The following is a 72,089-nucleotide window of genomic DNA, read 5'->3' as shown; positions in this document are numbered from 1 at the left end:
CAGTTATTATTTTTAAAGGCAGAGGTAGTACATATGATCTCAGACAAAAATAGACATAAATTTAAAAGATAATCAAGAAAATTACATTTTGCTAAAAGATACCATAGGCAATAAAGTAATATCAGTGCTAAACATATATGCACCAAATGGCAGAACATTAAAATTGTTAAAGTCACAAACAAAACGAATTCAGCCAAAATTAGAAGAAAAGTAAAAAAAAAAAAAATTACAGCAAGTTTCTCTGATAAATGCCTCATTTCTCAAATACACAGGGAATTGAATCAAAATTATATAAAAAAGTGTCATTCCCCAACTGATAAAAGGTCAAAATATATGAACAATTTTCAAATGAAGAAATCAAAGCTATCTATGCTGATAAGAAAAAAATACTTTAAATCACTATTGATTACAGAAATTCAAATTAAAAGAATCAAATTACAACTATCAGAATAGCTAACATGACAGAAAAGGAAAACAACAAATGCTGGAGGGGATGTGGAAAAAATTGGGGCACTAATATGCTGTTAATGAAGTTGTAAACTGTTCAACCATTCTGAAGAATAATTTGGCACTATGTCCATCGGGTTCCAAAATTTTGCTTATCCTTTTGACCCAGAAATATTGCTACCAGGTCTATATAACAAAGAGATTAAGGAAATAGGAAAATGACTTTTTTTTGGTAAAATGTTTATAGCAGCTCTTTTGTGGTAACAGATTATTGGAAATCATGGGGATGCCCATCAACTGGGGAATGGCTGAATAAATTTTCATATATGATTGTGATTGAGTATTATTGTACTATAAGAAAAGACAAGCAGGTTTGTTTAAAAAAAGACCCCAAGTAGATATACTAACTCACACAAAGTGAAATGAGTAGAGCCAAGAAATCATCATAAATGGTAATATCAATATTGCAATGGAGATTGATTGTGAAATACTCTGATCAAGACAATTATCCAACACAAATCCAAAGGACTCATGATGAAAAATGGTACCCACCTGCAAAGAGAGAACTGATGGCATCTGGATGTAAATTGAAGTATGTTTTTTTTCACTTTCTTTATTTCTCTTAGTTTTTTTTTTTTTGTGGGGGGGGCAACATGGCTAATATAGAAATGTTTCACATTATTTCACATGTATATTTCATATTATATCTCCTGCCTTCTCAATGAGTGAGGGTAGGGCTGAAGGGAGGGAGAGAATTTAGAAGGCAACATCTTCTAAAAATAAATATTAAAAAATAAGCAATGCATTTTTAAAAAAATAATGTACTGAATAGAAAGCTGGCCCTGGAGTCAAGAGGACCTGAGTTTATATCCTGTCTCAGACATTTATACTTACTGTGTGACTCTGAGCAAGTCACTTAATCCCAATTGCCTTGCTAAAAAAAAAAATGTAATTGGGAAATGTTTAGCAAAGTAAATAAAAATACAGTATAAATATTGTAAATTTGCAAGTTTTTTCTAAGGCAACATGAGTTCCACAGCTATTTCTGTTTGAATTTAATACTACTGATGTAGAAGCCTTTGTCTTTTCTTACTTCTTACTCCTGAAACATGTTTTATGATTGTTTTTTAGACTGACCTTTACCTTGAAAACCTTGAGTCAATCAATTAGTCAACAAACATTTATTAAATATCCATAATGTGCCCAGGCACTGTATTAAGCTTTGGAAATTAAAAAAAAAAAGGCAAAAACAATCCTTTCTCTCAAGGAGCTCATAATCTGAATATAGAAGATAACATGCAAATCATATGTTAAAAACAAGATTCAGATAAGATAAATTAAAGAAAAGAAATAGCAGAAAGGCACTACCTTTATGGAGGACTGGGAAAGGCTTTTTTAAGAAGCTGAGACATGAGTAGAGACTTACAGGAAGCCAAGGGACAGAGATGAGGAAGGAGACAGCTCTGGACATGAAGGGAAGCAGAGAAAAATTCTCATATTTGGGAGATGGGATGTGTTCTGTTAGGAAAAGCAAGAAGTCCAGTGTGCCTGGATGGTAAAGAATATGGGGGATAGTAAGGTGGAAAGAAGAACCCCAGATGGGCAAGAAAGGATTTAATCCCAAGAATCAAAGAATGTTAAATTAATAAGAGTTTTATTAAATTACCTGGGAATTTTTTCTTCCTTTCCTTGTTCTGCTACAGACTAGGGCAGTCATTTTTATGCTGGTCTTTTTTGCAAGTGTTCATCATAGTCTTTACAAGATACATTATTTAGTATGTATTTATATGTGTATACCAGAGGTGGAGTGACACACTTCCTAAGGAGCTAAACATGCAGTTCCTTTTAGTGACTCGTGTGTAATGACCCCTTGCTAAGGGACATGCTCAACATAGAAACTCTTGATTGCTGGAAGTCCAAGGGAGATGATGCCCTGAAAGAATTGGAGAGGAGGTGAGGTATTAATTCTCCTCCTATTCTCTTCTATCTCCCATATTATTGAACTGTAGACTACTATGAAGATAGAAAGGAAAGTCTCTCTCTCTCTCTCTCTCTCTCTCTCTCTCTCTCTCTCTCTCTCTCTCTCTCTCTTTCTGCCTCTAAAAGTTTAAGGAAGATAAAGCTCTGAAAGAGTTGAAGTGGGGGGAGATGGATTCCCTTCAGCTCTTTGTCTCACTCTCCAAATAAGTGTTTCCTCCTATGACTAATCATCTATAATATAATACTCCCCCAACTCCTACTTTGGAAACCAAAGAACCAATCAGGAATTGCTGGCATGAGCATGTTCTCCCATAAGAGATCTGAATCCATTCCCAGGTCATGGGAAGTACTCCCACCTGCTCTCTCTACAATGTTTCCAACCTTCTCTCCCACTAAAATGCTCTCCTTTACATGTGGTAAAATCACAGGAGATTTATCAAAAAATGTAACACAATTTTTTCCCATAATCTTCAGACTACTAATATCAGGAAAAGCATCACACTAAGATGTATACAAGTGGTATACAATACCACTTGTCAGTGAGCAAATCACAGGATTCCCCATAGATAGTAAGGTCCTTCAGATGTTTTTCTTTCTGAATAAAATCATGATGTTCTCAAACCCCAAGATATTATAAAAGTTAGAACTAGATCCTAGGGAAGATGAGAAATATTGAGAATTCTCACATTTGGGAGAAATTTCGGTGATGAAAAAAAGACATCAAAAAAGATGAGTAAATTTTTTTAAAAAAAAATCTATCATGGGAGAGGATTCTGGGAAGAAAGCAGAGTAGATTGGGAAATTTCACTTTCTCCAGATTTCCCCCACAAACAGAACAAACTTGTATCTCAGGGTGAACATAGACCAGGGAAAAATGAAGAAGACAGGCCAAAATAGGGGTCCTCTGGATACAACTGGAGAAAACCTGCAGAAAACTCCAAGGCTGGGAATTAACCCCTGTGAAATGCAGACACCTCTAGCCTAGCTCTGCAGAAACACCAAGTTGGGACCCCTGGGGTAGCTGGGTTTGGCTGGAATCTCAGCCTGAACCACAGGAACTTTTACCTCCCTGACTGTGTGCTAAATTGGGGGTCTATGTCGGAGTAGAAAGAGGGAATTTCAGCTTATTGGAAATGTCAGGCCCAGCTCTGCTGCAGAGCCATGCCCTGGGTGAGAAGGAACCAACACACCAGGAGTACAGAAACAGGGACGCTGCTGGCTGCAGGCATTTGCAGAAGGAGGGAGCTTTTGGTTTAGGGTTACAATTATTAGAGGTGCTTACACTAATACTTCTAAAATCAATCAGCAAACATTCTCCAGTTGATAAATGGTCAAAGGATATGAACAAAAAATTTTCAGATAAAGAAATTAAAACTATTTCTAGCCATATGAAAAGATGCTCCCAGTCATTATTAATCAGAGAAATGCAAATGAAGACAACTCTGAGATACCATCACACAGATTGGCTAAGATGAAAGGAAAAGATAATGCAGAATGTTGGAGGGGATGTGGGAAAACTGGGACACTGATACATTGTTGGTGGAATTGTGAATACATCCAGCCATTCTGAGAGCAATGTGGAACTATGCTCAAAAAGTTATTAAACTGTGTATACCTTTTGATCCAGCAGTGCTACTACTGGGCTTATATTGCAAAGAGACCTTAAAGGAGGGAAAGGGACTTGTATGTGCAAAAATATTTGTGGCAGCCCTTTTTGGGGTGGCCAGAAACTGGAAATTGAGTGGATGCCCATCAGTCGGAGAATGGCTGAATAAATTGTGGTATATAAATGTTATGGAATATTATTGTTCTGTAAAAAATGGCCAGCAGGATGATTTCAGAAAGGCCTGGAGAGACTTACATGAACTGATGCTGAGTGAAAAGAGCAGAACCAGGAGATCATTATATACCTCAACAATACTACATGATGATTAATTCTGATGGACTTGGCCATCTTCAGCAATGAGATGACCCAAATCAGTTCCATTTGTTCAATAATGAAGAGAACCAGCTACACCCAGCAAAAGAACTCTGGGAAAGGAGTGTGAACCACAACATAGCATTTCCACTCCCTCTGTTTTTGTCCACTTGCATTTTTGATTTCCTTCTCAGGTTAATTTTACTTTATTTCTAAGTCCGATTTTTCTTGTGCAGTAAAATAACTCTATGGATATGTATGCATATATGGTATTTAACATATATTTTAACATATTTAACATGTATTGGTCTACCTGCCATCTGGGGAAGGAAGTGGAAGAAAAGGAGGGGAAGAGTTGGAACAGAAGGTTTTGCAAGGGTTAATGCTGAAAAATTACCTGTGCATATATCTTATAAATAAAAAGCTGTAATAAAAAATAAAATAAAATCAATTGGCAAAGATGAAAGAACCCCACCATAGAAACTTACTATGGGAAGAGGGAAGAGAGGCTCATCTTCAGAGGAGATCACTGAAGTAAAAAAAAATATATATTCTACCCCAAAAAGAAACATAAAATAGCTCCCTGACCAGAGAGAATTTATAGAACTCAAAAAGAGAGTTTAAAAATCAAATGAGAGACTTTTAAAAGTAAAAACCATCCAAGAAAAACAAGATTATGAAAAAAAGTTATCCAACCAGAAAAGGAGATACAGAGTCTCAAAGATGAAAATAATTCTTTGAAAATAGAATTGGACAAGGAAAAGTCAGTAAAGGTATGAGACCAAGAAATAGCAAAAACAGAATATAAAGAATGAGAAAATAGAACAGATGATATGAACAATCTTATAAGGAAAACAACAGATCTGAAGAAGTGATCAAGAAGAGAAAATATAAGAATAATTAGACTACCTGAAAGCTGTGACCAAAATAGAACCTTGACACAATAATGCAAGAAAAAAAAATTTTTTTAAAGTGTCTTGGAATGATAGAACACGAAGGAAAAGTAAAAATAGAAAAAAAAAATCCACTGATCACCATCTCAAAAAGATCCTTTGTGGAAAACACATAGAAATATTACTGTCAGATTTCAAAAACCCCAGATCAAAGGAAAAATTTTTGCAAGAAACAAGGAGAAACTATTCAAATACATTGGAGGTATAATGAGAATTGTACAGGACTTAGCAGCCACAATAAAAAAAACCACAAGTCCTAGAATCATATATACTGGCAATCAAAAGAATTAGGCCTGTGGCCCAAAAAATCATATCCAGAAAAGTTATACATAATACTGAGTGAAAAAAAGGACATTGAATGAACTTGCAGATTTTCAGGACTTTCAACCAAACCCCAAAATTGAACATATAAGAGCCAATATCCAAGATTAATTCCAAGGAACTTAACACGGACAAGTTCTTTGTTTCTTACATGGAAATGCATATCATATATTTAAGATTTATATCGGTCATTGGGTAGCTCAAAAGAAAGATTTATACAAATGATATGCAGAGGAAGAAAATATACAGAGCCATCACAGAGAAGAGGAGAGCTCATATTTCTGAAAACTACTCACATCAGGTTAAATAGGCAACACTACATGATGAAGGGTATAGCACCTGATGGACTCAGGGGAAGTTAAAGAAGGGGAAGAAAACAAGGGAGAGTTCCATGGGTGAGGAGAGATTAATCAATAGTAAGGCTAGTTATGGAGGAGAATTAAAGCAGAAGAGAAAAATTTGTGGATGGATGTGAATGTATATGTATATGTATGTATATCTGTGTGTATGTGTGTGTGTGTGTATATGTATCTACTAAATATATCTGTGCTTAACTATGGCCTGCTTAGTGGAGGCGGAGTATAGGATAAAGGGGGTAAAAATTAAATATAAAAAGTGTGCAGCAGAGAACAAAAGAATAACCTACAAGGAAGCAAAGGAAAGATGGACACTTTTCTACTATTATATATATCCTTCTTGAACTGGAGATTTATTGTTATATATTTTGAATCCTTCTTGATGCTCTGCTGAACAATACTGTTTTGTTTTGTTTGTTTGTTTTCCTTTTCTATCTTTATTTTTTTATTCTTTTTTTTTTTTTTAAATAAACAGACACTTTAAGAAAAAGATCTATAGTGACTCAAAAGATTTTGGTCAATCCACACAAGAAAAATCAAGTGAATAAAGAACAAATATTGGAGAGACAATGGTATGCTATTGAACAAAGAACCTTAGAGTTTTTCTCTCAGCGTATATATTTATGGGTACACAAATATACATATTTCAGACTGATGCTATAAACCAGGAGTTCTTAACCTAGCATTCAAAAACTTGTTTGTTTTTTAATTTAGATAATTGTGCTTTGACATAATTGGTTTCTTTTGCAATCCTGTGTTTAATTTTATTAATTTAAAAATTATTCTTCAGAGAAGGGATCCATAAACTTCCCCAGATTACCCAAGGAGGATAGGACATCCAAAAAAAAAAAAAAAGAAAAGGTGAAGAATCCTTGCTGTAGATGGACAATAAACTAGATTTAAGTATTGACCAGGGGAATCAGAACAGGCTAGACTGCGTTTTTTGAAAGGGGCAGTGTGTTTAATTGCTTTAAATTTATTCTTGAACCAAGGCCCAGCTTTGAAAAATCAATATTCCTTGAACGACATGGTATGGCTACGAACTCGCTAAGACCAGTCTTTGGGAAGTCACTAGGTTCTAGGTCATCCAAAGTTGGATGGGGAAATGTAGGTAGGTATAAACTTACTTATACAGCGAGTGAAATATGTCACAAGAGAAGGGAAATTCAGAGAAGTGCATGGCCAGAAAAGGACATGAACGAATCATGAAGAAGGAAGGGATAGCCATTGAGTGACCTACAAAAATCCCCCGGTATTCCTGCAATGTCAGGCATGTAGTTTAAATCCCTTATTTTACAAGAGATCTGGAAAGCCCCCAGGACACTGGCTAGGGCCCCTTTGGAGAATTTACAACAGGCCAGGGACATGATTTACTCTCATAAAATGAGAAGCTGTGAATGGGCATTGAGGGTTCTATGTGATCTGTAGGATTGGGGACAAGGGGTGGACACATCGATGAAATGATAGATCTGGTGAACAAAGAGGAGAAGGACCATAGAATCATTATTTGGGCACTAGAAGGAACCTTAGAGGCCATCTAGCCCTATACTTTCATTTTATGACTAATCATCAGAGAAGTAATATGACTTTTCCAAAGTCATCTAGATGATAAGTGGCAAAAGTGGGATTCGAACCCAGCACATCTTATCCCAAATTCAACATACTTTTCACACCAACAGAGATACACTATACAAGTACATGATAACTATATTAATATTTTTATTCCCCAGTTCCTGATATGGAAAAAGAAGTCCTCCCAAATGTCCAATTTTCATCTCCTATAGAATAAAGTCCAAAAAATCAATTCTATTCTTTTTAGAATTCAAAGCACTTTAAACAGCAGGAGTTCAACATAGTCCCATTAAAGTATTATTGTTTCAAGTTATTGGGGAAGGTGGCATGGGGATATGTACATTAAGAAATATATTTCTGTTATAGGTCCTAGAAATAGTTAGAAAGGAGAAGAAAGAAGAGGAAGAGGAGAAAGAGGAAAAACAGGAAAAAGAAGAAAAGGAGGAAGAAAAGGAAGAGGAAGAGGAAGAAAGTGGGAGACTATAGGTGTTATGACTCAAATGGATTAGATATTATTTAGTTTGGATGTACTTTTTTTTCCTTCTCTCTTTTTTATTCTTTGACAAAAGAATATATTTGGAAAAATATAAAAATCAGTCTATGCTTATAAATTGGGTAACTTTTTATTACTAATCAGGCAAGCAGTAGAATAATTTCAAAGTAAAACCTTTGAAGATTTATCCTGATGCTCCTCTATACAAATTTCACTTCTTTTTTTTTTTTCCATTATCATTAGCCAAGTAGACACTATCATAATTAAATGTAGATTAGGTTTGAAGGAAAGAGACAAAAAATGAAAGGAGGAGGAAGAAAATAAATGGTAAGTGCCAACTATGGGTGAGGCACTGTGCTGAGCATTTTCCAAATATCTCATTTAATCCTTACAATCTTGGGATATAGGGGTTATTATCATCCCGCTTTACAGTTGAGGAAACTGAGGCTGACAGAGGGCAAGTGACTTGCCTAGTGTTACTCAGCTAGTATGTATCTGAAACTGGATTTACTTTCAGGATTTCTTGACTCCTGGCCTGGCTATGAACAAGGAGGAATAGGAAATGTGACTTCTATTGTTTTTCCTGTGTCTGAGGCTGGAAGATCTTTATTACAATTTTTAAAAAAGAACGGCCATCTGTTGGAAGAAAAACAAAACAAAATGTTAAACTTGGAACAAAGGGAACTGAAGTTGAGTCCAGGATTTCCTGGGATTCTTGGGCTTATGGTTGGAAGGGACCTGAAAGAGAGTAGTCTAAGAAATCCCTGAATTACAGAGGAAGAAATTGAACCAGAAAGTTGATTGCTCTGCCAAAGGGAATACAGCTTATAGAGATAAGCGGAAGGGTCAGAATTTGAACCTAGCCTGAAATTACTTTGTTTTTACTAAGCATCTCTGTCCACATTGCATTGCCCCAGTAAACCATAAATTCCTTAAAGGTAAGGACAGATTTCATTTTGAATCTCCACCAGCCAGAACAATATCTGACACATTAATAAATGCTTATAAAGTGGGGCAGCTAGTTGGTGCAATGGATAGAGCACCAGCCCTGAAGTCAGGAGGACCTGAGTTCAAATTTGACCTCAGACACTCAATATTTCCCAGCTGTGCAAGTTGCTTAACCCCAATTGCCTTAGCAAAAGAAAAAAATACTTATAAAGTTAAGTCCTTGTAATATAAATCCAGTGTTCTTTCCACTATGGTATATTATATAGTTCCATTGCTTATTATCTATTTGAACTTGCCCTCAGTATCCTAATCCATAAAATGGGAGTAATCTTAAATACCCCATCCCTTTCACGGGGTCATTGTGTATAAAACTCCATAAGTGTTAATTCCTATTATGAATGATGAAGTTAGCCAGCTCAGAATTAGCCTTAAAGTTGGAATTAGGGTTAGGGTCAGAATTATTATTAGAGTAAGGAATGGAAAATAGATGGATCTGAATATTTCCTTTACTATGCAGTGAACCCCTGGCACTCATGAAATATAAAATAAAAAACATATGATAATATCTGAGAAACTCAAAGATCCCTTATTCCACAAGGTCAAGTAGACATTCATTACAGGGTTTCTTCTCTAATAAGAGGGTTTCACTTTTACTAATTAGGTGATGGTGACTCAGGGTGGGTGGAATTCATGTTGCATGTGCCCAAGGGGTGGATGAAATTGCACATTTCTCATTCCAAAGCTATATGCATTCACGGGCTGCCACTTCCGTCCTCCTTGCTCCCTCCTCCCCCACATATAACCCAAGTGCCCAGTGCAAGAACAAGATGGGAGTTATAACCGGAAAGACACTTATCTAATGTATACATGCTTTTGGAAAGAGCTAAAGGGAAGAAGCCACATTTACAAAAAAAAGCATTGTGGGAGCAAATCCTTCCCTTGCCTTCAGTCCACCTCACCCCCAGTAGCTCAGCTGCCACTATCTACCTGGCCACGCTTATTTTCAGGAAGTTGGTACTAATGGCATCCAAAAGATAATAATGAGAAGTAATAGGATTCTGTGGGTGAAAGGAGGGGCGTTCTTTCAGCACGACCCGAGGTATCTTACAGGAGTATATTGCTTTCCAGTTTTTCCCTTATAACAGTTAATATTGCTAGATCCTTGAGGGATGTAAAGTGTGAATGAGAATGTAAGATTGTGTTCAGATGGACTGATTTTTGAGATACCTCTCTACTCAAGCCAGCAAATTCAAACTAAGTATATTTCACTTAAAATGGGATTTCAAATCAATTTATCCAAAAGGATATGAGCAGACAATTTTCAGATGAAGAAATTAAAACCATTTCTACTCATATGAGAAAAAAATTCTAAATCACTATCAATCAGAGAAATCCAAATTAAGACAACTCTGAGGTACAACTATATATCCCTCACTTTAACTAAGATGACAGAAAAAGATAATGATGAATATTGGAGGGGATATGGGAAAACTGGGGACTAATACATTGTTGTGGAGTTGTGAACTGATCCAACCATTCTGGAGAGTAATTTGGAACTATGCTCAAAAAGTTGGCAAACTGTGCATAACCTTTGATTCAGCACTGTCTCTCCTGGGTCTGTATCCTAAAAAGATCTTACAGGAGGGAAAGTGTGATAACCGCGTTAGCACCCTGGATATCTTAGAATCAGCTGGAGTCAGGATAAGCAAAAGTCCTCAGTTTTTATTCTTGGTCTTTAGAGTGAATTGGATGGACACAGAATCTTCCCGACTTTCCTTCTTTGTCTCCAGCCCAGAAGTGACCCTGGCTAATCTTACTCCACCCCCTAGTCCCTCCTACAATTCTCTATATACAGTGGGAAGGGCCATTTTCCAAGCATATACATATAGTTTTGCCTAATCGGTAATTAACCTTAAGTGCTGGAACCAACCTCAGTGTATGGACTCAAGAGTTTCAACCCTTTACAGGAAAGGGACTTACATGTACAAAAATGTTTGTAGCAGCCCTCTTTGTAGTAGCAAGGAACTGAAATTGAGTGGATACCCATTATTTGTGGAATGACTGAATAAGTTATCATTTATGAATATTACGGAATATTAGTGGTCTATAAGAAATGATCAGGAGGATGATTTTAGAGATTGGAGAGACATTTATGAACTGATGCTAAGTGAAGTGAACAGAACCAAGAGAACATTGTACACATCAACTGGAAGATTATGTGATGATCAGTTCTGATGGACCTTTGTCTTTTCAACAATGAGATGATCAGGCCAATTACAATAGACTTGTGATGGAGCGAGCCATCTGCATCCAGAGAGAGGACTGTTAGGGACTAAATATGGAGCACAACAGAATATTTTCACTTTTTTATTGTTGTCTGCTTGCTTTTTGTTTTCTTTCTCATTTTTTTTTTCTTTATTGATCTGACTTTTCTTATGCAGCATGATAATTGTGGAGATGTATTTAGAAGAATTACACAAGTTTAACATAGATTACTTGCTATCTAAGGGATAGAGTGGGGGGGAAGGAAGGGAGAAAAATTTTGGGAACACAAGGTTTTATAAGGGTGAATGATGAAAAATGTCTATGCTTATATTTTGAAAATAAAAAAAAAACCTTTTTTTAAAAAAGGAAAAAAAAATTCAATTTATCCAAAGGTGATCATTTAATTTAAGCTCTTGACATTGTACTTGGGTCATGGTGGGCTTTTAATAAACACTTGTTGATTGGTTGTCTGATCAAAGAGAGGCAAAGAAAGAGAACAAAGTGACCCAATGGATAAAGCATTGGGAATCAGTGAGGCCTGAATCATTCATTCATTTATTTGTTTGTTTGTAATTTTTTATTTATTAAGCTCTTTCTGTTTGCTAAGCTTACTACTAAGCCCTAGGACAGTTCCTGCTTTCACAAATCTTACTTAATTGGGGAAGATAACAGAATCCATCTGAAGGAGCAGATCAATCAATAAACATTTATATAGCACCTACTATGTTCAAGGCAGCACTTTTAATTTTATTAATATTTCTTATGATCTTATAGGATTTATATTTTGATGTTTCATTGGGATTTTAAATTTATTCTGTTTCTAGTTTATCTAGAAGGTGAATAAATTGTAAATAATGTGAAACCATTCTAGAATATAGATTGAAGCCCAATCACAAAGGGCTTTTAATGCTGAATAGAAGGGGAATTAATATGGAGTCACTGGAGTTTTCCGAGAAGGGAAGTGCTTCAGGTCCATGCTGCAAGAATATCTATTTGGGCTCTTTGGAGACTGGAATGAGAAAATGAGGGAATGAAGGGAGGAAGATTAATTAAGAGATTATTGCAACAGTTTAGGTGACAAAGGAAGAGGGCCTTAAGTAGGCCAGTGGTTGTGAGTAGAGAGAAGGGGGTGGATATCTGAGGTACCAAGGAGGCAGAATTTATAGGACTTGGCAGCTGGTTATATATGCAAGGTGAGGGAAGGGAGAATCCTTGAAGACTTTGAGGGTGCAAACCTGGATGACACAGAAACAGAGAATAAAGAAGATAGAATAGGTTCTTCTGGGGAAGGGCAGAAAATAATGGCTTTCTTTTTGGAAATGTTGGGTGTTATAAGCCTAGGAGGCATTCAGGCAGAAGTGTTTCATAAACATTCAGTGATCTGGTATTGGAACTCATGAAAGAATGAAGAACTAGCAAGGGAGTGACACAGTGGTTAGATCCTGAGACTGGGTGTTCAAATCCTGCCTCAGACACTTACTATGTAATATTTGACAAGTCATTTGACCTCTTTGTACTTTTATTATTTCACTTGTAAAATGAGGATAATATAAAAGCTACCACACAAGGTTTTTTTTTTTTTTTTTAAGTTTTTATTCATTTTAAACTAAAATACAAAAAGAGAAAAAAAAAGAACATTTCCAGATACACAGCAGTACATAGAGGATTCAGTATAAAACCATGAATTTCCATTTCAGACTCTTTTTAAAAAATCTATGTAATAAATACTACACATTTTAATTTAATTTAATTTAATTTTTTTTTCCTGAGGCAATTGGAGTTAAGTGACTTGCCCGGGGTTACATAGCAGAAAGTGTTAAATGTCTGAGGCCAGATTGGAACTCAGGTCCTCCTAACTTCAGGGCTCTATCCACTACAATAACGAGCTGTCCCCAATATTACACATTTTCAAAGCTACCTGGTTTTCTGAGCTTCCTTCTCAGTTTGATTTTGTTCCTTATTATGCATGTTTTTTTCCCTCTTTCCCCAATCCACCCTAGAGGAGGCTACAATTAACCACAAGTGTGCACATATATGTACACATATATGTATGTAAACACATGTATATACATGTTTGTGCACATATGTATGTGAATATGCTTGTGTACACACACACACACACATACATATATAAAAACACATACAGGTTTTTTTTGAAGATCAAATGAGATGCTATAAGCAAAGTGCTTTAAAAACCATCAGTACTACAAAAATGCTCCCATGACAGCTCACCATGATCATCAGTATTATTAGTATTGTTTTATAATAATTAAACTCATCAGAATTAATGAGATTTTTAAGTGAATTAGTAGAGAAAAAGGAACGAAGAGGGCCTTTTATACAGTTTTGTCAGCAATTAACTGTGACATTGGGTCATTCTCCCTCTCAGCCTCAGTTTCCTCATCGGTAGAATGTAGAATTACTTGGGCAAGATAGCATGGATCCGGAATAAGAAATGTAGAGTTTGAAATCCACTTCTTCAGTTTTCCCTCATATGATCTTAGAGAAGTTCTATAACTCTCTCAGCTTTACTAATCTATAAAATGAGGCAAGGAAGTAGATTTGATGGCTCCTAAGGTTACTTCTAACTCTATGTTTCTGGATTGTGAATCTTCTAAGTCAAAAAGTCTGTAATTAGCTGCCACAGTTTTCATTAGTGGAGTAGCCTTGTTTTTCTGATCTATAAATGAGAAGCTGCTGAGGCTCTTTCATTTTTCAATGAAAACCACAAAAATTTACATTTGTTTTTAAAAATTGTTGAATTGTAGATTCTCTCCCTTATCCCACCCACCACTAAGAAACACATGTGGGGCAGCTAGATGATGCAGTGGGTAGAGCCTGAAGTCAGGAGGACCTGAGTTCAAATTTGGCCTCAGGCACTTAACACTTCCTAGTTATGTGGCCTTAGGCAAGTCACTTAACCCCAATTGCTTCAGAAAAAAAAAATAAGTAAGAAAAGAAACCACATATGAAGTCATGCAAAACGTTCTAAAGATCTTTTCATCTAGATCGATGATCGTCTGTTGTTTTGAGTGGAAATTCCTGGAGGCTGAGGGATGTGTTGAACGCTCAACTATTTCAGACTTTGCTCTTCATTTTATTTCTGCCTCAATTTTCTCTGGAGCTAACAATTTTGGTGTTCCAAGAATAATGAACAAATGATCTATTCTAAATACTCTAGTATTAGCCAATGAGTCAACCCTGCTTTACTGCCTCATTATTTAAAGAAAATAATACACTTGCTTAGCTCTTGATGAAAGTATCATTACTGTGCAAGGCAAGAGGCCATTAGATTTTTATTATTTCTAATCAATTCTGTAGGGACAGTGAGTAGGGCAGTGACTGGCACATCCTGTCCTGTAGTAATGGCAATTCTGATTTGGTTGTTGCTCCTAGAATATGAATGAGAAATCAGGACTGAGTACATTCAGCAACAGAGCAGATACCAAGATGATCCCACTGGGTCGGTCTGGTCTTCCTGGTGTTATGAACATCCTAATGGAAGGACAGGTTGACACATTGGTTAGACAACTGGCTTCTGAGTCAGGGATACCTGGCTATAAGACTTGTTTTTGATACATACTGGCTGTGTGACCCTGAGCAAGCTGCCTAAACTGTCTGTGCCTTAGGCACTTGTGAGATTTTAAGTTTCAGAGCCAGGTACAAAATTGCACTGGTAAAAAGAATTTCCAATGCCAATGAAATCACTGGGGAAAGAAAGAGTGGTATTACATGATTGTTTTCTCTTGAGATTTTTTATTATAAATATGTGTATATGTATATATACGTTATATATATGTGTATATATATATATATATATATATATATATATATATATATATAAAATAGTAAATTAGGGGAGGCAGTGGTCAGAAGCAAAAAATGCCTCTGTGCTTGAATTCATCACCTCTCACTCTGGATGTGGATAGCAAATTCATTATGAGTCCTCTGGAATTGTTGGTCATCATAGAAAACTTTCTTTGAATCAAAGGATCATTGATCTCAAGTTGGAAAAGATCTCTAAAAATCTCTAAAATTGATTCAACCCATTCATTTTTCAGATGAGGAAACTGAGGTTCAAGGAGCTTCCGTGATTGTCCAAGATCACACAGCAGTATCAAAAGCAGGAGGAGTCATTGTTACTTTCACCATGCTAAGATACCACCCAATGACGAGTTTGGGTACCACCTCCTCCATGAAGCTTTCCCAAATCTATCTGAGCTGAAATGGATTTCTCTTCATATTTAAAACAGTGGCAACAGCAACAGCAACACCCACACCATTTTACCTCTGTGCTTTTTACCCTCATGACAAGCAACCTTCAAGGCTATGTGCCTTGTTTCCCCTTTAAAGTAGGAAACTCACACAGGACCTTTGTTTTCCACTACAATTTCCTCATTGCCTTAGTGTGTGCTTGCTAAAAGCTTGATCTGAATTTCAAGATCAAACCCCCTCATTTTATAAATGAAGAAACAGACCTAAGAAAATTAAATAATTTGTTTGAAATCAAACAATAACAATCGAAAAGCAAAGTGGGTACTCCAACCTGGATCTCCTTATTCTTAGATCACTTGATCTCCTTACCATATGATCCCGAGACCCAGATTCAATTCCATTTCTCCCATTTATTAGTTGAGTAAGCTTGAACACGTCACTTACTCTTTCCTAGCTCCCGTTTCTTCGTCTTCATAATGGGAACTACAAATTCTTTTATTACTTTATAGGGTTGTTGGGAGTATAAAATGAGACTGCTGAATAAGTCATAAAATCAACATCCAGGGTCCTTTGAGCTTTATAATAACTTTACAATATAGTTACTTCATTTGAAGATTTCCATCTTACAGGTCAGATGAGATAATATAGCTGAGGCACTAAGAGACTGAGTGACTTGTCCAATGTGGGTCAGAGGGATGATTCAAAGCCAGGTCATCCTTACTCCAAGCTCACTATGCTACTCACTATGCTATGATGCCGCTCAGTGTTTTATAAGCCCCAAGTGCTACACCTATCTACCTACTTATCTATCTTTCTATCTATCTGTCTGTCTGTCTGTCTATCTGTTTATCTATTATCTATTTATTCACATATTTGTCTACTATCTATATATTTAATCTATCATTTATTTACCAACTTATCTATCTACCATCTATTTACCTACCATCTCTCATCTATTTATCTATCATCTATTTATCATTTATCTATTCATCTACTGTCTATCGCTTATTTATCTATCATCTATATCACATATATTTATCTAGCATTATTTACCAATCTATCATATAATCATCATCTATTTATCAACTATTTATCATCTATTTATCTTCCATCTATCATCTATTTATCTGTCACCTATCTATTATCTATCTATCTATCTATATGTCTGTCTCTATATACAAATAATTATACATGTATACATACATATGCTTGTATATATGCATATATGCATATACAAATATATAATAGAGGTCAGGACTGTAAAAAAAACCTCTTTAGGTAACATTATTATTATATGCTAATACCATTAAAAGATTTGAATCAACCAAATGGTTGCTTCATTTTGGTTTTGTTTTCTGTCCAGATCTATGACTTCATCCATCTTCCATGTATGGGAACTCCCTCCCCAATGCAGATTGCTGACTTGTTTGTAACTTAGAGACTCAGAGAGTAGCCTGGAGATGCTACTATGTGCCAGGTACAATACTAAAGGCTTTATAAATATTTTTTCATTAGATTCTCACAATTTTGGGGATAAATGCTCTTATTTTCCACATTTTACAGTTGAGGAAACTAAAGCAGGCATACAATTTAAATGAATTGCACGGGCTCACACAGCTAGGAGTCTCCCTGACTCTAACTTTTTCTAGCATGTGGCCTGGCTGCCTAAGCTCTAGGCAGAGAACTGACCCAGGAGTCATGAAAACCTAGATTCAGATTCGCCCTGTGATAGTACAAGTCACTCAATCCTCTGCACCTGCTAAGTTTCAGAACATGCGCGATTCTACATTGATGTAGGAAATTTCTCTCCAAGATCATTGATCTTGCTAGAAGGAAGCTCAGAGAATTAACCAATGAGGAAACTGAATAAAATGACCTGTCCAAAGTAACATAGGCAGTATTTGGCAGAATCAAAATCTGAATTCAGATCCCATGAGCTTCCTCCACTGATATAATCAGAGGTCCTTTTTTTAAAGAATGATGCTACCAAGTTATAGAGACTTTTAAAAATAGGCTTTTTAACATGAGGAATCCCTCATATTAAAAGAATCTGTCTACAATAATAGTAATAGTAGAGTAATAACAAGAGCTAATGTTTAATTAGCACTTACTACATGTCAGACTCTGTGCTGCTACACACTTCATAATTATGATCACATTTTTTCATTCCCACAACAATCCTGGGAAGTAGGTGCTGTTATTATCCCCACTTTACAGATGAGGAAACTGAGACAAATCGAAATTAAATGGTTTGCCCAGGGCCACAGGTTGTATTTGAACTCAGGTGTTCCTGCCTTCAGATTCAGTTCTCTCTCCTCTGTGCCACTGAGGTGATGCCTACGGTTAAGTGTGTGTATGAATGTGTATGTGTGTGAGTGTGTGTGTGTGTGTGTGTGTGTGTACATGCACAAAGATACCACTTGGACCTCAGTTTCTCCATAGATATATTAGACTCTAAGTAGTCTGAAGTTTTGACCTCAAGATTTAATAAGAAATGGGTATCATTTTGTTAATTTCATGGCTCACTTGCAAACAAATGAGAAATTTATGCTTTAAACATCTTTCTCTATCTTTAAAGAGATGGAAGGTCTGTTATAATTGGAACTTAACTGAATAATTCTGCAAAAACTTCTTCTTCTTAGTAAGACATAATCCATACAATAAAAGGACATATGTTATACCTGTCTGACAGGGTGATGCTCTATTTCTGATTTCTGCTTATGTCACAAGGATGAATTCCCACCCATGCTTAGGCTACTGAATGGGGTTTCTATGCCTACTTTCCTGGCTAGCCCATATTGGAGCCATTTCAGTTTTTATGGGATGGGGCAGCAATCCCTTTATAGACCTTATATTTCAAACCTCTTATTATGTTTTGGTTCTAGTTTTTTTTTGTTTTGTTTTATTTTGTTTTTACTTTAGCAAGGCAATTGGAATTAAGTGACTTGTCCAGAGTCACACAGCTAGGAAGTTTGTGTCTGAGATCAGATTTGAATTCAGATCTTCCTGACTCCAGGCCTGGTATGTTATCCTCTATACCACATAGCTGCCCCCCACCCCTTCCATCACATAGTAGGAGTTTAAAAAATGCTTTTTCACTCCCCTGCTCCTCTGTGTGTGACTTTGTGTCTTTGTGTGTTTCTCTCTATCTCCCTCTGTCTGTCTTTGTCCATCTCTCTCTCCTCTCTCTCTCTCTCCCCTCTTCTCTCAATCTGTCTTTCTTTCTCTCTGTGTCTCTCTCCTTCTCTCTGTTTCTTTCCCTGTCTATCTCTCTTTCGCCATCTCTGTGTCTCTGTCTCTATCTGTCTCTGTCTCTGTCTTTCTCTCTCTCTCCATCTCTCTGTCTCTCTGTCTTTCTCTCTCCCTCTATCTCTGTCTCTCTCTGTCTCTGTCTGTCTTTGTCTCTATCTCTCTCTGTCTCTTTCTTTCTTTGTCTCACTGTCTCTGTGTCTGTGTCTGTCTGTCTGTATGTCTCTGTCTCTTTCTCTCTGTTGTTCTCTCTGTCTCTGTCTCTTTCTGTCTCTCTGTCTCTTTCTGTCTCTCTGTCTCTCTCTGTGTCTCTGTCTGTCTCTCTGTCTCTCTCTGTCTCTGTCTCTGTCTCTCTCTCTGTTTCTCTGTCTCTCTCTCTGTCTCTGTCTCTCTCTGTTTCTCTCTCTCTGTCTCTCTCTCTGTGTCTGTCTCTCTCTCTTTCTCTGTGTCTGTGTCTCTCTCTTTCTGTATGTGTATGTTCAGACTTCATCCCTCTGAGCCTCAGTTTCCTCATCTGTAAAATGAAAGGATTGGAGTGGATGGCCTCTGGGTTCTTTTCCTTCTTTAACTTTGTGGTTTTGTGATTCTAATCCCTGTTTCCCAATGTAGTAATGAGGTTCAAATGAGATAATTAGGCCAACTGCTTCACATATCTTACAATGCTCCATCAGCTTTTATGGTTGTTTGTTATGTCCAGGGCTGCATCTCTTATTTTAGCATTTTGTAAATTCAGTTCAATTCAGTGAGCACTCATTCAGCATCTCTTATTGGCCAGGGATTCTATCAGATTAGGGTAGCACTTCTCCATGCAGGGTTTAGGCAGGAGGGAGCTTAGAAATAACTAACAACTGTTTGGGGGAAGGATGTACAACAGGACATACTCTCCCTCTCTCTGTTTCTTTCCTGTCTCTCTATCTCTCTTTCCCCATCTCTGTGTCTCTGTCTCTATCTCTGTCTTTCTCTCTCTCTCTCCATCTCTCTGTCTCTCTGTCTTTCTCTCTCCCTCTATCTCTGTCTCTCTCTATCTCTTTCTCTGTCTCTCTTTTTCTTTTAAGTTTTGTCTGCATTCTTCACATTTTCTCCATCACTTTCCTAAATCCAAACAAGCCACAAAATAGAAAATCAAACCCTAACCTGTAGTTTGCCAGTTTCTAAGGTGCAAATTCTCACACTGAAAATTTAACTTTTCAGCAGGTTTGAGCTGGCACCCTTTGGTCTGTGAACTCATGGGTGATCTCCAAGACTCTTCCAGATGATCCAAGGACAAAATTATTTATGTAATAATACTGTTTTCATTTCTAATATAGTTGATATCAATGAATATAATTTACATAAATGGGGTCCTCAATAATTTTTAAGATCACAAAGAGGTCCTAGGATCAACAAATTTGGTCCAGGGAGGGAAAAGTCAAAATCAAAAAATGCCCCTGCCCTCAAGAAGCTTGCTTTCTGCCGTTAGATTTTGCAGTACAAGTGATCTTCTCTTGCCTTCTAGTGTTAGTTTCTTTATCTTAAATAAGGATGTCAGGGCAATTTACTTTTTTTAAGCTTTAAAAATTCTCCAGGACAAGTATGTTTTGTCTGCCTTGAACAAATTACAAACACCTTTTCTCTCATCTTCTTATACCCTTTATCATCAAGTCCTGATCTTGCACATGGTAGTTGATCAATAGTTTTTGAATGAATGAATAAACTTTTCTTGTATGTACCCAGTGATCCAAAGCCCATTGGTGTGAGGCTCTCTCATCATTGGTGGGAAACCAGTGTCTTGCCCTTTCAGCAGGTGGGGCACTGATGCCAATGAGGAGAAAGCTGAGCTTTTGGACTGAAACTATACCCACACTGTTTCCCAAACCTAGCTTTTTACATCACTTTTTTTTTTAATTAAATTACCTTCAGCTAATATAAAGCTAAGTCATTGAAGCAATCTGAGCCTTTCCCCTTAACAGTGTATTTTTGGAATATTATTACAAGAGAGGAGAAATTTGGTAGAAGGTGAAGAAAATGAAATGCTTCTACTAGATCCAAAAGGTAATAGCTTCCTTTTCATGGTTTATGATTTGTTTCTACTACCCTCTAGTGGAATCCTAAATCTTATAAGTATGTGGTATCATTTTCAAATAAGTAATTATGCTTTCAGTTAGTTTTACAAATTTTAAATGGATTGTAGAGAAATTCAGCTCCCCCCCACCCCACTCTGTTCCTTAATTTAGTTAGTTTCAGTTCCAGGAACCCTCTTACTATAATATCTCTATTGAAGTATAATAATAGTAATTTTTTTGAGAGTGTGGAATAGTAGAATAAATTTGAGACAGTACTCTACTATTCCACATTCTCAAAAAAAAAAAAAATTTAAGCTTTGCCTACCTCAGTTTCATCATTTGAAAAATAGGGATAATACTGGAAGAATGCAACATGTATAGAAAAAAAGAAAATAGAAACATTTATGAAAAATATCCACCATTAATTCCACTACTCAATAAGTTCCAGTGGATCTCTTCTTCACTTCAGGATTAACTATAAAATTCCTAATTTGGCATTTGAAACTTTTTTTTTTAACAACATGACTTCTTCCTGACTTTCCAATCTTTTTACACTTTATTCCCCTTCCTGTTCCTCACTTGTTCCATTCTATCTGCCTTTATATTGGCCATCTTCTCTGCCTGAAATGTTTTCCCTCTTTCCCTTTGTCTCTTAGCATCTTTGGCTCCCACCTTCTGCAGATATCCTCTCTTTTTCTCTCCAGTCCTCATGTTAGTGCTTTCCACTTTACTGGATTACCTTCCATCTATTGTTATGTATCTAGGGATTTATATATTCTCACTGTCACACATACACACATTCTGATGTGGGGTTTTTTTGTGGGGGGGGCAGTTCTGTCTCTAGAACTTAGCATAGTTCTTAGAACTTTGTGATTAATAAGTACCTGGTGACTGAGGACTAACTCACTAGACTCATCTCATCCTGCCCTCTCCCTTCTTTGTGTCTTTGCCCATTTCGTTTTACAGTTTCTTTTTTCATAACTATAAAATTTATGAAAAAGTTTCATAACTAAAACATGATGCTGTTTTTGTTTTGTTTTGGTTTTTTCCTGATGCCTCTTATGACTTTTCTACTCCAGGTAAAATTGTTTCCTCCTTCCTCAAATGTCTGTTAGCACTTTCTCTGAATCTCTCTTTTGTGCCTTTCCCATCTTTCAGAGGTAATTGTCTTCTTGCTCTCTCTGCCCCGACTCCCTCCTATTAAGTCTCTAAGTCTGCTAGAACAGTCTGTCTTGAAATGTATAACTTGAGAGACTTAGAACTTACTTACCTGATAATGTTTTTTTTTAAATGGAACGAATGAGTGAATGAATGAACAAACGAATGAATCTCTTTACTTCCAAGTAAAAGACAGCCCTGTTAGGCTACCTAATTGTTCTTGATTGAATTTGTCTTTGTCTCTTCAAAGTATGTCAGTGCTACTAACTAGCCTTTACCTAAATTTATTGTGGCCAAGCACTGCAACTGAGCTGGAAGGCCTTTTGATCATATTTGACAACAGTTTGGAACGAGGACACAAAGTTTCAGTTTCAGTTTAAGGCATCTTTAGACTATTGTGTTATCAATATTATGCAATCTCAGGAAAGATAAACTTCAATTCTTCATTTGTATCTGGCAAGTTTTGGTATTTATTCCAAAAGGAAAAAGCACAGCATGTCTTCAGAATAGTAGGTAGAGAGTTGTCTTCAGAGTTAAGAAACTTGAGTTCAGGTACTGACTCTGATCTACTTTGGCAGGATGATCATGGGCAAATCTATCAGTAGTGCAGATAACTTTCTAGGTCTTAAAGAATCTTAAAGGTTAAGATTGTAATGAACAGGGTAGTTGAAGATCTGTATTGTAGAGGGAGTTTCTTTATTGGGATTTTTTATATTAATAAAATCACAGGTCTAGAACAAAATCTAAAATTAGCTTCCAAGAGTTGCATATGCCCATTTAAATCCCTAAGGAATATTCAGAGACCATGAGCAATCAAAATAAAATTGAGCAAAAAACAAAACAAAACAAAACATTAACTACAATGATAAGAATCCTGGACTTAGAATGAGAGATCATGGGTTAAAATCCTGACCTTCCTTTCAGGTTTAAATCCTAAATTGGAAAGGGAAACTCCAGCTCTTATCACCCAGCCTTTCACTAGCTGCTAAAATGAAGAAAGAATTTCTTGCTCATTTAAAGAGAGAAGGAGAGAGAGAGAGAGAGAGAGAAAGAGAGAGAGAAAGAGAGACAGATAGAGAGAAACACAGAGAGAAAGAGAAACAGAGAGAGAAAAACAGACAGACAGACAGAGAAACAGACAGACAGAGAGGAGGAGGAGGAGAAGAAGAAAAGGAGGAGCAGGATGAAGAAGAAGAAGAGGAAGCTTTAAAACTGGATAAACTAGAAAGGGAAGTCCCACAGCTTTATTCAAGTTCCTCAAAATAAAATTTTAAAATGATCTGCCTTCTACCCGCCGGAGAGCACAACAGATTTAATGGTGATTTCTAAGGTCTCTTCCTCATTGAAACTTCCAAAGATTGAGAGCTGAGATGTAGTTGGGGGAAGATTTTCTCTGTTGACCAAAGATAAGACTTTTGTTTAATCCTTACTGGGTCAAAAGATATTCACTTCCTACATGTATGAGCTAGAATTCCCACTGCATTCTGAGAATAAACATTCTAGGGGTGCTCCTAGTCATTGTACTGGGACAAAGAGAGTCTGTTTTGCACTTTGGGGACATCTATGTTCATTGAGGTCATAGGTCATAGGAATTAGACCTGGAAGGGACCTTTGTCATACTAGACTAACTCTCTTTTAAAAAATTTTATTAAAGCTTTTTATTTACAAAACATGAATGTGATTTTTCAACATTGTTGAACAACAACAACATGTAATTTTTCAACATTGACTCTTGCAAAGCCTTCTGTTCCAAATTATCCCCTACTTCCACCCACCCATCCCCTAGATGGCAGGTAGTCCAATACATGTTAAATATGTTAAAGTATATATTACATCCAATATATGCATACACAATTAATTATACAAGAAAATACACAAGAAAAATCGGATTAAAAAGGAAAGAAAAACTGAGCAAGGAAACAAAATGCAAGCAAACAACAGAAAGAGTGAGAATGCTATGTTATAGTCCACACTCAGTTCCCACGGTCCTCTCTCTGGGTGTAGATGGCTCTCTTCATCACTTAACAACTGAAACTGGTTTGAATCATCTCATTGTTGAGGAGAGCCATGTCCATCAAAATTGATCATTGTGAAGAAACTGAGGTCTGGGACAATTGACTTTTCCAAGATCCTAAAAGTAGTAAGATATTCAAGCCTGGGTCTTCCGATTTTAAATCTAGCTTGACATTTTGCCTGCTCCAGTCTGTATTTGAAGATAAACAACTTCTTTTCCTATATATCCTTCTTTTAAAAGATAGTAGAAGAAATAGAAGGGATACTATATTTAACACAGTGTTTTAATTAATACAGAGGAAAATGAGCCAATACTACAGAGTAGCAGGAGGAGTGAGTGCAGGAAACTGAGACTCATCAGAGAAAGGAGAGACCGATTTACACACGATTTTATATATGTATATATATATACACACATCCATATATACGTGTGTGTGTATTGTACATTTGTAAGTCATCTGAGACTTTTTTTCCATTTATTTGTCTTTATGTTGTAGAATGAAAGAAACATAGTTCAAATAGCTAGAATACTTGCCTAAGATCTGAGGATTCCTATATCCCTTATAGCCACATTCAGAGAGATCTCAGAATGAGACAGAGTTTAATAGAGTCAGGTGATCATAGAATCAGAGATTTGGAGAGATCCTGAGGCCAACCGCCTATCTTAAAGATAAGGAAACTGAGTCCCAAAGACACATGCATTTGTGTGTGTAGTAGTAGTAGTAGTAGTAGTAGTAGTAGTAGTAGTAGTAGTAGTAGTAGTAGTAGTAGTAGTAATAGTAGCTGTAGTAGTAATAGCAGCTAAGTAGCAGAGTAGATAGAACACTGGGCTTGGACACAGGAAGACTGAGTTCAAATATGACTTCAGATTTGTATGATTGTATTATTCTGGGCGATTCATTTCACCTATTTGCCTCAGTTTCCTTATCTATGAAATGGGGATAATAATAGCACTTCCCTCCCTGGGTGGTTGTAAGAAACAAATGAGATAATAGTAGGTACTATATAAATATAAGCCATGCATATAGATTTGGATGTATGCTTAAATACATATGTAAATATGTATATATTTTTTTCCATTTCACTCATATGTTAGAATTTGTTCTGCCTTCCTCTAGCTGATGAGCTCCTAACAGTTTTTTGCCTCTTCCAAGAGAGTAGATGAGAACATCTTATTATAAATAGCACCTCTTTTTGTTTTGTTTTGTTTTGATTTCTCTAGCTTTGCTTGGTTTGAACTCCAAGAAAAATCATCCAAGATAAACTGGCCACTTGAAATCTCATCACTATGCAGCTGGCAGCCTTGGATCCTCAGGCTCTTCCCACTTCCCTTAGCCTCCCACCCCTTAATTGAAGGGCAGGAGAGGGGAGCAGTAGATTGCTCCCAAAGCCTTCCTGTATTATTGTTCTTTCAGTCATGCCCAAGTCTACTTTCATTGGAAATATATGATGCAAATCAAAAGGAACAATTGTTTTGTTTTGTTTTGCTTTAATTAATTCTAGTTGCATTGACCCACTGAGGAAAAAAAAATGTCTCTTCTTTTCTTCCTTCCCCACCACACCTTCTGTTTGACAAGTCCTGGGCCAAGAATTACATTTGAAGCAAGCAATCAATCAATAAACATTTATTTAATTGAGAGGATCTGGGGATTCAAAAAGGGATAAAACAGTCCTTTCCCTCAAGGAGTTTATAATCTAATTGGGAGAAACATGAAAACAAATCTATACAAAGCAAGCTATGTACTAGATAAATAGGAAATGATTAACAAGAGAAAGGCCCCAGAAAGAAGAGGGAGTGAAGAGCAGGTAATCTAGTAAATCTCTTAAAGGAGCTTCTATGTTGTAAGACGTAGACTCTTGATAAACTTTGATTGAATTACACTGGGGAGGCTACACGTGTTTTCGATGTGGAGTCAGGGGCCCTGGGTGAGAAACTTGATTCTGCTATTTACTATCTGGGTCACTTCAAGTCACTTCCACTGCCTTGTCCTAGGTCCCTCTCCTGGAAAATGAGAGGTTTTGACTTGGATTCCAAAGGGAGACTGGCTCCAAAGGCAGGGGGTCTGGGTTCGAGATTCACTTTTGGCCTTACGACCTTCTTCCCTCAGTCTTTCACCTGTAAAATGGTGTATGTGTGTTATGCATGCATGCATGCATTTGTACATGTGTGACGTGCAGCATGTAGTACACATGGCTGGTGTGCATGCATATATATGTGTGGTCTATGTGCGTGTACATGTATGTGGGGTATATTTGTGCATGTGTGTTGTGTTTATGAATGTTCAGGTATGCATCGTGTATGTTTATACTGTGTGTATGTATGTCCATGTAAGTGGGATGTGTATGTATATGTGGTGTGTATATGTGTAGTGTGTGTGTGTGTGTGTGTGTGTGTTGGTGATAGACTTGAACACTGAACTTCATGGCCTCAAACACATCTCCATTGCTAGAAAGGAACACCAGCACTGCAGCTTTTTATCTGGGTTCAAAGGTCACCTCTGACATTACCTGAGTGACTGTGGCCAACTTCTTGGACCTCCTTGGGGCTGAGTTTCCTCACCTGTACAATGGGGGCTTGGGTTACTTGGCCTCTTAAGTCCTTTCCAACTTTGATAATAAAATAGCCATAGTTTGTCATAGTCATAGTTTGCAAAGCACTTTCCATATAGATGGCACAATGTACTAGACTTGGAGGGTCAGGGAACACCTGAGGTCAGATGCTGCTGAAGTTACTTGTAAGCTGTGTTATTCCAGCTAAGTCCCTTTACTTCTGTTTGCCTTAGTTTTCTCACCTGTAAAATGGGCATAATAATAATACCTACCTCAGAGGGTTGTTGTGATAATAAGTGAAAAGCCCTTACACACAGTAGGCACTATACAGATGCTGGTTGTTATCCTTTGTTCTTTAAAAGGACCAAAATGATATCACCATGTTAGAGTCAAGTTACAATGAGTCCAACTGTGGCTGATCAGACTAATACGAGCTTGGAGTGCTTTGCCACGGGTCACACACATATAGTCCCTATGGACATTTGGGGTAGTTTCTCTAACTTTGCCCATCTCATATTTCTTCCAAGTTCCTCCAATTCTGCTTTGCTCCTAGAGCACGGCCCCTTCTCTGAGGAGTGCACGCCATGCTGGGAGGTCTGTGCCAGTGTCTCCCATGTCATACTATCAATTCTAAAGTTCTTCAGAGAGACCTCGATACAAGGAGAGACTCCTTTTTTTTTTTTTCTGACCACTTTGTGAACGCTTGCCCTGTGTGAGTTCTCCACAAAATAGTTTTATCAGCAAGCGTACATTTAACATTTGAACGACGTGGCCAGCCCGAAGAGTTGTGCTCCTGGCCATTGGGAGGGCTTATGGAAAAGTATGTTAAAATTGGGTTGCCTAGAGAGGTTCCGTCAGTATATGCATCAATTTCATGATGGCCTGCTTGCCCGGGTTCTGGAGAATGGACGATGCTCTCGAGATTTCCCAGTCACCAGTGGAGCGAAACTTCCAAGGTCTTGCTTCCAAGTTTTTTTAGCATGATGTTTTCAGTCATGTTGTCAAATGTTTTCAATAAGGATAAACAATAAAGCATCGAAGTCAGCTACCGCACTGATGGTAAATTCTTCACCTTGATAAGGCTACAGGCCAGAACTAAAGTAGGGAGAATCGGGGCATGATTTGTTTGTCTGCAGATGATGGTGCACTCAATGCAGCCTCCAAAGTGAGATGCAACAAAATGTGGATCGATTTTCTGCTGCTTGTGCTAATTTTGGCCTAAAATAAATACCAAGAAAACACAGATTTTCCATCAGCCAGTATATCATCCATATGAGAAACCATCAGTTCTAGAAATATAAATGTTATTGTTGACATGTAAGGCACTCTGTAACCTTTATATAATGTCATATATGTTAACTTTTATAGAGTGTTATATAAAAGGTAACTTATTAACACATGAGATGCTTTGTAAAACTTAAATGATACATAAATGTTAACTTATTAACATGTGAGATACTTTGTAAACCTTACTTCTTATTAACATGTGAGATACTCTGTAAACCTTTAGTGCTACATAAATGTAAATTTATTTATATGAAAAGTGCTTTGTAAACCTTACTTCTTATTAACATGTGAGGTACTCTAAACCTTGAGTGCTACATAAATGTTAAATTCTTATTAACATGTAAGGGACTTTGTAAACCTTACTTCTCATTAACATGTGAGGTACTCTGTAAACCTTGAGTGCTACATAAATGTTAAATTCTTATTAACATGTAAGGGGCTTTGTAAACCTTACTTCTTATTAACATGTGAGGTACTCTGTAAACCCTGAGTGCTACATAAATGTTAAATTCTTATTAACATGTGAGATACTTTGTAAACCTTACTTCTTATTAACATGTGAAATACTCTGTAAACCTTGAGTGCTACATAAATGTTAAATTCTTATTAACATGTAAAGGGCTTTGTAAACCTTACTTCTTATTAACATGTGAGGTACTCTGTAAACCTTGAGTGCTACATAAATGTTAAATTCTTATTAACATGTAAAGGGCTTTGTAAACCTTACTTCTTATTAACATGTGAGGTACTCTGTAAACCTTGAGTGCTACATAAATGTTAAATTCTTATTAACATGTAAGGGGCTTTGTAAACCTTACTTCTTATTAACATGTGAGGTACTCTGTAAACCTTGAGTGCTACATAAATGTTAAATTCTTATTAACATGTAAGGGCTTTGTAAACCTTACTTCTTATTAACATGTGAGGTACTCTGTAAACCTTGAGTGCTACATAAATGTTAAATTCTTATTAACATGTAAGGGGCTTTGTAAACCTTACTTCTTATTAACATGTGAGGTACTCTGTAAACCTTGAGTGCTACATAAATGTTAAATTCTTATTAACATGAAGGCTTTGTAAACCTTACTTCTTATTAACATGTGAGGTACTCTGTAAACCTTGAGTGCTACATAAATGTTAAATTATTATTAACATGTAAGGAGTTTTTGTAAACCTTACTTCTTATTAACATGTGAGGTACTCTGTAAACCTTGAGTGCTACATAAATGTTAACTTATTAACATTAAAGTGCTTTGTAAACCTTACTTCTTATTAACATGTGAGGTACTCTGTAAACCTTGAGTGCTACATAAATGTTAAATTCTTATTAACATGTAAGGGGCTTTGTAAACCTTACTTCTTATTAACATGTGAGGTACTCTAAACCTTGAGTGCTACATAAATGTTAAATTCTTATTAACATGTAAGGGGCTTTGTAAACCTTACTTCTTATTAACATGTGAGGTACTCTGTAAACCTTGAGTGCTACATAAATGTTAAATTCTTATTAACATGTAAGGGGCTTTGTAAACCTTACTTCTTATTAACATGTGAGGTACTCTGTAAACCTTGAGTGCTACATAAATGTTAAATTCTTATTAACATGTAAGGGGCTTTGTAAACCTTACTTCTCATTAACATGTGAGGTACTCTGTAAACCTTGAGTGCTACATAAATGTTAAATTCTTATTAACATATAAAGGGCTTTGTAAACCTTACTTCTCATTAACATGTGAGGTACTCTGTAAACCTTGAGTGCTACATAAATGTTAAATTCTTATTAACATGTAAGGGGCTTTGTAAACCTTACTTCTTATTAACATGTGAGGTACTCTGTAAACCTTGAGTGCTACATAAATGTTAAATTCTTATTAACATGTAAGGGGCTTTGTAAACCTTACTTCTTATTAACATGTGAGGTACTCTGTAAACCTTGAGTGTTACATAAATGTTAACTTATTTACATGCAAAGTGCTTTGTAAACTTTACTTCTTATTAACATGTGAGGTACTCTGTAAACCCTGAGTGCTACATAAATGTTAAATTCTTATTAACATGTAAGGGACTTTGTAAACCTTACTTCTTTTTAACTGTAAGGCACTCTGTAAACCTTGAGTGCTACATAAATGTTAAATTCTTATTAACATATAAAGGGCTTTGTAAACCTTACTTCTTATTAACATGTGAGGTACTCTGGAAACCTTGAGTGTTACATAAATGTTAACTTATTTACATGCAAAGTGCTTTGTAAACTTTACTTCTTATTAACATGTGCGGTACTCTGTAAACCTTGAGTGCTCCATAAATGCTAACTTATTATTGACATGTAAGATGCTTTGTAAACCTAGAGTGTTGTGTAAATGTTAACTTGCTGTTAACATGTGAGGTGCTTTGTAAACTTTGATTGCTACATAAATGCTAACTTTTTATTAACATGTAAAGTGATCTCTAAATCTTAAATGCTATATAAATTTTAGCCATTTGTGTTCTGGATCAGGGGTGTCATGGAACCCTTGGGAAGGCTAGTGAAGATTATGATCTCCCCAGAATGTTTTAAATGCATGAAGTGAAATGGAATCACAAAGGAAACGATATTGAACTAAATGTGGGAGTCTGGACCCCAGGTTACAAAGCCCTGATCTAGAGCTTGTGATCCTTTCTAGATCATAGGTGGCTCAGTGGTCATGCTCTGCACCTATACAAATCTTATCTCAGATACTCATAAACTACATGGCCTCAATCACCTCATCTCTGAAATGGGGATAATGATAGTATATCTCCGGGCGTTGTGAGAAATCAAAGAATTAATGTTTGTAAAGCGCTCTGCAAACCTTAAAGAGCGATGTAAATAACTATGTCAGATTCCTTGAGTCCCTGGGCGCTCTAAGAACGCGATGGGCAGAGCCCAGACTTGAACTAACACGGAGACGCCCTACCGCTCGGTTCATGAGAGGAGAAACTACAAGACCAGGATGGTGGGCGGGGCCGAGGAGAGCCCGAGAACGCCTGCGCTAGGGCTCCGTCGGTGCCCGCCGCCCTCGTTTCCCGCGGACCGCCTTTTCGCCGCTGTTTCGCGCCGCCGCCCCCCCGGAAAGCGAGCGTCGGGGCTTCGGGCTCTGATTGGTCGCTTTGAAAGTCTACGGGCGCGCTGATTGGCGGAGCGGAGACACTTTAGCGCGCTGAGTTTGAAACTGGCCTCAGTCGGCGTCCCCGGAGCTGAGGCTGAGTAGACGCTGCCGTCGCCCCAGCCGCCGCTGCTGTCCCTTCGGCCTCGGCCTGTTCTGTAAGGAGCCCGGGGGGACGTGGGGGGGAGGGAGCAGGGGGGTGGGGGGCCGGCCGGCCTCGCGTTCCCCCCCCCCCCGCAAAAGCGCGGCGCTGCGGGAGGCCTCCCCGGGCTGCTCTCCCGGCCGGGACCCGGCCCGCTCTCCCGGCCCGCTCTCCCGGCCCGCCTGTGCCCTCTCGGGGCACTGCGGCACCTCCGGGCGCCATGCGGCCCTGCGCCCCTTCCCCGAAGCCCCGCTCAGGGCCGCCGGGGGGAGGGGACTCGCACCCACGAGGGCTGCTCGGCTCCCGGGCCCCCGCGGCGGGCCTGGCACGCAGTGGGGGCGCCCCGGGAGAGGTTCCCGTCGGGGCGGGGCTTCCCTGCTCCTGCCCGGGCCCTGGGGAAGGCGGCGTGCGGAGGAGCCCCCCCGCTCCCGACCGCGTCCTCCGCGGGGGGCGAGGCGCAGCTGTCACAGGAAGCGCCCGAGCCGGGGATGCCCGGCTTCGGGCCCCGCTGGGGAAGGAGACCCAAAGCCCTGGCAGCTCTCCCACTCGCTCTGCCCCCTCTGTCAGCTCCCTGGGGCCTCCTTTGGCCATTGGAGATGCCCACCTTAGTCTGCAGCCCACCCCACTGGAGCTGCTATTATTTTCCTATTATCTTATATGTATGCATATAAATGTCTGTATATATATAAATATATGTTTATATTTACTTTCATTTCCTATATTTTCTCTGAAATAGTTTTATTTCTTTCATTAGATTGTAAGCTCTTTGAGGTCAGGGACTGCCTTTTGCTCTTTGAATCACTAGCACTTGTATCTAGTACCTAGCAAGCCCGAAAACCATGTTTATTGATTAATTCTTACAGCACTATACGTAGTATGTAGGAGACAAATTCATGTGTTTGTTCTGTAGCTTATATGTAGTAGTCGTTTACATAGCATACACAAGCATATAGGTGATATATACAACAATAATCCTTGTTTTACGTAATATTTGCTCAGCCATTCCCCAGTTGATGCTTCGCACCTTGTTTTCCTATTCTTTGCCACTACAAAGAACTAGAAATGTTTATGCATCTTTTCACCCTTCATATTCTTGGGGTGTAGGACTGGTAACAGTATTGGTCCAAGAAGTATGTTCAGTTTTTTTTTTTTTTTGGCCAAATTATTTCCCTGAATGACTGAAGTAATTTATAGTTCTGCAAATATGCCCGTTTTCCTACAACCTCTCCAACATTGGTCATTTATTTTTTGTCAGCTTTGTCATTCTGTGGTTATGTGTGTTTCTTTTGTATTTCATAGTGATTTGGAAGATTTTTAAAAAAAACATGGCTCTTGTTGGAATTTATTCCTTAGAAACATACTTATTGACATATTCTTACAATTTGGATTCCTTCTGACTCGGACATATTTTATCCATGATCTGCTAGGGGAGTAATGTAAATATGGCTTTTTCTGTTTTATAGGTGAGGAAACTTGTGAGCTGGAGTGGCTTGGTACAGGATCATACAGTTAATCGTCTTAGCCCAGATAGATTTTGGACTTTAGGACTGACCAGGATCTGGTTAGATAAATTTACTTTATGGATAAGGCAGTTGATATTGAGTGACTTGATCCAAGGGCATGAATAGACGGTGATTAAGAGAACTGGGAGTTGAACGCCAATATTAAGGCTCCTAACAGCATCACATGTAACGCTGGAAAACATATCTTTGGCATGCCATAAAGGAAGCTGTTGCAAAATGCAGGAAGGTAAAGGTTGCCTTTGAATACAATGCTCTTTCTGACTTCATTTGGTCCTTGTAACTGATGCAAGTGCTAAAGAAAGAAAGCCAGCCTCAGGAACTTATTCAGGTTTTACATGACTAGAAAAGTCATCTATTAATCTAGGCTCAAATAATCTCCTGGATCAGCTAGACAACCAAAAGTAGCTTGCAAAAAGTGCAGAGCATGGAGGATGGCTGACTGCCATCCATCTGGTAGGAAATGGTAGGAAAAAGACTTGAGCCCTGTGAGAAGATAAGCCCCACAAACCATTTGAAAAGGGTATTCACCTAAAAACTTCTGACTGAAAGGAAGTTAATAGATTAGTTCAGCACAAGATTGGTGGAAGAATTTTTAGCCTATTTTTTGAAATAGAATTTTCTCTCCTTAACATCTTAGAAGTTGGCTTCTGATCTCATTCTATCTCACCACACTCTCCATAGTTACTAATGATCTCTTAATCATCAAATCCACTGAGACCTTTCCTCCATTCTCCTCCTCTTACTCTGTAAACAAGGTTCCCTTTCACCTCCAGGATCAAATACAAAAGCATGTTTGGCCTTAAAAACTCTTCCACCTAGCTGGATTCTTCTCACTCCCTGTCACATGGTGTGGTTGTACTTCTCACACACTTTTCATTGCATGACTCTGGCCTTCTGACTGGACAAGACTCGCATCTTTTGGCTCTCCCTTGTGTCTTATCTCTACTTCCTGGCTTCCCTGGTTTCCTTTTAAATTCCAACAAGAATCCTTTCTCTACAGGAAGCCCATCCCCTCTTTAATTCCAGTGCTTTCCCTCTCTTATTGTACTCCCATTAGTTCTGCATATAACTTCTGTTTACTGGCTGCCATAATTGTGTACAGTTAGAGCATATTGTGTTTTGGACGTAGAGGGGAAGGTTTTACAAGTTAGAATGTTTGTCCAGGATTCATGTCTGTCCTCAAACAGGAAGGTTCCGAGGTCATCTAATCAAAACTCTTCACAAGGAAGTGGCCACAAGTGTGGCTGCCTGAGCATCCAGCTTCAGTTCCCTTTCACATTGCATTTGTCATGAAGTTTGTTTTGCTCTTCTCATCTAATAGAAACAAATTTTCTCCATCTAAAGAAATTGAGAGGCAGTGTGCTTTCACTGTGTAGTCAGGAAGACCTAGGCTCATATTTGCACATTGGCACCCTACTGCCTCTGGTGATGATGGATCTAATGCTGTAGGTCAGAGCTGTTAAATGTGCAACACAGAGATTAAGATGTAATTGGGAAATATTTTACATACTAGTTTGCCTTGGAGATATTGTGGGTTTGGTTCCAGATCATTCAATAAAGTGAATATGGCAATAATTTCCCAAGCCATATAAAAGACTATATTGTAGTCTACTAAGCGTGTCTAAAAAAATGTGTGTGTGTGTGTGTGTGTGTGTGTGTGTGTATCTTAATTTTAAAATACTGATAAAAATGCGAACCACCCTCTGAGTCTTCAATAAATTAATTTTTTTGCTGGTAGATTCTTGCTGGCTGAGTGATCAGGGTAGTAGGTTGGACTGGTTATGGCAATTTCTTAAAGTAAAACAATGAAATTTGCTGTATCAATTAACTCTTACTTTCATTGGAATACTTGGAGGCCATTGTAAGGTTATTAATTTCAATATTGTGTCAGGAACAAGAAGAGAAAAATGGGGATTTAGGTGGGTGAAACGGTTCAGACACATTTATTGATGAAATTCAGCTGTCTCATGGGGGCATGGGGGTGAGGATTGCCATGCTCCAAAATGGTTATAGTAATAACATTAAAGATCAGTAACCAGATCAGCAAAACAGAACACAGATACAATGTGAGCACGTCATTGGAAAAATGGTGCTGACAGACTTGCTTGACCCAGGTTTGCCACAAACCTTCAGTATATAAAGGATGCAATATCTGCCACATTCACTAAAATGAGGTGTGCCTATAGATGGGGTCGGTGGCCCCATTTCTGTTTGAGTTTGTCAACATGGCTTTAGTAATTCCTTGGAATTCCCCTATACCAGTAAAATTACTGTGTAAATGACATCTTGATTTGTCCTCTCCTCAACAACAAATGCTCTAAATGAGCCTACATTCTACTTAAGGAGGAGGTTACAATATACACTATACCGATTGGTAAATAAAAGTACTTCCAGGATTGAGATAACAACAGGAACTCTGTTGAAGTTTGAACTGATCAGTGAAGAAAGATAGGACTTCTTAGAGCTGGAGGTGACTTGGGAGAAGAGTACTCCAGCCATACAAATTAAAGATGGCATATGGAATTTGGGGCAGTCTTTTGAAAAGGTCATGAAAATAGCAGTTTTTTTTTTTTTCCAAGTTCCAATTCCACCTTGTCCACACCTGCCTTGAATATAAAAAGACTACTTGATGACCATTTCTGTAATCTGTAGTTTTGTGTGTAATAAACACTAATAGTTGTAACTATTTTCTTCTTTGTAATGAATATATATATATGTGGACTGGATAAATTGGCATTTGATCCCAGTTCTTAAATATATTAACCAAGTTTGATACTATGTGATATTTCATCTCTAGCATTTTATTGAGGGGAGGAAGGTAACATCTTTTTTAAGTATTCTGTTTGGATAAGGCTGCCCATTTGACAGCATATTTGGTTGGTTGTTTACAGAATTCTCTGGGTGCATTATTTTCCCAGTTCTGCTTTCTTGTATTAATTAGATCAAGAATTCAAAGAAGCAATAGAAAACATATGATCTAATTAATAATTTATTAATTGAATTTTTTGGATTACCATAATTTTGTTTCTTAATTTATATTTATATTTAATGGAATATTTTTTAAAATGATGAAATTATTCTTTTATATTAGGGGAGAAAGGGGAGAAAACTTAGGCCCAAATGTTTTGTCCAAGGTCATGAAGCTTAAGCAGTAATGTATTGGTACCTGAATGTTAGCTGAGGGTGTCCCAAGAATTTCATTATAACTTTTTCCTTTATTGAGTCAATGAGCTCATGCACTACTTAGGGATTATCCTTGAGGAACTTATATTCTAATGGGAAAATGATCTTTCTTTCCCACTCTCTATGTACATATGTACATATAGACATACTTGTTGGTTCAGCTATTAATTTCATGATGTTTTAATGTAATGTTTTAACTTAATATAATGTCAAATATTTCATAAAATCCAAGGTATTATGGTCATCACGTAAGCTAATAGCGAAGGAAAAATACAAAAGAGATAATTTTAGATTGAGAAATGTTGAAGTATTGAGAATAGTCCTTAGAATAACAAAGAGCTTAGATTCGAGATTCATATTCTATTTATAAATTCTATGAATTCAAATTCTATTTTTTGAGTAAAACTTCCTGGCTTTATGACCTTACTGAGTCATTCCACCTTTATGTGTTTCAGCCTTATTGACAAGCTTTCATGATGGAAGCATTGCTATTTTTACATGAATACCAAGACAAGAATACTTGTCTGAGGGTCAACTAATGTCTGATTTTTCTTTTTTAGTTCTTGGAAAATCCTAAATAATTAGTATTTATTATCTGAAGAGACAACCTACGCCCACCTATTTTACCAAGATTATTAATAGAGACAATAATAAGGAATCTATCAATACAGACAATACAAGCCTGTACTTTTCTCTGTAGTCTTGGTTCTTTCTAGATCCCACTCAAAATAGTTAAGTCTTTTCTTGGTGTAGAAAGAGCAACACAATGGTTAAACCTGTTTAAGACAATAAGATAGATAAGGTAATAGATTGAATGTTAGGGTCACAAGTGTCCTATGTAGCATTTGAACCCAGGTTTCATCGACTTCAGGACCAATGACTCAATTACTTCTAGTGGATTTACTGCTTCTCAAAATTTCTGAGTGCTTATAATGAGGACTCACTTTTGATTTTTCTATTTCAGAGTCTCCAGCACATTGAATAAAAATGGAAGACTATACAAAAATTGAGAAAATTGGGGAAGGTGAGTAAATTTTTAAGCTGATAAGATTTAAACCAAACACAACAACCTAATCTAATTTTAATGTCTACCCCTCACCCCCAAATCTGTGTTGTAGAGAACTATACAGTTTTCCTCTTCCCAGCTTCTCAATATAATCTCCATACATTAAGGAATATATGATGCATGTTATAATGTGAACCAGTCATCAACAAACATTTGTTAAACACTCACATACTGGATGCTGAGTATACAGAGAAGCAACCCTGTCCAAAGGGGCATATTCCGTCTGACATATGCACAGTGTGCTTGGAGCTGTGGGATCAGGATGTGCCAGCCACTAGTGTAGAGTGGTCCTCCCTAACTTGCTTCAAAGCTCTGTTTCTGGGAGGCAGAAGGCAGCCCAGGCACTAGAAGCCAGAGGGCTGATCAGGGAAAAGAATAAGGGCAACTTCAGCAGGAGGGTGAAACAGACCTGGAAAAGGACACTTGAAGACAGGATGGCCTGGGGCATGTGGAGAAGGCCAGGGGTATGAGTGACTTGCTGGGAACAGAACTTTGAGGACATGATTACCTGGAGGCAGGGAGTCCAGGTAGGAATCTGGGCCTTGTGAGGGGGGGAAAAGGGACAGACAAGTTGCTATAAGGTCTATCATCCGTTAAGTGCCTACTGTGTGGCAGGCAGTGGATTAAGTATTACAAAGAAACAAAAATCAAATCAATTCTTGCTCAAGGAACTTGGCCTAATTGGGGAAACAGATGCATACAACTGAGATGCAGACTGGATAAATTGGGAGAATGGCGGAGAGAGAAGATACTGGCATTAAGGGGCTTCAAAAAAGGTTTCTCACAGAAGGTGGGATTCTGGCTTGAACCTGAAGGAAGTCAGGGAATCTAGGAAGTGGAAATGAAGAGGGAGAGAATTTCCAGCATAAAAGACATCTGGTAAAAATGAACTAAGGCAGGGGGTGTGACAAGGTGTTTGGTTAAGGAGGTGGGGCTGGGAAGAAGCCACATTTTAAGAAGATGACTTAAAAACTGATGGAAGAGGGGCTTGAGACTCAAGGGAGGGAGACTGACCAGCAGATAATGGCTCTGGATGCTATTGTCAGAGGAGAGAAGGAAAGATGCTACAAAGTTACTAAGACTTGACAAACAGATGGATGGAAATTTCATTGAGCATCTAAACACTAGTGTTGGGGGAAGTGATGAAGAATTCAGTTTGGGAGTTTCAAGTGTCTGAGAAATTTGGTTTAGGATTCCTGTGAGCATTTGGTGATTGAAGAAACATAGATGAAAGAGTCTTGGGAGCCCCATGTTAGCAACAGACTGCATGTGTTGTGGACATAGAATAATTAAGACTCAATTTGATATAAGAAAGGGCCAAAACTGTGGGAAATCGTGGTGGTCTGAGACCTGGATGACTGTTGTAGACACTTCAGAATTAGCAAGTTTGAGAAGAATGAGTTCAGGGGGAAGGATAAGATGAAATGCCTGGAGACCCTCCATGCAGAATGGCCAAGTGAGTAATAGGACTGGAGCTAAGGAAAGAGTAGGCTGGCCCTTGATCTGGGAGTTGTCTTCATAGAGGTGATAATTAAACTCGGGAGTGAAGTTTCAGAATGTAGAGAAAAAGGTCCAGTTTAGAGCTATGGAGTAGGAATGGGAGATTTCCTAATGGGAATGGGAGATCGAAAAAGCATTGAAAATCTAGGATCAGTTTTTTATTTAATTTTATTTAATTCTTTTATTCAAAGAAATGACAATCTCTATTCCATTATTTGTCTTCTGTGGGTTTTACAACCCCAATTTTATTTGCACTATTTCAGTGAAAATCATAAAAATGAACTAGAAGTAAAATAAGTAAAATCCGCTGGTGTCTTGTGACCCAGCAATGATGTTGATCTCATTCAGAAAGAAAAGGCTGAACCAAGGTGATAAAGGGGTGTGAATGTCTTTTGGGGGGTCTCTTGAAGATTAGACCAAGCTACTTGAGGACTGCCTAGGGGTCTGAAGGCCCCTCATTTGGAAGCAGCTATGCTTGGTCTAAGAGGACCAAACCAGGAGCAGTGGATATAAGTTGCAAGATGGGTACATTTAGGCTTGATAGTAATGAAAAGATCTGGATTCATTTCAGTACATGGACTATCCTCAAAGGCCTCTTCTCTGAGATAATGGGTTCTCCCTCGCTAAAGGTCTTCAGGTAGACAGGATGCCCAATTGTCTGGTCTTGCTGCCTGCTGAGATACCTTCTGGGATGCCAATAAATTATACTTTACATTTCAATAAGAAATCAATCTCCCAGACTTGAAACAATCCTTGACTTTTGCTTCTCTTTCCACTTTTTTATTCAGTCTTTCCTTCTTCATGTGTTCTATTTGTTCCTTTTTCAATTTCCATGTTGTGATTAGCCTGTTAGTGGATTTGTGCTTTTTCATGCTTATTAGAAATCTTTCCTTGCCCTTACCCCTCCCTAAGGTTTCCATTATGAATTTGGTTGCCAGAGCATAGTGCACAATTCCTTTCATTGCATAACTCCTGCTCATGAAAATGTAATGTTTCTCTTTTCTCCTAAGATCTCTCAGATCTTAACCAGCCTGGTTTTCAAGGCCTTATTTATAGTTTTATTATTCTTTAGCACAAACTTTCTTTTAAAGGTTTGTCTTTTAGCACCCTTCCATATATTGAACTCCCTCATTTCTGAAGCTCAGTTTAAGTCTTAATCTCTTCCATGAAGCTTCTTCCCTTAGTGATCATTCTGTCCTTGTGGTTTCATTTGTATTCCCAGTAAGTACTTAACACAGTGCCTGGCACAAGGCAACTCCTGTGAGCTTCATCATCATGCTTGTTTTTTTCTCTTGTTCCTTCTGTACTATATAATACCTAAAAATGTATTCTTTAATTGTTACTATCTGGCAATTTATAATTCAAGTTCTCACTTGAGGAATAAAATTTCAGTTACCCAGGATTAACTATTTGAGAGCCAACTTTCTAGGTAGCTTAAAGAACAAGCTTACTTCACATTTTAGGATTTGAGCTCTAGGGATCCTTGAAAAGCACTCTCCCTGAGGTTGTACTTGTCATGACCCTGTGCTGGAATCTGAAGCCAACTCTTCTGACTTGTTTTAAAGGGTTTTATTTTGATGGAAATCTCTTTGAATTAAGTGTTGCCACTTTCCTAAGTGTAAATTATCTGTTAACAATATGACCTTTTCTTGGTTTCTGATACTCATTATGAAAGTAGTTATAATTTGTTATAGAAGCAGATGACAGATGCATATAGTGAATCTTCCTCTTTAACTGAATGTTTTGGTCTATATTTGCTTTTTTGTTTTCTACCTTCTGTCTTCTATAGTGCATATTTTCTTAATAGAGCATTAAAGCACAATATCCAAGCAAAGTTAGTGGATAGCACATCATTTACGCATTCACTAGAGTAAAGAATTATTTTGATGGCTTAGAATATTTTTTTTTTCCTTTTGGAAGTTGGAATGCTGTTATGTTTTTTGTTTTTGTTTGGAGATAAACATTTATTTGACTTAATTTTTTGTATTTTAGGTACCTATGGTGTTGTATATAAGGGTCGACATAAAACTACAGGTCAGGTGGTGGCCATGAAGAAAATCAGATTGGAGAGTGAGGAGGAGGGCGTTCCAAGCACTGCGATTCGAGAAATTTCTCTGTTGAAAGAACTTCGTCACCCTAACATCGTCAGGTATGGATAGATTTGTGGGTTGCAAGTACTTATATTTTTAGCATCTTTAAAAGCTAACTTAGGTGTATGTGTTTCTTCAAAATTTTCTGAAATGATTTTATTTCAACAAAGCTTATTCATTTGTGAATAAGAGCTCTTGGTATAATGTGTGTAGAATGTAATGTGTCTGGAGAGTGGATCATTATTAGTAGAATAAAAGAAATGATAGTCAAGGTAATGTCAGGCCTTCTGACTTTTACCACTGAGGCTTACCAGCTGTCTTCTTGTAAACCACTTTATTTAGGTATGGCAACTGCCCAAGCCGTGGTTACTGGTGGAAAACAAGGTGCCATGGAAACTTGTTTTGTGGCTGGCTGGTAGTTTCTTCCCAATCTTTGCCCTGTGTCTCACATCCCAGCAACATTTCGGGAGCCAAAAGAATTTTCTTCCTTCCCTACTCCTGCCATTTGGTTTTAATGGTGTTGGATTTTTTTCTTTTAGGATACCAGAGCAGCATGGAAACATGGCACTTTAGAACCTGATTTAGAACCTGGGATTCCCTTTAATAGACTTTTAAAAGCAGTCCTGCAAGTTTGTGGTTTCTTTTATAAACTGCTTTTAAACACTAGTTTCACATGTGATCCTTTTTATAAGCTAGGCTTATCTTATTCTTAGGTCTGTTTCACAGAAAATACCTTTCTTTCCCTTTTGACAGCTTTGATGAAAACTTTTTGTAGAAGTGAGATACTAGAAATATTGGTAAGATGTGAATTCATAAAATTGCTTTTTTCTTTCCAGCCTTCAAGATGTACTCATGCAAGATGCTAGACTCTACCTCATTTTTGAATTCCTCTCTATGGACCTCAAGAAGTACTTGGATTCTATCCCTCCTGGCCAGTATATGGATTCTTCACTTGTTAAAGTAAGGCTATTCCTACCAGTTGGTTAATAAATATTGACTTTTGTTTGAAAAGATTAGGCCTCTTTTATAACACACATAAACTGGAGAATCCAGAAGAGGGCAAATCATGGATGCTCAGGATCATGGTCATAGGTCATGGCTAAAGAAGCTGGGAATATTGAATATAGGGTACATAACATCTACTGTTAAGTATTTGAAGGTCTGCCATGTAGAGGAGAGGATTAGATCTGTTAAGCTTGACCCAAGACAGTAGAACTGAGAGCACCTGGAGAAGCCAAGAAGCCTTTTGGGGCCTGACAGTGGATGCCCATTCCTGAAGTAAAAAGGACTGTTCAGGGAGGAGATCGGGTCTCTTTAATTGGAGGCTGGAGGCCCGTTTTTCCATCGTGTAGAGGGCATTCTGCAATTGCTGTTTGGATCAAATTGGCCTCTAGGGTCCCTAGCAGTTCTGATTCTGTATTGGAAAATGAATTTAATTCCAAGTTTTTACTAATATCCATTATATGCTATCCCTATATTTGGAACTTCCTTATGCCTTCTAAGTCAACTACTATAAATCAGGCACACAGTGCTGGGCACACAAGATAAAAACGGGAAAAAGAAAATTCCCCACTAAGACTTCACCGAGTATGTAGAATAGCTATTTGTTCATCCAAACCCCATTCCTTTCCTAGGCACATTTATTTCAACAAAGTTAGATTCTGTAGAAACCATCAGAAGAATGGCACACTTATGCCATTGAGTGCCATGAATTTAACACCAGTGTGTCTTGATGGAATCTTGTAAAAATGGTCCTTATAGGACCTTATAGGACAGGATTCTTTCCTGTGCTTTATAGTTTGATTTTGGAATTTTGTCCTTTATGGGGAAAGTAATTTTGCCTTCATGTTTCCCTGTGCTAGAAAAATCAATTAGAACATGAAATGTCTATTAGTCTTCTGTTAGAATTCTATTTTTGTATACTTTTATGTGTTGATTTATTTGAAATGAGAATTTATTGTGTTGTACATCTTTACAGTTACAGTGTATTAGTTACAGCGTTACAGTGATTAGTTATATGAATAGCATATTCCCAAAACAAGCTTTTCGTGAAAAACTTAGGATATTGATTAATCCTTAGCAAGAAGGGTTTTGCCCCTATTAAATTGTACTTAAAATTGAGCTTTGTTGATCATACTTGATTAACAGTGGTTCTCAGCCGGTGATCCCCAGGCATTGCTATCACTTGCTTAATTATATTTTTTATAATATGTCAACACAAAACTATTTTCTCCCAAAAGGTTCTATTGGAGAAAAAAATGAAGTGATGAAAATGGAGAATGAGCATATATTTGCAGTGGTTGTGAATGTCATAATTTCAAAGACACATGTCACTGATTTAGCTCCAACTTTTATGATCAAGAAGTGCAAAAAATATGGCTAAAATGGGCTAAATCATTAGCCCTCAAGAGGGCTAACCATTTATGGTTATTATTGGATGATTTCTTTTGAGTTATGTAAGTTTTAGAATTAAATTCTTTAGCTGTTTCTTAGCAAAAAGACTAAAATGTTTTGAGTTTCTAATTTATTTTCATTTTTCTTCAGAGTTATTTGTATCAAATCTTACAAGGCATTGTCTTTTGTCACTCACGAAGAGTTCTTCACAGAGATTTGAAACCTCAGAATCTATTAATAGATGATAAAGGTGTAATTAAACTAGCTGACTTTGGACTTGCACGGGCCTTTGGAATACCTATAAGGGTCTATACACATGAGGTAAGAAGAGTTAATACTTTCTAATTATTATCTATTATTATCTATTATTCTAATTATCTATTTATGTATATGTATATGCATTCTATGCTAAAATTGCCTCCTTTTTCCTTGTTTTGTAAAAAGGAGTCAAGAGACTCCTTCTGGCCATACCTCTGCTAATTAGCTTGGTCACCTTGACATTTAGTCACTTTTTGTGTGCCAGCATTATGATAAGGGATGAGGATGTAAATGAGGGGAAAAATAGTCCCTGTCCTCAAAAAGCAAAACACAAAAGGAGGCTGGGAAATTTTGGGGAGTATGACTCCTTGAAGGGAAATGAAGCAGGGCAGCTGGAAGACGCTGAAGGGTTTTCTGGAGTATTCGGAGCCCTCTCTGAAGGTCTTGGTGAGGGATGGCCCAGGGTTCTTGGAGCAGAGCACTTGGTGGACAGTACGTCACCAAGCACCTGAGGCTTCTTATTGGAAGGGATCGAAGCCTGGGGCTGGGGACAGTTGGGAAGGAAGGGGGTGGCCAGCAGAAAGATGAGGGTTCTTTCTATGCTGTGAAGCCTCCTGGGTACTTCTGAGGACTTTGTTAGACTGTGAGGAGATGTTAATCTACAAGCATTGATGGAGCCTAGTAGTATAAGGCAAGAACTTTCCTTTCCTAAAGGAGAGGATTGATGACAGATAATTGTGGGGAAAATACCAGCAGCTGGGAACATGAGGTAGGAGCTGAGGCTCAGGAGAGAGCCCAGGCAGAGCCTTGGGGGAACTGGTGGGCAGGACAGTGAAGTAGGTGGAGCTCAGTGGGCAGGACAATTAAATGGGCAGAGGCAATGTGATGGGCTGGACACCTAAGTGGGCAGGGTTCAGAGTGGGCAGGAAGAGGCCTGAGGTGTGGCTATATGCTCCCAGGCTTGTGTTTGGGCAGCTATAAGCTGACAGTAAGCCAGTCAGCAGACGGTTGTGATAGACCCAGGATGTGACACTGAGGGCCAATACCCGTTGAGGTGATGGTTGCAAGAGTGAGAAACTTAGGGAGGCCTGAGTGGGGAGTTGGAGAGGACAGCCATGGCTGTGGGCCTAGGTGATAAGAAGCTGGGAGGAGAGAAGGTCTGGGGAAAGAGCGCAAGTTCTATTCCTTTGCCATGTCCCTGAGGCAGCTGGAGGAAGGCTGGAGCAGGCCAAGGTGAATGACTGCAGAGGGAAGAGAGAAGGGAGCCCAGGATGGAGACTTGGGGTTGGCTCCGGGAGCATGAGGTGGATGAAAACCCTTCAGAAGAACCTTGGAAAGATTTGGCCAGAGGCCAAAGGAGGAGACTAGAAGGGGAGACTGGATCTTTGAGGCTCAGGCTGCCCAGTGTTCAGAGGACCAGAAGAGACTTCCCTGGGAGGGGGCTGAAAGGGGAGAGGTCGCCAGCCGGGTCTTTGTACAAGTTTGCCTTTGTAGTCAACAGGAAGAAAGCCAGAGCATAGGGATAAGAAAGATGCCATGAGAGGATAAATGAATGTGGGGAGTCCAGGGTCGGTCTTGGTAAGGAGAATGTCCCGTGAAGGAGGAGGTGGAGAAGGTTTATGAGATGACAGTACAAAAACAGAAAAAAAAAAAAAAAAAAACAGTACAAAATGGAAAGCTAGAAATCATTTCCTCTTTTTTTGTATTAGTTAAGAACAAACTGCTCTATCAGAGAGGTCCAGCCTGTTTAGGAGAATCCAGCCCACCTCCTGTCTCTGCCAAGGAGCTTCGCATGCCTTTCACATTGCTAAATAAAATCTTATTGCATATAAGAATTTCTCCTAAAGAAATTCTTAAAATTTCTCCTAAATTCTAAATTCTCCTAAAGAAATTCTTAAAATTTCTCCTAAAGAAATTGTCAATATGCATATTGACAATTTCATTGTAAATGGAGACAACAGCTAATAATGAAAAACATTTCCTTTGGTCAGAGACAGATATAAATTACACCAGGACTTTAATGTCTACAAATTAAAAAGGAATACAGACTATAACACAAGAATGCTCCCAAAATTACTTCTACAACACAGGTCACTCATAATCCATTGGACCCTGGTTCCTACTCCTGTGTGTAGGAGGGAGATGCTCTAATGGGGCATTTCTAAAGTCAGGATCACTAATATGCTAGTCTTTGACAGGTAATAAGGGAGGACTGCCTGGTTATATAGTCTGTATTGTAGAGTACTTCAAATGAAACATGAATCCAGGGTCTTGACAGATGTCTTGTTGCCAATAATTTATTAACCAAAAAAATATTTAGTTCAATTGTAAACCATTTAAAATTTATGTATTAGGTGGTAACACTGTGGTACCGATCTCCAGAGGTGTTGCTGGGCTCTGCCAGATATTCAACTCCAGTAGACATTTGGAGCATAGGCACAATATTTGCTGAATTAGCAACAAAGAAGCCACTTTTCCACGGGGATTCTGAAATAGACCAGCTCTTCCGAATCTTCAGGTAGAGTGCGCTAGCTACTTTGTTCCAACAGTACAGAAAAGGGCCTAAGACCACTTAGGTTCTCCCTCTCCCAGAATAAGGAAATCTTAGTAAACTTTTGTCTTGCAGAGCTCTGGGGACTCCTAATAATGAAGTGTGGCCAGAAGTCGAGTCACTGCAGGATTATAAGAATACATTCCCCAAGTGGAAACCAGGAAGTCTGACGTCACATGTCAAGAACCTCGATGAAAATGGCATCGATCTGCTCTCTGTGAGTCTGTAAAGCTCTGATGGGACTTTATGGGAAACCCCATTGTTGAAAATGTGGAAGCTTTCAGTAGTTGATTATATATTAGATTTTAGATGGGTGTCTTAATCAGGTTTATCAGGAACCTAGAATGTATGTGTGTGTGTATATATATGTGTATACACCCACATACAATGTATATATGGCATTTCTGGTATATGTTAAACATGGTAAAAATATGTTAAATGCAACATATGCATACATATTTATGCAATTATCTTGTTGCACAAGAAAAATCAAATCGGGGATTATTATATGTTATATATACATATTTATATAACTACTTTGAAGAATTAAATAGGAAAAGTAGGATAGCAAAAGTTGGAGCACAATAATTTTGGACTGTAAGAAAAGGTCTAAATGAAAGTGAATAAATGGAAATTACAGGTAATTTTTAGAGCCAAGAGCTGGAAGTAGTTCTGTAAAGTTGAACTACTTCCAGTAGAGAAAATTTGTTCCTTTTACCTGAAATTTTCCTTTTTTACATCTGTGCTGTATTTCCTTTTAACTTATCAAATTTTTATTTAAAATAAAAAGTTTAAATTTATTCACTATTCAAATGTTAGAATTTTAGTAAATCTCTGTGCCTTCATAATTGGTTGTATTCTGGGCTATGTATTTCAAGACAATTTGCATAGCTCCGACTTATCTTTATTTTAAAATATTGAAATTTATGGTCTTTGAGAAGGAAGGAAAAAGGGTAAAGTATTGGAGGCCACAATTTTATTTATTTATTCTTTTTTATTTTTTGTATAATTATTTTATAGCCTTTTATTTACAAGATATATGCATGGGTAATTTTTCAGCATTGACCCTTGCAAAAGCTTTTGTTCCAACATTTCCCCTCCTTCCCTCCATTCCCTCCCCTAGATGGCAGGTAGTCCAGTGCATGTTAAAATGTTAAATACAATATATGTATACATATTTATACAGTTATCTTGCTGCACAAGATAAATCGGATTTAGAAATAAGGTAAAAAATAACCTGAGAAGGAACACAAAGATGCAAGCGGACAGTAACAGGAGTGGAAATGCTATGTTTTAGTCCACACTCATTTCCTGTAGTTGTTTCTAGTGTAGCTGATTCTCTTTGATACTGAACAATTGGAACTGATTTGGTTTATCTCATTGTTGAAGACAGCCATCACAATTGATCGTCATATAGTATTGTTGGTTCATGTCTCTCCAGTTCTTTCTGAAATCATCCTGCTGGTCATTTCTTACAGAACAGTACTATTCCATAACATTCATATACCACAATTTATTCAGGTATTCTCCAATTGAAGGGTATCCATTCAATTTTCAGTTTCTAGCCACTATGAAAAGGGCTGCCACAAACATTTTTGCACACATGGGTCCCTTTCCCTTCTTTTAAGATCTATTTGGGATATAAGGGATAACACTGCTGGGTCAAAGGGTATACACAGTTTGATAACTTTTGGGGCATAATTCCAGATTGCTCTCCAGAATAGTTGGATTCATTCAAAATTCCACCAACAATGTATCAGTGTCCCAGTTTTCCCACATCCCCTCCAACATTTGTCATTACCTTTTCCTGTCATCCTAGCCAATCTGAGAACTGTGTGGTTTCAATTTCTTCATCTGAAAATTATCTGTTCATATCCTTTGACCATTTATCAATTGGAGAATGGCTCGATTTCTTATAAATTAGTCAATTCTCTATATATTTTGGAAATGAGACCTTTATCAGAACCCTTAACTATAAAGATGTTTTCCAAGTTTATTGCTTCCCTTCTAATCTTGTCTGCATTAGTTTTGTTTGTACAAAAACTTTTTAACTTGATATAATCAAAATTTTCTATTTTGTGATCAATAATCTCTATTCTTTGATCACAAATTCCTTCCTTCACAGGTCTGAGAGGTAAACTATCCTATATTCTAATTTATTTATAATCTTATTTTTTATGTCTAGATCATGAACCCATTTTAACCTCTCTGTGTACGGTGTGTAAGTGGGTCAACAGTAGGCCATAATTCTAAAAATTGATATTTAGGTTTGGGGATTATATACTCTTTTTTGAGGTTAAAGTGTCTATTCTATTCTGTACCCACTTAGTTTCTGAATTCTCACTTTAGCACTGCATTGCCTAACATCTTTTCCTTGAATTCGCTAGAAAAGTTTAGCACATACCGACTAAAAACTTGTCAGTCCTTTTCCCAAATCTCCAGTAAGAAAGAAAATTTTACAGCATTTTGAGAACAGCCTTCTCTCCCTGCCAAAATAAATTTCTCAGAAATGTTGATTATCCCTTATTTTTACAGCATTTTCTCCCAAGATGCCTCTCCTCTCTTGCCTATGCAGCAAGCTATTCCTTATTTTGAAAAATTTTGAAAAAGTTCACCAAACCAGAGTCCAGCAAAATCAATTCCCACATTGCTTCTGCGGGAAAATTGGTCTCTAAATTTTTAGTTCATCTCTCACAGAAAATGAGGGTTTTGTTTAATCTTCAATTTTGGAGACTCACAACTGATCTTGACATTTTTCACAAGTCGATTTCATTATATTCATATACCACTCAGCCATTTCCCAACTGATGGACATCCACTCAGCTCCCCGTTCTGGCACTGCAAAAAGGGCTGTCGCAAACATTTTTGCACATTTGCACTTTTTTATTTGCACTTATTTTATTTGCTTGTAGTATCTTGTGATCTTATTAGCACACAGAATTCTATGATCAAAAAGTGGGTTTGAGCCCAGTTGCTCTACAAGTAGTTGCTTCTACTTACTCTACATACCCCTTTGTTAAGTAAACTGATGTGAGCAGTAGAAAACTTGTTGACATTGTATACTGGTATAACTGACTTCTCCCTTTGAAAATTGTCGCCCAGATTTAGTGTTTTGCTTTGGTTCTTTGGGCTTTGTACCCAAGATCTTGGTTGCGGTTGAAGTGGAGTCATTTCTGGTGTCAGGGACCAGATTAATTATAATTATTACGTCTAGCTGCTACCATTTCAAGGTTTTGTTTATTTTTTTAAATGCCACTCCATGAGCCAACAGTGACTCAAAACCAGCTAACATAGGCATAAAAGAAGATGGTAGATGATTATGTTAGCTCCCCAAGACCTCTCTCCAAGGAAAGGAAGAAAATTTTGGTTTTTGGTTTTTATTGTAGACACTGTGGATTTTGTTCTGCTGGTCCTGTTTTCAAGCTGTAACAGTTTAAAAAAAAATTGTATTTTCTCACTCATCATTTCTTAAGGGTATGATAGATAAAAATCCGTTCCCCAAATAAGGGACCCCTGCTTTGTGGAAATAACCGCTTTAAATGGTTTCAGAGCCAACATTGCAAGAGACGCACAGTTGGATGTTCACTCTTGCCTTAGAAGTGCTTTGACTGCACAGGCCTTCGTTTATTCATCTGCATGTGGCATTTGTTACGATTTTAAGGATGTTTGGGGTGCTCTTGTCAATCCCATGTCATTTTCTGGCTAATCTAGTGCTACATTAACTACTTAGTAAAAAGGTTTATTACCTCTTTCAAGTGTGTACATTAATTTTTGCCTAATAAGTCAGCTTACTGGAATATGTATAGCTCAAATTCCCTTCCCCTTCCCACTCTGATTCCTTTTTAAGATATGTAGGAAGCAAAAATGGAAACAACTATAGTTAAATACCATAATTCCTACAAAAATCATCTTATCCAAAAAAAGAATTTTTATTTTTCCTGGCCTAACTTTATATTCCTGCTTGTAAATTATGAGCCTGAAACATGTTTGTGTTTGAACATGGAATTGACAACAAAAAAGGGAAGTATTGGCACTTGGGGATTGGCACTAATGCATTAGAGGGGGTGAGGCATTCTAATTAGTTAAAATTCTTGGTTAACGCAGGCAAGGATGGCATTTAAAATTTCCTGAAGTGAGACATTTGTGCTTATGTTTGAATCTTATAAAAGCTTTTTGACGTTTAACTTTTTGCTAGGTAGGTGACAGACATTAATCTGCCTAGTGATAGGTATTATTCTGTTTAGTTTCATTGGTACAGTTTTCTGAATAAATTTCACTTTCTTTTCCAGAAAATGTTGGTCTATGATCCTGCCAAACGAATTTCCGGCAAAATGGCATTGAATCATCCGTATTTTAATGACCTGGACAGTCAGATTAAGAAGCTCTAGTTGTCCAGCCAAGTGATTTTCCGGTTTTGTATCAAGAATGGATAGCCCTCTTGTTAATATTAAGCTCTGTCAACATTTGTCTTTATATATGTGTTTCCTTTTTTCCTTGTAAAATTGAAAACTGTCCTGTTTTTCCAAGGTGTTGCTTACAACTGTAAATATCATAATAATGCTCTATGTAGATCTCATCAATACAGCTGTTTTTCTGTTTTTCTATAAATAAAATTGTAAATCCAGCATTGATGTGCGGGGCTTGGGGGAAGTTGGAGCTAATTTTAAAACAATATTTGCATATTTGAGATGTCATTTAGGAGCATAAATCAGACTCAAATTTTATTATGTTATAAAATAATCCTAAGACCCTTCCCTGTATTTTTTGTATGTTTAAATTGAATTCCAATTGCCTATGGCAATGTGAAATTTAAATTTGTCTTCAGTGAAGGGAAAGTAAGGATATAGGATTTCAAATAATTTATCCAGTTAAAAGTTGAAAACTCACTAAGTTTAGATTTTTCATGTGGTAGGATACATGCATACATTGGTATATTTTCCCTGGCTTCCCACTTTATGACTCGGAATAATTATATGAATTTGGCAATGTACCTCAGTGCCTTATAAACACAAGGGCATGCTAAGAATTCCCTGAATCAGAAGAACATATAGCAAATTCATCTCTTTTGACAGGTTTAATTATGAGATAAATATAATTTAAAGGTGAAATTTGAACCTTTAAAAGACATAATCACCAATTCATCTATTCTTAAATAAAGAAAAACATCTTAAGTAAGACAACTATTTTTGAAAATAATGCCCAATAATGATGATTGGCATCTTAACGTAATTAATAATGCTACCTGGTAGTTTTGGTTATAGCTATAGATTAGCCCTTTCTGAAAGAGTGTTGATGGGTTTTAGTGGGGAAGGTGCTTTGATACTTGTATTTATCTTAGTCCCCAGAGCTATTTTTTCTAAATCATTGAACTAGGTAGACCTTCCTTTTTACTCTTCCTCTTTGGCCTACTTAACGATTTGTCATGATCAAAAGCATCAGTCTGCACTAGTGTTCTTTTTACCACCATGTAAATAGTTCCCCATTGCCTGGCTTGACTGTATTTCCTGCCATGTGTATAGTCGGCCTAAAAGGGGACTGTGAATGTTGCACAGCTGCTTCCCTCTTAATAAGTCATGGTAAATTGGCCTAGTTTTGGATCCTGGGTCATGGACATTTCATTTTAAGCAGTTCTGGGAACATACATGAATTTATTCCCCTGTTAATAATTTGGCTGTGGAGCAACTCTAAAACTCATTTGTTTCAGATACGTAGATAGCAAGACTACATGCATTTGGGAAGAGGGAAGAAGGCCAGGCAAATTTTCATTCTTTGAAAATGACCTTTGGGAACATATTTACTTACTTATCCTTCTGTGTTTGAAATGGATAATTTGTGCATAGTTTAGCATAAATTAGAAAAGTAATTTGCATTAATCTAATTTCTGAGTTCTGAAAGTTAGTGCTAGTTTGAAACTTCCTAGCTATATGTTGATAAAAGGATTTGACTATTAAATTTAGTTTTTCATCAATGTGAATGATTCTAATGAGCACTTTGGGGTTTCAGGGGAGCAAGTTGATTTTATCTACATTAGCTCAGCAGTGCTTATAATGCAAAGTGAACAGATTTCTACTGGATTCATCATTTGGTCAGGTGGAAGACATTGCTGAAAGCCACTGTTTGGATGTTAAAATAATTTTAGCACCTGTTGGGTGAATATAGAAGAACTAGTTTCCTTCTACATTTACTGCATTTCTTTTAAAAATAAAGAAAATAGAGGTACAGCACATGTTCTGCTGGAAAGTATCACTAATTGGCACTTTAAATGACATTTCAGTCTTAAGGGGATGGATAATAAAATTGCAGTATTCAATTATACTGATGAATGTTACTTTTTAAAAATAACTGTTATGATTTATTTTCCACATAAAACCAAATTATTTAGGCCAGTGTAGTTTTGTGTTCAGCTTGCATGGTCTTAAATTCCAACTTCCTGTAAGGATTTTAAGTAAGAGGTAGTTGAAGTAGTTGAAAATAAAGTTATGTTGGGCTACCTAAAAAGGTAGTTGAAGTAGTTGAAAATAATTAAGTTGACTGTTTCTTAAAGACTAGACATTTATGATTACTTAAAGAAACAATTTAATCCAGCAATGTTATTTTGGACTTTGCTACCAATAACAAGTTCAGTTTAAAGTGATTTCTTGAAAATGAATTTTTAGTTGTTAATCAAGATCGGTTCAGCAGGCTGATAGCTACAACCTTTGTCCCCACATCTAAGACTGAGTTTAGGAACAACTTGACTGATTCAACTGGGGAGCTCACAAAGGCTTATACTAGGAATGGGGACTTGTAATGGGGTCATTTGATGCACAGGGAAAAAAATAGTAACAGTGAAGACCCATTTAAAAGATGTAAAAATGATTCAATCGATGTGAATAAGTGATACATTTAAATTGTTTATGATGAATAGTTAAAAAGTGCTGCTATGAAGGTAGAAATAGTCTTAGAAAACATTGCCATAGTATAACAAATTCTTTAAAAGCCAGTGCAGGCTGGCCTTTTAATAACATGGAACTGGTTTCCCAACCTCTGTTTTATAACCTCTGTTGGGAATTGGGGTTGAAAGTTATCTCGTGAACCCTTTATTCTAACCTATGCACAGACTTGATCAACCACCTCTTGAAGAATTTGATGAAGGAGCTCACCACTTTCTAAGGTTAGCCCTTTGCACTGAGGATTGGCTCCATGTGTTTTCCCTCAAATTCAGAATACATTTGTCATTCTAACTTTGACCCACTGACCTTTACTCCAACTTTTTGGAATTGAGAAGCCCAAGTAATGCATTTTTCAAATGTTTCAAGCTAGTTATTGCACCTCTGGAACAAAATTATATTGGGGATCCAGCTGCTTTAAGGGTGGACAGAATTCTAGGAATTAGATACATACATTCTCACAGCACAATACTATTTTGGCAGGAATAGCTTGCATGATAAATGGTGAAATGTAAAAATGTTTTTAAAATTACGCATTTTAGAAATTGATCCTAGAAGTTAATAACATTCTTGCACTTGTGCATTTCACAGTAGCCTATTTCCACTATCTTCTCTTTTCCAAGGAAAGTAGTTGATGGATAAATCAGATTTGTGATGTTTTATGGTTCATAAAGTGCTTTAAGAACCACCTCAAGAAGGAGATGCAAATATTATTCTGATTCTACATATGAAAAGAGAAAATTGATTTTTTGGATCAAGATCATGGTGTCAGAGCCAGCGCATAAAAACAGGTCCTTATTTAAAGATCAGTCTCTTAAGTGAGCCACATTTCTCCTTTTAAATTTTATTTTTTAGAAGTAGGAAGAGGTGTATAATTTGACCACTTTGCATTTTATGGATTAGAAAACTGGCCCAGAAGGAAAAGGTTCCAGTCAGTTGGAACCAGGATCCAGTGCTTCTACATCCAACACTCAGAATTCCAGGAGAGTGAGTGACCTCGAAACATAATTTGTGCAGTAGGAATACCCCTGATATTCCTTAAAAAGTATTTTTATTTTTGGACAGTTGTAGTGCTTAGGAGATACAGTGTAAAGCCATTGGATTTGGAATCTCGAGAGACCTGGATTTATTTTAACTTGGGTGCTGTTAAATGCTGACCAAGTGCTTTGTTTTCTCTGGCCATGAGTTTATTTGTAGAGAAAAAAGGTTAGACTATATCATCCTTCCAAGCTACTGCACTGATCATATGAAATCCTAATTGTGACTAATGTCCACTAATTTTGGTTCTGCTCTTGGAGCCCAACAATGAATAGAACTTGAAGGATTTTGCTACAGTTACAGTCTTTCTTACAGGTCAAACAGCTCATTTCATTCAACTTGAATGGTATGATCTGCAGTCTTCGCCCATCTGACTGTCCATTCCAACTGGCCAATGAGCTAAAATATAATGGCCCGAATTGGATTCATTTGTTCAATGGATACACCAGAACAAGGGACAGCAGTGAAATTATTTCCTCCCTGATTCTGGACAGCATGCCAGGGTACCCTATCATATTTGATATTTTTGTTTTGTTTTTTGCCCCTTCTTTCCCCCACCTCTTGTCCGATCTGCTGTTCATGTGGAATTTTGAAGTCCTTAGAACATTCCTTTCTCTTCATGCCATTCAATTTAGGGTCACACAATTAGTGACAGACAGAGCTGTCTTTGAAACCTCAATTTTCTGATTCCCAGTTTAAATGTTCTTTCCATATTAGACCACGTTGCTTTCGAAACCACTCATTTGGACTTGTAGTCTTGGTGGTCTTTGGTCACACTCGGGCTGATGGGCCGGTTGGGCAACTTCCTCTTTCCAAAGGTTTTCTTTGCACCTTGAATTGCCTTGTCAGCAGTTTGAAATGATCTCTTATAATGGACACTGCTATGTGTGTAATTTAAATAGCAGTGTTTAATGGACCTTTTAAGACCATTTTTATTATAGAAGTGTAATGAACATTTGAATAGAGTGTTTGGATATGGTATCCATCCTCTGATTAAAAAAGTGTGTAGAGCATAAGAGCTGAGAGATTGTGGGCATCATTTATGACAATTGTTACATACATAACAAGATCCTTGTACTGTCATTGTTTTCCATTAAGCTAACAAGATGCTAATGAAAATGTAGAATGTTTGAAGATTTTTTACTTACAAGTGTCCTTAGGCATTAATAATAGCATTTTTGCAAACTGTCAATAGCCATTTTGATGAATTAAGCATTAGAGATGAGATAGAGGAAAGACCACAAGGCTGAGAAAAAAGACCTGGGCCCTTTCTCCTTTTGGCTTCACTAGCATTGTGAGCCATTCCTGCCTTTGGTATTTGGATCTCTCTATCTCTTTTTCCTCTTCTTTCAATTATATCTATATATATCTATATATATATATTTAGATAGATAATGTATATATGTATGTATACATATGTATAAATAGATATTTAATCTATTGTTTTTAGTAAAAATACTGTCCTTTTCAATAAGGCAAAATTTTATTTTCTTCAGCATTCTAACAAAAAGCCAATGAGCTAGGTCCATAAAAATAATTATATTTATTTCATGTTCCATTATCCCTACTAATGGAGGGAAGCAGTGATATGGTTAATTCAACAGTGAACAGCCCAAATATTCTATCAGTGCATATTACATGTTTCGTTCCACCTCCCCATTTTTGGCTGCAGATTTTTTTGGTAACCAAAATCATAGGGTATTGGAGTTTGAGGAAGCTCTAGATAGCCCTTTCAAAAAATCCCTCAGACCAAATATATTTAAATAGACATAGTTTTGAGAAAGAAGGGACCACAGTCTGTATTACTTCCCTCAGACAGGTCAAGTGGGTTGTCTATAGTCATAGCACTAGAATCACAGAAGCTTAGGATTTTGGATTTTGAATGATCAAGTATTTCCTGACTGGTGGCTTGGCTACAAAAGTCATGGAAACTTGTATGTCCTGCCACTTGGAATCAAATGGAATGATGAGAATGGTGTGGGATGTTGGGCTATAAGGGGGCTATAAACTGCCCTAGTTGGTCAAATGCTCTTGCTGACTTATCTCAGTACAGATTGTGGATTTCAGGCTCATTGCCTTCTCTGGTAGGCCACATAATACGTTTGGGAATGGGGGAAGTTAATTCTCTGCTTAGGTTCACATCGGGTTCAACAAATTAAGGGCCTGCTTTGGGTGTTAGATGCCTGGAGATGTGGAGAAAAATGAGAAATAGTTATTGCTTCAGGGAGTACTGAGTTAAGACATGTACAAAACATCTTCTTTGACGGCCTCAATTTCAGACCTATGAAAAAAGTTGCTTTGAGATTTCAAGGGGATGAACAATTCTAGCTGAGGAAGTTTCTTTCTTTTTTTTTTTTTTTAATTTAATAGCCTTTTATTTACAGGATATATACATGGGTAACTTTACAGCATTAACAATTGCCAAACCTCTTGTTCCAATTTCACCTCTTACCCCCCCACCCCCTCCCCTAGATGGCAGGATGACCAGTAGATGTTAAATATATTAAAATATAAATTAGATACACAATAAGTATACATGACCAAAACGTTATTTTGCTGTACAAAAAGAATCAGACTCTGAAATATTGTACAATTAGCTTGTGAAGGAAATCAAAAATGCAGGTGTGCATAAATATAGGGATTGGGAATTCAATGTAATGGTTTTTAGTCATCTCCCAGAGTTCTTTTTCTGGGCATAGCTAGTTCAGTTCATTACTGCTCCATTAGAAATGATTTGGTTGATCTTCGTTGCTGATGATAGCCTGGTCCATGAGAGCTGGTCATCATATAGTATTGTTGTTGAAGTATATAATGATCTCCTGGTCCTGCTCATTTCACTCAGCATCAGATCGTGTAAGTCTCTCCAGGCCTTTCTGAAATCACCCTGTTGGTCATTTCTTACAGAACAGTAATATTCCATAATATTCATATACCACAATTTATTCAACCATTCTCCAACTGATGGACATCCATTCAGTTTCCAGTTTTTAGCCACTACGAAAAGTCTGCCACAAACATTCGTGCACATACAGGTCCCTTTCCCTTCTTTATAATCTCTTTGGGATATAATCCCGTAGTAACACTGCTGGATCAAAGGGTATGCACAGTTTGATAACTTTTTGAGCATAGTTCCAAACTACTCTCCAAAATGGTTGGATTCATTCACAACTCCACCAATAATGAATCAATGTCCCAGTTTTCCCACATCCCCTCCAACAATCATCATTATTTTTTCCTGTCATTTTAGCCAATCTGACAGGTGTGTAGTGGTATTTTAGAGTTGTCTTAATTTGCATTTCTCTGATTAATAATGACTTGGAGCATCTTTTCATATGACTAGAAATAGTTTCAATTTCTTCATCTGAGAATTGTCTGTTCATATCCTTTGACCATTTTTCAATTGGAGAATGGCTTGATTTTTTATAAATTAGAGTTAATTCTCTATATATTTTGGAAATGAGGCCTTTATCAGAACCTTTGACTGTAAAAATATTTTCCCAGTTTATTGCTTCCCTTCTAATCTTGTCTGCATTAGTTTTGTTTGTACAAAAACTTTTCAGTTTGGTATAATCGAAATTTTCTATTTTGTGATCAGTAATGATCTCTAGTTCTGCTTAGCTGAGGAAGTTTCATGGAAAAGTTGGCATTTGGTAATATTTCAAATTCCGTTGTATATAGTTTATAGAAATTCCCACCTTATGAAATAAGGCAGCTAGGAGGTGCTATAGTGCATAGTGCTGGCCTTGGAGGCAAGGAGATCCATTTTCCTGAGTTCAAATCCTGCCTCACACACTTACTTGGTGTGTGACTTAATGCTGTTTGCCTCAGTTTCTTCACCTGTAAAATGAACTGGAGAAGGAAATGGCAAACCACTCTTTGCCAAGAAAACCCAAGTGGTGCTGCAAAATCAGACATTCCTGAAAAGCAGCAATAAAACCCTTCTGAAACACTACTCATTTTTACCAACGTCGGAGTCTTAGACTCAGTTTTAAGTAACTTCCCTATGGCCCTACAGCTGATGAAGATCATAGCTTTAGAGCCAGAAATTCTTCAAGGTCATTTTTTGAACCTCAATTTACAGAAGTCTGGAGCATTTAAGTGACTAGGATAGTCCAGTGGGCAAAGTGCAGAGTCTGATGCTTTGGCTACAAATCCACACTATCCTGCGTACACTATAAGCCTTTAGAACCACCAAGAGAATACTCCAAAATAGTCATGACAATCCACTGTGATTTCTGCTTTTTGCTCTGATTCTGATTGACAGCTGGGAAACACTGACTGAACACAGTAATTGGATGGTTTGTGAAACAAAACAAGATTGCCTCTTTCTGATTTTGCATTTCAATTATTCCCGATTCTTCCTTCTCCCATCCTTCCCCTGATCTGCAGATCTGAGGCTCTTTAGTTAAAATAGACAACTTGCCACTGACCTCAGAGACATTTAAACAATTAATCTACTCTGTTACAACCTGATGCTGTGGATATTGTAAATCTCACTCGACTCCCATGTTTCCTCTTTCTCCCCAATTTGAATTGTACTCCAGAATAAGTCTTCAGAGATAACACTCCTGATAACTCCCAGATCTCCCCATAACACCTGGCATAATAGATCAGACTCTAGATCACTCATTAGCAAAACTCGGGCCAAAGAAACATTCCAATCTATTGTTTTTCATTCCCCCAACTAGTAGCTGGGATCCCCAAGTGTCTGGAAGCAGAGAAAGAACACTTTGCCACCCATCATTCTAGAAACTCTGGAAAGGAGAATGTATTTCTGATATGTGTGAGAAATAGAGCTTTTTCCATGTATGAAAAAGAAAACTGGGAATTCATTGGTGGAACTGCCATATCACCCCCATCTAGGGAACTGCCTTATAACCACCCCAATCTGGCTGCAAATTTGGAAGCCTATAGAACCCCACTCTCCACTTCATTTGGCTTTGAATAATATTCCATAATACTTTTTTTTTGGCATCTATGTTACATATGGATTTCCTTTTCCCCTCTCTCCTTCAGACATTTGGGTTACCACATAATCACTTCTTTGGAGTCATTTGCCACCACATGAAGGAACTGAAATGGGCAAGATAAATTGATCAGGCAGTATTATTCCAATTGCTGCCCAGTGGTCTCTATTTTTACTCAGATTTTGTCTTCCTCGAGTTACTAGAGACTGTAGGTTAAAATGGCACGATAACAACAACAACAAAAAACAAAACCAGCGAGTTTTATGAATTCTTGGCATTTAGAATGCTAGCTGAAAGATGGAGAGCATTTCTCAGCCACCCTCCTTTTAAATGATAACCTTGAGGTTTTCCTCAGATGCCTCAGATATTTTTAGGCGGCTGCATTCTAAAACACTAACCAACTGCAATTTCATTAAAAGTATGTTACTGTAGAATAAAGAGCATACGATTACAGCTGACATCACATATTCATAATGTCTATGGCATAGAAATGTCAAATATATACATAGTGGGTGGAAAAAGAAGAAAGCCGACCTCACCTCTTATTCTTTCTCCAAGAGAAAGCTCTCGTGTTGTGGCAATGTTTTGGAATATTTTATAGCACAGTAGAAAAGCATGGAATAAACACACCAATAATTCAACGTGTCTGATGGCAAAAAATGAAAGGCTTACTCAGAAGCAGAGGAAAAAATTGGACTTTCCTAGCAGATGTTTATTTAAATACAAATAACAACTCCTACTTTTCCTGTTATCTCCAATTATGTGATGCAACTTTTTTTTTTTTTTTTTTAAATCAGAAGGGCTTTTAAAAACAGCTTTCCAGGGAGTGGAATAAACAATAACTATATTTGGCCAACAGCTGTTTTTTGAAAATGAAATGTCAGCAAAGCTGAATGTTGTTTAAAGAAACTTAATTTCCCAACTACCTTTGCCTTGGGTCAGTAGAAGTAGGGCAATCTTGATTAGTGATTAGTGGCGGGGTTAAATTGAAGGCATCAGTTAGAGATTGCACCTCCTCCATCATTCACCATGCATGTGCATCAGATGGGATGGACTGGAGGGAGTTCTCAAGCAGTTTAGAGGTACTAACAGCCCGTGGAGGTTGAGTGAAGCTAGATTTGGGATTATTTCCTTGCTCAGTTTCCATCACTGAACATTTACTACACTATCTATAGCTAGGAGGGACTCCTGCCTCTCATTTCACAGATGACCGAGTTGTCCAAGCTCACCTTGGTAATAATCAAGAGGCAAATTTCAGTCAGTCTTTTGATTTCAGATCTTAACAGGGAATCCATTTGTATCATGCTTCTGTGTGAAATCAAATGAAATTCATTTATTATATGCACACGTCACGTGAATATTCCCAGTTTATAATAGGATTTGATAAATTGACATGCTCTTAAAAATGGATTCTTATCAAGGCAGCAGGATGTTGAAGGAATGACACCAGCTTTGCTCTAGAAAACAATACTGAAACGACAGGAGAAAAAGGAACAGGACACAGGAATTAAAATTGTGGCCACTAAGCAGTTTTGAATTAAGGAATTGATAATATTGGGGGTGTCTGAGAAGGGAGAAAGGAGAGAGAAATCCTTAGTTCTAGGATCTAGAGCTGGAAGAGAATCCCTATGTAGTCCTGTTTTCCCATTTAATTGAGACCCAGGAAGGTTAGATGATCTCAAGATGAAGATCAGGAATAGGATTTAAATAAATGTGTGGATTATGTTTAATTATAACCCTAAATAGAATGTAAATCAGATGAGTGCTGGTAAATGTTTAACAACCAGCTCTTTAGAGAAAAGTGTTCTTGTGACACACTTTTAAGTTTAATTTGCATGCTTAACATCACTTAAGTCTACACAATCAACAAAGCAAATCAAGCTCCAGTTTGTAGCATTTTTTTTTTAAATTTTCCGGGTGTAAATATGTTGGAAATTTAATAATTGGCTTTGGTAAAAGTTGGCTGCAGGACTCCCTTGAAGGTGCCTAAAATATTGGGAGTGGGTATGATGAAGAGGGGGCCCCTGTGAATGCTTTATGATTTACAAGGCACTTACACATGTGATCTCAATATAGACAAATTTTCATTAAGCACCTACTAAGGGCTTCCCAACAATAACATGCAAAAGGCAGATTGTCTGAATATCGTTTTGTGGCCTCTTTCAAAATCCCTAAAAATAATATTGGTCTAGATAATGCTTTTCAGGCTTTACATCCTGGACTTCTATCATTTTCCAAATTTCTCCCAGTTCTAAATTTTGTGAGAGTAATGATGATGTAACTTGTCTACATGCTTCAAGAAATATCCTTGAATTCAAGACTTGTTGCCTGTCATAAGAGGGTGCTGTTTACAAATGGGAGAGAGACAGATAAGAGATGTGTTTTGTAATTATTCAAATTTAAGATTTCTCTAGTGGGAGAGACTGCTGCCATTTTGCTGATGATCACATATTGTCTTAGCTTCCTGTAGAGTTTAAATGACCAGATCAGGACCACACAACCTCTGTGTTTCAGAGAGAATTTGAAATCAGGCCATATGGACTCCAGGACCATAGACTCTGGGCTGGATTGACATGTTGGCTGCCAATTTCAGATGTGGTGTAATGACTGGTATCTCTGGGAGGGAAAAAAAGAGGAGTTTTTAAAAGTTGTATTTATGCTATATTCCTATTTTATAGCTCTCTGTCTTTGTATCTCTTTCTTTCTTTCTTTCTCTGTCTCTCCCTCCCTCTTTCCTTCCCTTCTCACTTCCTCTCTCCCTCTCTCCCTCTCTCCCTATCATCTACCATTCATTTACAAGAAGGTAAGTTCCTTGGATCACAGAACTCAGTGCCTGGAACAGTATCTTGGTACATAGATGCATGTGTGTGTCTGTATGTGTGTGTGTGTGTGTAGCTATGTTTGATAATTTTTGGGGGAGGGATCACTTACATTCCCCCTTCATTGCTTGACACATGGTATTTTTCAGATAATTTCTGGATCTTGATGAGCAAAAAAGAAAGAAAAATTAAGTGAGCCTGCCAGGCTGTATTTTCTTACCCTTTTTGGTCAATGTTGTTAAAGATGATTTTCTTTGGTTTAATGAGAAGAGATTCTTCAAGAGGAAGGGCCACTAATTTTCTTGAACTTGGCCCTGGTAATCATTCCAGGCTCCAAGTTCATTGTAGCTCCTTGAGCTCAGGAATCGAGCTGTCCTATAATCAGTGTCTCCTCACAGAATCTACTATAGAACTTTGCACAGAAAAAAAAGAGCTTAATCTATGTTGCTGTTTGATTTGATGTTTTCATTAGCTACCTTCTGTTCAGAAAGCTCTCTTTTGTTGGGAACATGCATCTTTGAGTGGAAGGTGTTCTGAGAACATGAATATTAATTTAATGCACATTTGTGTCTCATCTGGTGCCAAGTGTAAGCAATCTGGTGTCATCTGGGACATTGAGTTCAATTCAACAGGTACTTAATGAAGGTTTTCTATGGGCATAATGTTCTAGGCTCCAGGAGAGCTACAAGAATCTGATTCTGCCATTGCCTTTGCAGAGATTTCAATCTTCTTGGGAAGAAAAAACCCCAATATTTCAATTGTTCAAGAACTCATTATTTTCATGGTCTCTCCAAGTCCTCTACACTTCAGTAGGCAGACTTTGTGATTAAATGGCCAAAAAATTCAATTTCATGTGTCCAGCCTGGTTGATGAGCCTTCCACACTTGGAAAGGCACCATCTATGGGTGAAGGACATAGTCCATTTCTGAAACTAGACTCGGAACTTTTTTTTGGGAACTGCTAGAATTTGAGAACCCAGGGTCAATACTTGGGATGAGGATCAGAAGAGGTCTGTAGAGGAGACAACAATTATCTTTTATTGAGAGTCACTAATGAACCATGATTCAAAGATTTAAAAAGTGATATGTACTTTTGTATATACATGTATACTCTGTTAGAAAGAATAGGGATGAGGGTGGATCACAAACAATGAGGATTATAATATAAAGGAGAATACTCCAGGATATGAAAAATCAGCATTTTATAGTAAAGAACCAGTCTTGGAACTGATAAACTCTGGCTTTAAATCCTGCCTTTGACATATACTGGTTGTATGACTTTGGGCAAATCACTCACCCTATAAGCTCCAGCAAGTTGTCAAACAGCTGCTAAACCAGACTAGGGGAGGGATTTTATCATGTAGTTCCTCCCTGGGCAGAGAGATGGTTTTTCCAAAACACTATGCCCACTTGATCTCATATCTGTGTGCAAATCGAGAGCAGGTGACTTCTTGTGGAACGTGCTTATCCAGATGTTTCACATGTAGAGTCCATCTACAAGTCTTGGCTTGGGAGGAAGAGAGGCATCTGTAGCACAGTGGAAAGAGCATTTAAAAGACTCAGAAAATCTGGAAGTTAATTCTGCATCCGCTCCTAATTTTCTATGTAATCTGAGAAAAACCAGGTCTCATCTTTCTTACCTACAAAATGATCCTGAGTTTCTTCATAAAGATGAGTATATGAATTTAGAAATGATTTTAGATGTCCAGTTTTTTTGGATAATAATAAAAGCTGCTCTCTATATAACACTTTGAGGTTTACAAAGCCCTTCTTTATATTTTAATGATCAATAGCACTTAAAGGTATACAAAGCACTTAAATTTGTATGGTCTTGGGCAACCCATGCCATTGGTAAAGGGTCTGCTGAGCCCTCACAAGGAAGTCTGGAGTTTATACCACCAGAGAGAAGTTATTCTCTTCCTTCCCTATTGGTTTTGGGCCTGGGAGGTAGAATACCATCACACTGGAAATTTTGGAACATCTGTCCTGGACTGAGTAAGAGTTGGAGCAAAATTCCAGTCTCCAAAGGGAAGATGTGATGGGAATAACCATGTTAACTTGAGACGAGCAACTTACTTGTTTTAAGCCTCCATTTTGTGAGTGAGTAATTGCTATGCAAGCTATTTTTCTGTAACATAAGTATTTGAGTAGTATAGTTTGGCAAATTATTTCTCTGGACTTGGATGACTGAAAGAAAGAGCGATTCTGACAACTGTGTGTAACTCAGCTGCATGCATGAGTCTAGACATCACCTCATATGTTGCTGGTCATTTTTGAAAATTTGATAGATGACTACTAATGACGTATCCCCCTAAATCTGGTCAATAACTGAGAATTTGCTAATGAGATTAGAAAATTAGAGCCATGATTGAAGGATAGCTTCTTTCCATCAGTTCATTTTGAACTTAGATCAGATCTGATCAGAACTTAGATGTAACTTGTAAACATCCTTATTCAGAATCAGAAAAACCCACTGGAGGCTCTAGTTGTTGGTCTATCCTTTGGTCTTGACTAGAATAGACTTGTAGGTTTAACATACTTAGAAATATAAGCATTCTGTATTGAAAGATGGAGACTTAACCAGAATACCACCTTGGAGGGGAAACAAAGAACTTCCTCTTGGGCATGGAGGAAACTATGTCATAAACATCATTAGAAGACCTACTTATTGGTACCTTTAGGAATCAGGTTGGCACTTTGTTCTTAGAGAGTTTGATTTCGTATTAACGAATAATTGGTAAAGATGGATGGGCAATTAGGTGGTGCAGTGGATAGAGTGCTGGGGCTGAAGTCAAGAAGACTCATCTTCCCAAGTTTAAACTTGCCCTCAGACATCCACTAGCTGTGTGAACCTGGGCAAACTTAACCCCATCTGCCTCAATTTCCTCATCTCTAAAATGAGCTGGAGAAGGAAATCATTCCATTATCTTTGCCAAGAAAATAAGGTCATGAAGAATTGGACATTACTGAGAAAGCACAAATAAAAAATGCTTGAATAATAATAACAACAAAGCTTGATTGCGTGTAATGATGATTGTAAATTATATTAGCATGCCATCATCTTTATAATGAGCAAATTAATGGCATTTTTAAAAAAAAAAAAAGACCTTATTTTTAACATTTAAAAAATTTAATTCCAAATGCTCTCCCTTTTCTATCCTTTCCTTACCCATTGAGAAGTCAAGCATTATGATTTTAATTACACATGTGAAGTCATGGAAAACATATTTCCATATTAGAAAAAAAAAGCAAGAAAATAAAGTGAAAAAAGGGTAAGCATACTCGGCAAATTGGTTTTAGCCATTCATTCTATTACAGAAAAGTATGGATTGTGTCAGGGACCAAAAGGGAGGTCACCTTGATGAAGCTCCCAATAAGCTTCTCCCCCTTTTTCTTTTTAAAGATGAGTAAAAAGGAAATCCAGTCTGCTTTGCTCCACAGCAACACCTGCTAGTCACAACTGGGAGATCTCAACAACCCAGCAGGCCCTAGAATTAGCGATTTTTATCTCTTTTAAAAGATGTGAAAACTGATGCTAAATGAAGGGCAGGGATTTGCCCCTGCTCATAAAGCTCTGAGTGTCTGACCCGAGATTTGAACCTTGGTTTTTTGCTAACTGGGAGTCCAGGATTCATTCTCCTGAGTCACGTTAATGACCCACCATTATCATCTAAGTACAGAGTATATTTCTACATTGAACTGAAGATTTTCAGAAGATCAGGAGGTGCATCTTGGGGAACAGGCAGATGCATGTCCACAGATGCTATAAATATTAGCATAATTCATCTCTCCTGTGTTTTGTGATTTTACTTTTCATGAACACCTTTAAGATGCCAGTCTATAGATACCCTCCTCTTTAACCTGAAGTCAGCAAATTTGAGTTTTATTTTTGTAAATAAAATAGTTCTTCCCAGCATCACATCCCCTGCTCTCTTGGAAAACACAGCAAGCTCCTTTAGCCAAGAGGAAATCAGCTGCTGCCTCTGATATAGGCCCAAGAATAGCCTGAGCCTTGGGGAGAGACTTTTCAGTGTAATGTTTTGGGGAAAGCCCATGGTGTATCAGCACGGTGTTCATTTTGGTGTGACTGATGCCCCCAAGATAAACACATTTCATAGTCCTATTGCATGAAGTCCATGTGATCCAAAGTGCCCCGTTTATAGGGTCTGTCCCTTTATGGGGCACATGTCATGATTGAGTACCAAGGACTGGCCAATGGTCTGCACCAAGCAAGCCAGAGACAGATAACAAGGGATCAGGGAGGTGTCCTGAGTGAGAGTGATGAGGGAGAAGTTGAGAGGGAGGGAGCTGGGAAGGATTTTGAACAGAGCTTTGGCTCCCTCCCCCAACTGTAAATTTGACTTTTTCCTTCTAATTCACTCTCTTTTTAAAGTTGAAGTCATTTTGACAGTGGCCAAAGGTAGAGCAACCTGAAAGGGGAAGTTGACTCATGGGGCAGACTTTGCTTTCAATGTCTTGTTGACATAAAGACTCAATAATAATAACTACTATTTACTATAGGCCCATAATTTATGGCTTTATAATTATCATCTCAGTTGATTCTCACAACCACTCTGTATGATAGGTGCTGTTAAGATCTCCAGACTTGTCCAGAGTGACAAGTGTCTGAGGCTGGATTTGAGGGTCTTTCCAACTCCAGGCCCAAGCCTCTTCTCACTATTGCTCCTCCTAGGTACCCAGATTAAACTCCACTCTTACCAATTCATAGAATTCTAGAGGTTAGAACTAGGACGGATCTTGGATATCATTTTTGTCCAGACTCTTCACTTTGAAGCTCAAAAGACCATAACCTTAAAAAACAGATCTTAGAAAATAAGGATTTTAAAAGCATCGACTGCTAGCGCTAGGGAGTGATATGGAATCAAAGACAGACTTGGTCTCTCTCCTCAAGGAGGAATATTCTATTGCGAAGAGGAGAAATTATATGTTTCTGAAAAAAGGACATAGGGCAGCTCTGTGGCACCATAGTGCAGAGAGATCAGGCTTGGACGAAGGAAGACCCGAGTTCAAAATCCAAACTCAGACACTTCCTAGCTATGTGACCCTAGGCAAGTCAGTTAATGCTATTTGCCTCTGTTTCTTCATCTGTAAAATGAGCTGGAGAAGGAAATGGTAAATTACTCCAGTATTTTTTTTTTTTTTTTTTTGCTGAGGCAATTGAGGTTAAGTGACTTGCCCAGGGTCACACAGCCTGGAAGTATTAAGTGTCTGAGACCAGATTTGAACTTAGGTCCTCCTGATTTCAGGGCTACTCTGGTATCTTTGAGAAAATCCCAAATGTAGTCAGAGAAAGTTGAACCTGACTGAAAAATGATTTGATAACAACAGAAAAAAAAAAAGAATATACTTAATGAATTCAAAAACAAAAAGTCATTTGGGTAAGAAAGTCATCTAATTCAATTCCCTCATTTTACAAATGAAGAACTGGAGGCTGAGAGAGGTTAAGTAATCTGCCTAAATTCACACAAGAAAAGAGGCAGCCCAAATCCTTCAACTCCAAATCCAGTATTTTTTTCTTGAAAAAAAGTTTCTATCTTTTGTTTTTACATTAGTTTAATTAGTTTAATTTCCCTTTTTTTGCCCCCACCAAGAAAAAAAGAAAAAAAGGAAAAGAAAAACACGCTGTTCAGCAAAAGAAAATGGTATCTTAGGTGTGTACAAAAGTATATACAGTATTCTACAACCCTTATTCTTCACCTTGGCAAAAAAAAAAAGAGAAGTTTGTTTTTTCTTCTTCTTCAGGATCATGTTTAGTCATGAAATAAAGTACTTGTTTAGTGGAATGTAAACTCCCTGAAGGCTGGAACTCTTTTTATTTGCCATTTTTCCTTGTCCCGGTATCCATAGTGCCTGTACATAGAAGTTTAATAAATTGAATTGAATTGTTCCCAGAAGGTTTGGGCTAACAGTGTGGTTTTGATTATTTGGAAAGATTAAAATATCAGACATTCTCCCAAGACTTGCCTCCAGTTGCAATGACAACGCCCTGATGTCATCTCAAGGCAGAATTTCAACTTGGCTTCCCATCTCTTTGTTATTTTGCAGGCTTGATTTTTTTTTTTTTTTCTTATTAGGATTTCATAGTGGTTTGAGAAATCATAATGAAAGATGAGGGTAGGACTTCTTACTTTTCCATTCTCAGCCATGCAGGACACAGATCTGATGAACAGAGCTCATGTCTGTAAGGAGATCTGTGAACACTGAAAAACTATAGAAAAGTCTGTTTCCACCATTGTCGTTGTTATTATTTTTTTTAAGGTTGGGATTTCATTGGGATAGGGAATTCCCAGTGGGATAACTGCTTCTGACAATGCAGATCATAAGTGTTCTCTTACATTATAGTCCTTCAGAGCTACTTGGAGGCACTGAGAGGGTCACGCAGACAATTTATATCACAGGCATCAGATGCTGAAGTGCGGCTGAGTTTGGCTCTTTACCTGTATCTTTTTTCTGCCTTTCATTTCTATGAGTCATCATCATCAATGGGTCAATCAACAAGCATCCCTTCAATGACTATCATGGGCCAGAGGCTGGGGGTATAAAGACAAAAGGGAAAATTGTTGACCTCAAGGAGCTTACATTCTATCAATCAGGAGAAACAAGTTGGACATAGACAAATATATATATATAATTCAAAGGTAAGGACTTGCACTATTGCTCATCACTGGTCCATTGATACAGGGAATTATTGATTGAGGAAACTATATCAACCACTGAAGGGCATTGGTTTAGTGGAATGTAAACTCCCTGAAGGCTGGAACTCTTTTTATTTGCCATTTTTCCTAATCCTAGAGGGTTTCATTTGGGGATATCGGCTCCCATGGATTCAATGGTCATCGCTGGACAGATAAATCTCAGATCTATTTGTCCAGCCCCGAGTTCTCTTTAACTTCCAGTTTTCACTTATCTACTGGACATCTCAAACTCAAGCAATTCAAAACTGAACTCATCATTTTTCTTCCCTACACATCCCCCTCTTCCTCCTTCCCTATTACTGTTGACAACACTGCCATTCACCCAGTCACCCAACCTGATCATCATGCTCAACCTGTGCACTGCTCTTGCACCCTCCCACATCCAATCAGTTTCCAAGTCTTGCTGATTGTATCTCTTTATAACATCTCCCATATTCCATCCTCATCCACAGGCACATACTTCCCTCCTTTTGGTACAGGACCACAACACCTCAGGCAGAGTTTGCTGTTTATTTTCCCTGTTCAAATCTCTCCCCATTCCAGTCCAGGGTTGGGGCAGGATAAATACTGTTATATTTGTAGAATGACTTAAGTTTTGAAAAACATTTTATTAAACATTATTTACTTTTATCTTCATAGAGAGAAGTTATGATCACCCCCAGATAGAAAATCAAGGCGAACAAAGGCCAAATGATTTATTTAGGATTGCTCACTAAAAGGATCTGAGGAGGCAGCAAAAAGTCAAGGGCTTACCCAGGCTCTCCCCTGAACCCTTCCAAATGCCTTTAAATAATGACTCTAAACAAATTATAGAACAAAAAAACTCACACAAAGATGGAGTGGAACAATTTTCCAGCCTAGAATAACTTGGAAGAAAAGTCTGTCATACTGGGGTGAGAGTGGAGGGCACAGGCCACAATAACAGAATCTCAGCAAACCAGGAAAAAACCTTGGAAGCTACTGAATTAGCAGAGGCTGGGGCAGCTTCCAGGCCTTTCAACCCACATATGATAAGGGGCACTTGAACAACTGGTCAGAAGGAGATTATACAGGTCCATTTGCTAGGCTGAAACATGATTCTTCCCTTGTCTACATTCAGATCCGGTACATGGTCTTGGGAGACAGTCTTAGGGCAGGGAAGAGCACTATCATGCACACCAGAACTTGTGACCATTGTGGCGTGGGGACGCCCTCACAGTTTTGGGGCAGAAAATAGTGTTTGTGGTCAGTCACAGACAAGGGCACTGACCAGGAGAACAGTAAACACATCTCTCCTTAGATCTTACCACCTGGGAAAAACTGAAAACTTATAGGTCCCTAGAAGTATCTCTGGAAATAGCTGTGCAAACTCCCCAAATTTTGGACAGTGTCCCTCCGCCCCAAAAACAGAGTCCTACTTTAACAAAGAATTAAAAGTCAAGTAATAGGCTCGGGGATTGAGCCAGCAATAGAAAAAAAATCTGACCATAGAAAGTTATTATTGTCACAAAGAAGATTAAAACACACACTCAAAGAAGATAACAAAATCAAAGCTCTTACATCCAAAGAAATCCATATCTCTAAGGAAAATGTGATTTGATCTCAGGTCATGAAAGAGCTTAAAACAGATTTTTAAAATTAAATAAGAGAGGTAGAGAAAAAATTGGGAGGAGAAATGAGAGTGATGCAAGAAAATCATGATAAAAGAGTCAACAGTTTGATTAAGTAGACACAAAAAAATTCGGAAGAAACTAAGACCTTAAAAAACAGATTAGGCCAAATGGTAAAGGAAGTACAAAAAGCCAGTGAGTAGAAGAAAGCCTTAAACCACAGGACTGTTCAAATAGGGAGACACAAAAATTCACCAAAATGGGGGAGGGACTTTAAAGAGTAGAATTGGCTAAATGCAAAAGGCGCTATAAAGCTCATTGAGGAAAATAATTCCTCAAAAATTAAAACAACAAATGAAAGCTAAATCATTTTATGATAAATCAAGAAACAATAGAACAAAATCAAAAGAATGAAAAAATAGAAGACAATGTGAAGTATCTTATTGAAGAAAAAACAAAGCAATTGACCTGGAAAAGAGATCCTGGAGAGATCCTTTCAAAATGATTGGACTACTTTAAAAACTGGTTTTAAAAAAGTATCTGAGGTCAGATTTGAACTTATATCTTCTTGAATTTAGCTCTAATGCTCTGCTATGTTTTTGACGGGTAACTGGTTTTTGTAGATCTTTGTTCTGGAACATTACTTAGTGGTGCACGGAGGTTCTCACAACTATATTGATTTCTAAGTCTGATATCTCTTTTAAAAGACTTTTAAATGGATGTTTTGAAAGAAAGAGAGTTGCATCTAGGAATTCTGGTTTCTTGAGCAAGTATGGCAGGAGGTGGCAACAGATTTTAGGAAGATACCAAAAAACCACTCTTGGTACATCTACCACCAGACAAGTGATCAGAGCAGGGTCAGGGCAGAACTCACTGGGAACATGAGAAGCCTTCCAGATTGCACTTTTCACTTATCCTATGTAGCTAGCACCTTACTGAAGAACAGATGGATTTTAAAGAAGTCATTTAGAATCACATGCTCAGGGTGGAGTGGTCCATCCATCAGGCTTTGCTTATCTATAAGAGAAAGGAAGAGATCCAAAAGATAGCAGAGGGAGGGTAGGTTGGAGAGGGTTGGTGGAGGCAGAATTATGTTAAAAAGCCTTGACCTTGAATGATATAAGAATGATGATGGGGAAGACCAGCAGACATTGGGACTATTGGAGAGGAAACACGATTGTATTTTCTTTCAGAAATATTTTATTTATGATTATATTTTCTTTATATTTTCACAAAGCTCTAGTTGCTATACTTTCGTGATGGCTCTGATGAGCAGAGTTAACGACATATAAGTAAAAAGACCATCATTATGTTTTGAAGTCATGAATATAAGAGATTGTACCCACAGTTGGATGGTTGAGGCAGATTAGAGAGAATAGGATTATGTGATTTAGCTCCTTTCTACTTGAGAAGAAAAATTAATCAAGTAAAGCCATTATTTTATATATATATGTGTGTATATATATATATATATATATATATATTTTTTTTTTTTTTTTGCTGAGAAAATTGGGGTTAAGTGACTTGCCCAGGGTCACACAGCCAGGAAGTGTTACATGTCTGGGGTCACATTTGAACTCCAGTCCTCCTGACTTCAGGGCTGGTGCTAAATAAAATATTATTTTCTGAAATCTCCTGAACCAGCGAAATGCCCCGAGAAGTTGAAGGCGGCCAATTTTTCCCATGTCCCTTTTAGACACGAGGTTTCCATATTTCTTTAAGAGTTGAGGGCTTTACGGTGCCAAGTTGTGTAAGTCACAAAGATGGCTTTAATAGCGGTCAAACAAACAAACACAAACAATTGAAAGGCCCGTCCTCCGCTTCCTTCCCAGAACACATCTTATTTATCGGCCAGCAGGGCAGAGTTGAATTTTCTCCCGTAAAACAAAAATAACCTGAAAACCTGGAGCGATTTCCAACTAGTAAATAAAAAGCCAAACAAAGTAAATCTAGAAATACTTGTGGGCCAATGAATCATCCTCCCCCCTCCTCTCCGGCCCCTTTTATTCCTCTTACAATCGGGTTCTTGCTGTGTTTCTGGTGGCTGACCACAAGATGTCACTATGGCATCTCGAACTCTGCCAGTCCCCTCGAGGGGGGCCTGGGGGAGGGGGAGAACAATCTGGCCGTTCTAGGCAAACCCCTCCGCTGTTTCTCCTGGCCAGCAGCCAGACTAATAGAAAGCTTCGTTTTTTTTAAAAAGCTATTTGAATTGAAAAGGCTTTCAAGAAACATCTGCACAGAGAAGCCGTTAAAGCCAAAGAAGTCCGACATCCCATTTAGCCTGGCGAGCTGGGAAGCAAGAAGGCTTTTAGGCCAGTGTGCAGATCTCCAGAGCTGGAGAGGAAAAGTTTAAACCCAAAGGCAGAACCCGGGGGGGAAAGCTTGAACCGAGGGAAAACGCTTCAGAACCCGGGGGGAAACGCTTCAGAA

General features: G+C 37.7%; 1 protein-coding gene across 1 annotated transcript; it reads left to right on the top strand.

Annotated features, from left to right (window-relative positions):
• Positions 1–30,947: 30,947 nt before the first annotated feature.
• On the top strand, positions 30,948–51,906 carry CDK1 (cyclin dependent kinase 1). Its single transcript, XM_031956908.1, has 8 exons — positions 30,948–31,050; positions 36,705–36,764; positions 40,299–40,455; positions 41,233–41,356; positions 42,941–43,111; positions 45,403–45,566; positions 45,675–45,816; positions 49,889–51,906. The coding sequence occupies exons 2-8, from the start codon at positions 36,728–36,730 to the stop codon at positions 49,985–49,987; spliced, it is 894 nt and encodes a 297-aa protein (XP_031812768.1). The 5' UTR covers positions 30,948–31,050; positions 36,705–36,727; the 3' UTR covers positions 49,988–51,906.
• The last annotated feature ends 20,183 nt before the right edge of the window (positions 51,907–72,089 follow it).

Source organism: Sarcophilus harrisii, chromosome 2 (genome assembly GCF_902635505.1).
Source record: "Sarcophilus harrisii chromosome 2, mSarHar1.11, whole genome shotgun sequence".
Taxonomy (NCBI): Eukaryota; Metazoa; Chordata; class Mammalia; order Dasyuromorphia; family Dasyuridae; genus Sarcophilus; species Sarcophilus harrisii.
The sequence above is the reverse complement of the archived record's forward strand: the minus strand, read 5'-3'. Positions and strand labels throughout refer to the sequence as shown.

Coding starts and splice junctions, on each gene's coding strand:
- CDK1 (XM_031956908.1), top strand. CDS start 36,728: ATGGAAGACTATACAAAAATTGAGAAAATTGGGGAAG. Junction 36,765..40,298: donor AATTGAGAAAATTGGGGAAG/GTGAGTAAATTT, acceptor TTTGTATTTTAG/GTACCTATGGTGTTGTATAT. Junction 45,567..45,674: donor CAGCTCTTCCGAATCTTCAG/GTAGAGTGCGCT, acceptor TTTGTCTTGCAG/AGCTCTGGGGACTCCTAATA.